Here is a 72089-nt window from a genome sequence, read left to right on the forward strand (position 1 = left end):
GCAGAATCTGCAGTGAATAAAAGAGGAAATAAGTTATTCAGCACTTCAGAAGAAACATCTTATGAACTAAGATAGCTAATTCAGGAAATGCAGTCAAAGAATCAACACATATTTAATGAGGAATCTCATTACTTCTCATTCTTATTGTCTGTGAAATCTTTCTACCTGACAATGAGATTCAGACCAAGAAAATGTGTGACAAGAATCTGTCATTATAAGTTGCAGTCCAGTATTCCTTTAATTCTTCTTTACCCTATTGAAAAGCCTATTGGATAACAGTGTGCTGTGCCAATCTGTGATAATATACCTCTGTACTGTAAGAGGCTGAAGTCTAGAGTCTTCAATAAACAAGGAGCTCACTCTCCATGTTCCAGCCCCTAGCTCTCACGCACAATTACCCAAACACAAGGTACAAAACATTATTATGTGCTCAGTGATAGTGTTGAGGGAGACTTTTGTCAGTTTGAGGATGGCTTCCCTGCAAACTTGTTTCAGTCATGAATGCACATAGGCGGGATAAAAGACTACCGGTCTGATATACCTTCCATTGTAAAAACATGCCCTGTCAGCTGCCTTGGGGAATTAATACATAGCTAAATCTAGGTACCCATTTAATCAATATGCCTTTCAGAACCTTGTATGTGTACTGTTAGTCTTATAATCATACCTTAAAAAACATGAAGCTTATTTCAGTTTAAAAAGTTACGTACATATAATTTTAAATGTTTTACATTGTGTCTACATTTAGCATAGAATATTTTCTCAAATAACTGTTGAATAAATACAATTAAGTCCTGAAGGCAACATGACTGAATGTCCTTTGAGGAAGGTTAAGCAGGAATAGATTTCTGTCCCGATATTATTTTAAGGCTTTCATCAATGATCTTAAATAAAATGTTCTAGAAAATATTTTTTAAGACGAAAAAGGTTATAGAACTGGTTACATTATAAAGTGTGCAGGTCATTGCTTCAGGAAGATTTGGATCACTTGGTAAGCTAGGACATGAGAAATACTAATTTCAGAACTACATAAAGTAAGCTATGCTTACAGAAAGACTATATTAGGCAAACTATACAAGGATGCAAAGACTCCAAAAGACTGAAGTGGATAGTCACCTGAGCAGAAGTTTTCAATGTCATAAATAAAATAGGTAATTAGTGGGAATGTGGAACAGAAGTAAAGGGTTGCCTGTTGCACACATCCAGTTATTACTATCCATAAATTGAAGAATCTTAAAACACTGAAGAGAGTTTAAAACAAATAATAAAGCCCCTAAATAATCATTCCAGTAGTTAAAAAAAAAATCATAGCATCTCAAAAAGAAAAGAACACCCCCCCCCCCCCCCCCTAAAACCACTATTATTTCTAATATAATTGAGGGAACTTGAAAGAGTGTTTTGATTGTACCTTTAAGTATTTGAATGGCTGCACTGACAGGAGAGGTATACTTGAAAAGGCTTTGTAGGGATTTTAATTCTAGCAAACAAGAAGGTTTTGTCAAGATTCCCTGGATAGTTAGCTGGATGTGTTGGTTTAAATTATTTATTGGCTTATACTTGTTCCAAAGAGTAATGGCAACCCTCTGAGGTCTTCTTCTGGAAGGTGGTGTTCTAACATTTGATTAATATTGTCATCTTTTTAAAGAGGGCTTTGAGAATAACTCTCCAAATGCTGATGCCCAAATCTGCTGCTGTTCATCCCATTTACACTACATTTTTCCTACCAATGTAGGAACTATTTTTTGCAGATGTGGGAAGGAAAAATGCAGCTAGAGTGAGGATCTTCCTTTTTTGATGATGACAGCCTGTTCGGAGAAAATAGTCACCCTGATATGATGCCCATAGTTCTATAGGTGGTACACAGCCTGTAAAAGCTTGCATTTCTGCAAGTTCCATCCCTGAAGAAGACAGCAGCTGCTATTTGGTAAGAAAACATAACAAAAACTTTTTTTTTTCTTTTCATTTGTAAGAAAAAGGATTCAGCAAGTTTTGAGGTCATGGAGGTCATGAAGAAACACCCAAATTTACTGTAAGCCTAACAAAATTGGACTGCATTAATATTATTTTAAAACATATTATAATTTAACTTTTTAAATAGAAAAAGTTGTTGATATTTGTGTTTAAACAATTCACTCTAGCTTTCAGGATATAAGTGTATCATTTAAAAATGTTTGGAATTGTTTTCACTATGCTATTTACTGAATTACTTCTTAAGCAAATGTTTGCATATGTAATTAGAAAACTCTATGCATGAACATGTGCAGCAATCATATTTGCAACATTTTACATTTATGCCATTAAAAATTACTTGCTTCAGACATTTACACTTATTGTTTGTTTGTTTGTTTTTTTTTTTTTTTTAAATGTTACTGGAAACACTTCAAATATATTGGAAATTTATGCTATCTCTATTAGTAGTTCATACGAATGTAATATGGTTGTCTTCTTTTTTCATTACGGTGCTTTTGTTTCATTTGACTTTAAAGTCAGGACAACTAAAAATGTCCAAAACTTTTATTTTTTAGCAGTTGTTAGTGGTGGTGCATTGTCTTGTTGTTTTTGGGTGGGAGGAGGATGAGGCGGGGAAGAGGAAGTATGAAGAAGAAATACTTAGTTGGTTTGTGTGACATATAATTCTGTTTGAAAAATTAGCCTAACCTGTATTATCCTATCTTGTGTTCGGAGACAATCAATGTTCCTCAAACATTTTAATTTCAACACATGCATGACTCTGGCTTCGTGTCATGACTAGCTATTATATTAATAGAGAAGCACATTGATATGTAATTAGACAACATCCATGAGTTCCTCACCTTATTCAAAAAATGTCTCTTATCTTCTAAAAGTCTTTATAATTCTTATGTGTTTCCTAATGAACTAATGCAATTTCGAAATGTATCAATTGAAGTGTAGGTGGAGGTTGGCATTAGTGTCAAGTAGGGCATTTTTGTGCTCCTTCAAGTTTGTGCATCTAAGGATCTGGAAGGTTGCTTTGATGAAGAAATGTTTTCTGTACTAATCCAAGACTCATTAAAAATGAAATGTGATTATTCTGCATGCTGAAGTGCTTTTTTGTTTCAGTGGCTGAAGTCCCTTTTTCTGTTAAACAGTCTCACATACCATACTTTCTGCTTGTACTTTGACCATCCAAATTTCAAATCCAGTTGCTAAAATTCACAAGTGATTCCAAATCGATTATAAATTTTAGCTCTCCTAATAAAAGACTTTTTAAATTTTATTATTAATGTCTCACTTACTGACTTAACTCTTTAGCATTTCTCTAGTGATAAAAATGGGGATCTAAAATGCTGCATTTTGATAACATGATCCTTTACCAAATACGGTTATAAACGAGAGCTAAAACAAAACAGCATTACTTAGGTGGTGACTCAATATGGGTGAAATGCTAAAGGAACAGAAGTTCAATGCCTCTTCACTTTGATAAGTGCTTTGATGAAAAGCTCAGAGAAAAAAGTATGTATTGGTGCTATTCAAAGCAAATGAATTGAACACAATGAAAAAGAAACTTTTCTTCCCAAGCAACAAAGGCTATCTGTGCATCTGCAGTTTGAGATTAAAGGTAGTACAAGGACAATAATTCTTTCACTGGTGGTGCTCTTTCCCCATTTTAGGTTGGCCCTGCAATGGTTCATTTATCAGGAATGTATTATGGTAGACAGCTTAAAAATATCCAAGTGATAGATACTCTTTTTCCTGTTGTGTTTAGAATAAATGGCTTACTGTAATAATACTGGAATTAGAGAAGAATTTGCTTTGAAACTTCTGGGAAAATGAACTTCATAAGCCCTTGAAACGTTTATCTACTTTGAATGTCTTTCTCTTTTCCTTTCCATTTTTTTTTTCTAATGTTTATTTTATTTCATTTTATTTATTTATTTATTTATTTATTTATTTATGTTTCATTTGTTTGTCTTTTTAAAAGACTAAGCAGTTTTCAAATATTACTGGCTGGATTTTTCCAAAGTTTGTGATAAAAGAGTGAAAAGTGTGCATTTTCTTCAGTGTTGGCTCATTTTCCAGACATCCAGGAGACTTCAGGTATCACATTTCTTCTCTTTTCTGGAATACTGAATCTATGGTTTTATTTACTAAACAAATTTATACAGACTCATGAATTATACACCCTCATCTGAATTCAAATGACTTGCGGTTAATTGTTAATTTCCTCCTGGAAAATGGAGGATAGGAGGTTCTGCTCAGAAAAATTAAGGCAGAAGATTTTATGTTTTCTTTGTAGAAATAATGTTTTGTTGTTGTTGTTGTTTTGCTTTTATTTTTATTTTTTTCCCCCATTATACTTCTCTAATCACACTGATTTTTTTTTCTTGCTGCAACAACAAACACAAGGTAAGGTCTTTATGCATCTCTGATTTTATTCATTAATCATTAATTTTGCATCTGTGAGTGAAAAATTAATATTTTCCTGTCCATTCCCAATAACTCACAGCACATCAGCAGTAAGATATGTTAAATGACATAGCTGCTGATGAAACCCGTGTGCTTCATTAGTATCTCCATAGTCATCCCCTACTAGTTAATTTCATTAAAGTAGCAGGTTTTGTAAATAGTGTCATATTATCATAACAATTACTTTTCAGTCACTAATAATACCCTAAATTTGTGGGCAAACAGAAGAATCACCATACTTTTTAAACAGTGTTCATGTAGCTATATTTGCAGAAAAACAGAAGTGTTGGCCATCTGTCTGCTCACAATGGAAAACTGGCAATAATATGTGCAGATGTGAGCCCCCACACTGACTTATTTCTTCATGGGTTTCTCAGTGTAAGTCAGTGTATGTAGGTTCCCTTTTTCTTATTTTGTAGACTTAAGGTCTCAGAGAAAAAGTTTTTGACAGGGTACAGTGCAACTCATAAAACTTACCAAAGTAAACTTAGAAACTGTGACGTTTCTCGTAGACGTTTTCACTACTAGCTTTAAACAAATTATTTAGGAGTTTACTTGGACATAATATCCCTCAGAAAAAAAAGACTGAATGACATGAGAATGGAAAAAAGCTTTTGAATCTGACCCAACAATTATATTTACATATCCTTAAAAAAGGAGAGCAGACTACTTTACTCCACAGAAAATTCTGTATCTGTTCCCAATAACTTTCAGGGGTGCCTTCTGTATAACTAACATTTATTTATTTATTTATTTATTTTTCCCCTAGTGGCATCACACATTACTTAATCTTTTTCTTTATTATTATTTTTTTTTTTTTTGTTATGGTCAGGGAATTATCACCCCCTTCCTCATCCACTGACACAGTGCTTCTGTCAAAATTAATCAAAATAGCTCCTCTGCTTTAGAACATCTGTGAACTCTGTCCATTGATTGATCTTGAAAAAGCCACAGAATTCTAGGTTTACCAGCCTAGGATTCAAGATCTAATTGTGTGGCTTTGAGGAGATAACAATACATCGCTAGTAATGATAGGTCAGAAGAGGTCCTGAGGATTATGATACCATAGTGAGCAGTTTTGACTAAAATTTCTCTTATCCTTCATTTGTTCACAGACAAGCATATCCAGAGATGAGAGAATATAAATTTGCATCAGTCATTCCAAGACCTCAAAGACCTGAAAAGGTATTCCTCTTTTTTTTTTTTTTTTTTCCTCCTACCAAATTCTTCCAGTTTGTTGCATCATGTCCCTTATGTTGTATTGTCTGAGTGATTCTTGAATCTTTTTATGGTTTGGAATTTAAAAAAAAAAAAAAAAGTGTTTTCATACTACTATATTGGTTGTAGGAACCTGTGCTATTCTTTAAAAGAAAAACGAGTAATTAGGGCTGAAGAGAAGGTACAAAGAGGACAGATACAAACAGTAAGCTACAAAGAAGGATATGAACATTTTTAGTACAACATTTTATACATTCTGACAAAAATTATTCTTCATGAATATATCCTACATTGCTAAAAACACATAGACAAATGTAAAAAGGATATCTCTACACATATTTGAGTTAAATACCTTTATTGTCTTATTAAATAATATCTTAGTTCTACCGTGGATTTTCTGGGACTGTTATAAATGTACCCAGGATATAAGCAAGCCTGCTTCTTGGAGACTATAACATCTTTTCAGATATATATATAGTTTTTCATTCTTTACTCGTGACATTTTAAAACTCTTTACATTCATTAGGATGCTGGACAAGAAATGGTGTTTTTAACATTTGGCATGCAATAGCTCCCAAAAGTCAGGGAAATAATATTAAGAATATGGAGAGAATTCCTAGCACTATTACTTTGAAATTAGAAGTAATCTGTATTTTCTCATCTGAATAGTGAATTAGAACTAATCTGAATTATTTATGATCCGAACACTGATACGTAAAGCCTTGTTAAACATGTTCTTTTCTGAATGATGGCATAGAGTAAAAAACGAGTGTCTCAGAGAATGAAACCAAGAGGTGTTTGGTTTTATTTATTTTATTTATTTATTTGGTTTTATTTATTTTTTAAATATATTTTTTAAGTGGAGCTTGAAACTAATCAATACAGTACATGGCTAGACAAACTTATTTTCTGAATACGTTCTCTATATTTTATTCTAGAAATGAACTGTGTATTTACTGAAGTTCACATGTTCTTTAAGTAAGTGAAAAATGGCTTATGTCCCAAAAAGTGACATGAGAACTGCAGAGAGAAAATAATGCTGAGGAGATACAATATACTACTTCTATACAGCATTAGAAATATTTCTCCTGTTACAGTACCACAGATAGATTCTTTATGCTCTTTTTAAAATGTAGCAGGACACCCTTTGTTATTTTAAATTTCTTAGGTAAATACCCCCCTACCCCCCCCCCCCCTTTTTTTTTTTTTTAGAAAAAGGTAAAAAAAAAAGAAGGTTGTTTTTTTCATAAAACATTTATCAATGGTGATTTAATCATCATTGACTCTATCTTCCTTTAGTAACGAATGGAAATTCTTGCTGTTATTATAACTGCACAGTTAAGATTGTATTCTGAAAACAATTCAGAATAAATATTACTACTACAATATGTATCCACACTTTCTGAGAACACTCATACTCTTCCCCCCTTCTAAACTATTACGTTTCTGCTGAATGCACTGCTAAACTGTACCAAGGAACAGCCATTTTCCTCACTCCACCTTTACCTGCCAAAGTTAGGATGAAGATAAAATTTGTATAATGCATTAGGGGAAAAAAAAAAAAAGAAAAAAAAAAAAAAAAAGACATGGGAACATCTTTTTCTCCAAAGTGTATAATAAAAGAGAGATGTGCTGACTGAAGTAAAGATCCGAATCTCTTTTGTTCTTCCATTCTGCAGTGAATTTCAAGTGCATTTGGGAGTCTTTTTCTTCCCTGGAAATGAGGTCCCAAGACTTCTAGAAAAGCCAGTCTGCTTGAAGTACAGTTTCTAATCCCAAAAGAAAATTCAAGTGAAAGGGTAGGTCAATGCAGAGCACTGCATGTAGCCATTGCACAGTGGAGTATACTTATCTGTAAAGACGATGAAAACTGTTGTTCCTATACTAAGTATTCCTAGCATCACATCAGCTTGTGGTGATTTTCTGAGTACTACAAAATGTTTCTTTTTCTGAAACTTTTCTGTCATACTTCTTCACACACTACAAATGCAAAGCTATAAAATTAAGATGCAGTTATTTGGAGCAGAAAGAAAAAAATGATTATTTTACGGCCATAATCATTGAGCAATTTATATTTTAAAAGGACAAAACCCCTGCATTAACATGCAGTGCTGGTGCACCATCCTACCAGAAGCCACAGAAATTTTAAAGATATTTTGACTATGTAAAAATTAACTCCTACAGAAATGTGCTAAACTTCATGGAAATGGGGCTGTTATTAATGATCTTTATATTTTTGTAGTACCACCATTATCAGAGTAGCTTTCATTACAGCATATGTCTTATATACTATATAACTAGCATAAAACGGAATGCTATTCATGAAAAAATAATGTTTGGGGGATTGTTTGCTACACTTCCAACGTTAATATTGTCTAAAACTCCTTTCAGCTCCTCTAATCAGTATCATCGAAGATTTTCCTTTGCCCTTGCTAATCAGGAAATAAGCTTCAAAACAAACAAACAAAACCACTCCACAGTTGTTTTTGTGTGTGTGTGTGTTTTAATTCAGTTAAGTAACTGAGGATTAAAATTCTAAGCAGAATTTTACTGACAGAAACAGGAAAACAAACAAACAAAAAAATAAATACCAGTTTTGTAACATCACTCCTAAAAATTAAAAAGTTTCGTTCTGATTTTCTGAAATAACTTTTTTTTTTTTTTTTTTTTTTTTCTTTCACAAGTTAGCTGAGAGCTTTATTCGCTCCACTTTCAATGAGACCTTTTTTTTATAGAGCCCAGCTGTTTCATCAGGCTTGACAGCTGCTTGTTGTATTGCTTTGCTGTTTGTTTGTTTTTGTGCAATGCTGTTTAAGGAAAGAGAAAATTTTATTAAATGATATGAGTGTTCCTGTGCTTTCAGTTACCTTTTTTTATTATTTTTTTCCCCAACAAAAACAGAGCCTTGAAAAATGACCATTGAATACATTCAGGAAACATTCAGGAGAAGGAAGACTGGAATAAATGACACTGAAATAATAGCATTTCATATAAAAAGCATTGTGTAACCCTCCACTTTTTCTTTTTATATGTTCATAACTACTTAAAATATGCTTGTAGAACATGTTAAGATTATTCAAGACTGGAAGAATGAGTACTGAAGAAGACCTGAAACGTGTAAAGAAACAGCCCTATGAATGATGACTACAGATGACTACTATAAAAGTTAAACTGTTCTTTTTTTTAATGTTTTGCAACTTTTTTTTTTTTTCTATGAAGGATCTATTTTACAAGAAAAAAAATACTCAAAATGTTGCTATTTAAATTGTGAAACAAATGTTAGCTTTAAGAAAGGCAAACGGTATTCTGTTGCTTTATTTACATCAAGAGTTTCTCTGGGCCAGGGCTAAACATAGTCTGAATTGCTAGCCATATATTTGCATAACTTAATAGCATTCATACTACTAAAAAGGAAACAAACAAACAAACAAAAACAACTATCAAAAGACTAAATCTTGGTATTGTATAACTCCAGAGTCTGAATCAATAAATAAAGGTCCAAGTATCACCTCTCAAAAAAAAAAAAAAAAAACAATAATAATAATAATTCCATTCAAGACACCAGAAGAAGGAAAAAAAAAAAGTGATATAAATTAATTAACATTTTCCTTTATTACTTATTATTAAGACAGCAGAATAAAGACACTTTGCAAGTGTGTTTGCAAAATACATTCCTTTCCATGTTGAAAAATGTATTTTATTACTTCAGTAGAGCTGCATGCAGAAGTAAATGTCAATGGAGGTTATGCAGGTTTCACATTTCATTCTTTCAAACTTTCAGGCTCAGCGCACCTTACTAAGTGAAACAAGAGTGCATGGAACTGTAGATATTGTTTCTAATATGCAGGACCTTAAAATTGCACCTTACAAAAGACCTTAAAATCTAGTATTTGGGATACATTTGCCTGAATACATTTTTTTTGCTCATTTAGTGTTAATTGTCTTAACACTGAAGAAACATTAAGAAATATTGGTAAAATACTCCAACAAGAAAAAGACAGACAAACAAACAAACAAAAAATTTTAATTTTGATCGTCTTGGCATTTGAACCTGAAACACGAAGTTTACATGATATCAAATCATTAATACTGCCATCATATAGAGTAATCGTAAAATACTTCAGTGAGGAAATATCAAAAAACTTTTAATTTTGATTGTCTTGGCATTTGAACCTGGATCACAAAGTTTATGCGATCTCAAATCATTAATACCGTCATCATATAGAGTAATAAAAAAATACAGCAAATCAGACTGAAGTTCAGTTAATCACTGTTCATGTTCATTGCCTTATGCAATGTTTAATTGAAATATTTTCCCCCTTCAGTAGAAAGAAAAAAATCATCTATATGTGTTGACTATCTGTATAGTCAACTTTGTTCTTACAACACAGATTCTGTCATAAAGAAAAGCCTTGCAGTCAAATAAGTATTAATGTTTTATTCCTAAACAGCAGCTTGTTAATTATCATTAAGCTCAAGCAACTTCTGTTTTTATTTCTTATTTTCTAAACAAACTTGAGTAGAAACACTGTTGGTTTAGCAACTTAAAAGCAGTATTAGTCCTGGGCTTGGGCTTGAAAATTCTAAAAGTAATACCAATATTCTGCTTTTAAAAACTAATTCATATAAAAATGAAAGACTTCCATTTATATTTGGTATAAGCCCTTTTCTGGAAAGACTAAACAAATAAAGTTCAGCATCCTTACTAACAGAAGAGAAAAAAAAATCGTTAACAGTTTTACAATGCAAGCGAAAAGCCATTTTGGTAATGAATTGATAATTCTTCAGCAATATTAATTTCAGTGGATGAAAAATGAGGGGATATTTTCCATTAGAAACCTAAAAGGAAAGCAGAAAAAATTACATCTGTAGAATAAATGATAATGAAATATCTTTGATTTCTGCCTGTGAAGAAAAATCCACCTTTTATTAGCACCACTTTTCTTCAATAAAAGTCCATACTTTTCTTACTCTTCCATGCCTAAATTATACAATGTGATATTTATTTATTTATTTAAAATAAAGTTTTTTGAGGATAAAATAAGAGTATTAAGAAAGAACGGGTAAACAGAACATTCCCTGATTTTGTATTTTCTTACATTGCCTTCAAGGTGTTCTGCAGTGTTCTAGTTCCCAGTATCTAATCTAGTATAATAGTCTAGTCTAAAACCATTAAACACAGTGTTATTATTATTTTTTCCCCTATGGTTTCAAAAACAAAGATATAATATTTGATAGTTCTGTTTCTATTTTGATTAGAGGGTGGAGAAAAGAAGGTAACCAAGTATGCATTTAAACAAATTGTTTCAATGAGATGTGAATGTTACCCAGGTTGAGAAGAGAGATCTGTAGCAGAAATATGTTGGAATAGAACCACTCTAGAGAAACATTCAACTTAAAATATAATATCTGCTGATGTTATCTCTTGCCATTGGAGTTGTTCAAATCTAATCAATTTGAGTATATTTATTTGTTACAAATATTTCCAGTATTCTAGAGACTAAAGAATGTGCTGTGAGACATTCTAATAAAAACGCATCTTTCTTTACATATTCATTTATAAGTTCCAGTAACATGCAACAGATGATAGAAAAAAAAAAAAATCATTTTTATAAAGTCAATAATAGTTATATTTTAAATTTATAATTTTAAAGTCTTTTATATGTCAACTGAATGTCTTAGTAGAAGCAGAAAAATAATTTATTTGACAGAAAAAAATGCTTTATAGTAGTACATATCTGTGAATTGTTACATGGGTAGCATCAATAAATTGGTAAATATATATACACCAGAATATATTAATTTATTTTTAATCATGAAAGATCTGCAATCCAATTGTTGTTTTGGCTTCATTTTTTTGTTGTTGTTTTGTTTTGTTTTTTTGTTTGTTTTGTTTTCCCGATAACATAATATTAACCTAGTAGCATGGAGAATAGCAGAAATAGGTATGAGGGTGGTGATGAACAGGTTGTCCAGAGAAGCTGTGAACTCCCTGGAAGTGTTCAAAGCCAGGCTGGATGGGGCTTTGAGCAACCTGGTCTAGCAGAGGCCTATGGCAGAAGGAGTGGAATTAGGTGATCTTTAATGTCCCTTCAAACCCAAGCAATTCTGTGATTCTATGGTAGAGAAATATCAGAAGACTAGAGCAGAATAGCTTTAAACTAAAAAGTGATAACTTTTCTGAGAAAATAACTCCAGCTGTGTGAGCTAAATGGTATTGACATGAGAATAAGAGCATAAAAATAGCAAAAGCTACTGTATTTCTTTGCAAATGAAAGAAATAAGTGAGGTGGTGGAGGGAGTTCATTTAGTTTCTTAGTATGCTTTTTATGAGATGAAATCAACAATACCCCTCATCAAGTTAGTATCCATTTCTCCACAGACCAATAGAAATTTTTTTGCCAACCACTGCCAGTGAGCTGATTACATCTCAAGAACTTCTACTTATGCTTATATCAAGAAGAAAAGAAAATGGGAAGAAAGCCATTTTGGAAGCATAAGAAGAATGAGAGTATTTTACTACGAGTATTTTACATAATTCCTGATTTCTTTCTGATGTGGTAATTTCCTGGAGCAAGATCAAAAAGGTCTGTCCATTTTAACATGATGCCCTCTATTAAAGATCTTGTTTTATCAAAACGCAATTTGCAGTGGAGCTGAAAGCAAAAGAAGAAATAGATTAAATGCTATGAAAGAAATTTTACTTGCTTTAAATAGAAACAGTGGCAATATAGAATTCTACTCATGATTGTTTTCCAATTTAGATCCATTAATAAAGTAGCAACTGATATCCTCCCCCCACAGGAAAAACAAACAAACAAACAAACAAACATACTGTAACAAGCAGAAATTATTTCATGAAATCTTTAACGTTCTATCTTTCCTGTTTATCAGAAAGATGTGGAAATTCTGTTTTTCACAGAATCACAGAATCACAGAATTTCTAGGTTGGAAGAGACCTCAAGATCATCGAGTCCAACCTCTGACCTAACGCTAACAGTCCCCACTAAACCATATCCCTACGCTCTACATCTAAACGCCTTTTAAAGTCTTCCAGGGATGGTGACTCTACCACTTCCCTGGGCAGCCTGTTCCAATGCCTCACAACCCTTTCGGTAAAGTTCTTCCTAATATCTAACCTAAAACTCCCCTGGTGCAACTTAAGCCCATTCCCCCTCATCCTGTCACCAGGCACGTGGGAGAACAAACCAACCCCCACCTCGCTACAGCCTCCTTTGAGGTACCTATAGAGAGCGATAAGGTCGCCCTTGAGCCTCCTCTTTTCCAGGCTTGTTCAGCCCAGCTCCCTCAGCCGCTCCTCATAGGACTTGTTCTCCAGGCCCCTCACCAGCTTCGTCGCCCTTCTCTGCACCCGCTCAAGCACTTCAATGTCCTTCTTGTAGCGAGGGGACCAAAACTGAACACAGTACTCGAGGTGCGGCCTCACCAGAGCTGAGTACAGGGGGACGATCACCTCCCTAGCCCTGCTGGTCACACTGTTTCTGATACAAGCCAGGATGCCGTTGGCCTTCTTGGCCACCTGAGCACACTGCTGGCTCATATTCAGCCGACTATCCACCATCACTCCCAGGTCCTTCTCTGCCTGGCAGCTCTCCAACCACTCATCTCCCAGCCTGTAGCTCTGCTTGGGGTTATTGCGCCCCAGGTGCAGGACCCGGCACTTGGCCTTGTTGAACTTCATGCAGTTGACCTCAGCCCATCGGTGCAGCCTATCCAGATCCTCCTGCAGAGCCTTCCTACCCTCGAGCAGATCAACACACGCGCATAGCTTGGTGTCATCTGCAAACTTACTGAGGGTCTTTCCTAACAGTAAGACAAGCTCTTCTGTTATTCATTGACTTTCCCTCTATTTGAGATGAGTTATTCATTATGCACTCATGAGATATGTAAATCAAAGTAAAATGGATGTCCAACTAAAGAGAATTCCACCTTGATTGTGCTCGTGTAGGAAAATAAAATTACCAGTCAAACTCACACCTGGTTTAGGATGGTCATAAAAATCATTCTGTTGCTGAATAACAGTTTTAGTTATTTTTACCATAGTAACAGATCTCTTCAGATACACATACTGCCTCAGAATTTTTATTACTTTTCAGAAGAGCCTCAGTCTGACCTCCCTTTGTGAGCAACTCTAAATATGAAAATGTTTTATACACACATAAATAGTGCACTATCACCTAAATTACAGCATAGTTAGTAATGGCTGTAGCTGTCTTCTGTGTAATATCTATACAGCTGGGGCAAAGAGTGGCTGGAGAGCAGCCCCGCATGAAGGGAGTTCTGGTCAACGGCACATTGAATATGAGCCAGCAGTGTGCCCTGTCAGCCAGGAGGGACAACCATATCCTGGGGTGCATTGGACATGTCACTGCTAGCCAGTCAAGCGAAGGGATTGTGCCTCTTTGCGCTGGTGCAGTTTCACCTTGAGCACTGTCTGCAGTTCTGGGCACCACAGTACAAAAAGGACATAAAACTGTTGGAGACTGTCCAAAGGAAAGGTACTAAGATGGTGAAGGGTCTGGAGGGGAAAATGTATGAGGAGCAGCTGAGGTCTCTGGGTTTGTTCAACCCAGAGCAGAGCAGGCTGAGGGGAGGTCTCATGGCAGTCTGCAGCTCCCTCACAAGGGGATTGGAGGAGCAGGTGCTGAGCTCTGCTCTCTGGGGACAATGACAGGACCCGAGGGAATGGCATGGAGCTGGGACAGGGGAGGGTCAGGCTGGGTGTTAGGGAAAGGTTCTGCACCCAGAGAGTGGTAGGGCACTGGGACAGGCTCCCCAGGGCAGTGGTCATAGTACTGAGCCTGCCAAGAAGAGTTTGGTCAACACTCTCAGACGTGGTTTTAAAGATGTGTGAAGCCAGAAATTGGATTCAATAATCCTTGTGGGTCCCTTCCAACTTGTGATATTCTATGGTTCTGTGATTTGGTAATCTCAGTTTACTATAGTTAAATTATATTTATGTTAAATTTATAATGTTGAAGTGGAACCTTAAAAATGTAAATTATGACATGAACATAAAGATGTTGGACAAAGGAAAATCAGAGTACCTGTTTATGTATTCATTTGGCAGCTGTTCTTTGAGTCCTGATATTCCTCAATGTTTGTGTCAGGTTTCTGTTAGTACAAAACACAGTATGGTAAATTTTAATGAATATCTTAGAAGTTAGGACAAGATTTCGAAAGAGCTCAAATTTAGTTTTCAAATTTGTTCTTCAAATTTGAGTCAGCTATTGTGTTCAGTGGGACAAGTGTAAATCCAATATTGACAGCGTTGGAAAACTTCTGCAGTAAACATTACAGGAGAAGTCTTATTAAGAAATAAGGTAAATTTGTATAGGGAAATATATAAGTATATAAGAATTGTATAGGCAAGGTTGTGTTTGTATATATGTACATATATATAAATACAAAAATAACTTCATAACATCAAAATTGAAGTGAATAAATATGTAGGGTTAATCACGTATTCAGGATTTTAATTCTATACTGACACAAAAATCTGGGAAACTCCGCAGCAACCATTCATTTCATTGTGGAGGCTAGGGGATTAATACTAAGGACAGTATTTATCAGTTTGCTTACAGAGAATTAGATACCTTGAGCACAGTTACCTTTATTCTTCAGTTAATCCACAGGCTTTATGTTCTTCTCAAGAATGTCCTGTACTTCAACTCTTGATAATTAAATTGTGTACACCCATTTGGAAGGTTTTCTAAAAATAGTTTTTCTAATACACTTTGACTTTCATTAAATAATTGTTTTTTATATATGGTAAATGACTTTCAATTGTAAAAGAAATATTCCAGAAATTAACAAATTAAAGCAACAACATCTTTGAACATTTAAAGATCCGATGTGAACTCTCTAAAGGCCTTTATGTTACAAGCGCTTCTAATGTATAAGAGAGAAAACTAAAGGTACAAATTCTAAATATATATTTCAGGTTTTTCATTACATTTTTGTTTTGCGTCATCCCTGTCTGCAATTATAAGCTAAAACTACACAGGTACCACTGTAAATTAATAATTAGCAGGATTTTTTCAATGAATTATATATATATTTATATTAATAAATACAAATACAGAATTATTGATAATATAATAAATAGCTAAATTTATTTATTTATTTTTTTAAAAAAGAGTATTGTTTTTAAATTTAATTAGATTTTTAGCAAGTGTAAATTCTTGCCTCTGTTAATGTTTTTTAACTTTCTATGATTGTATGATTTCAGAGAATGGTCAACCATGGAAACAAAGATTTATTAGAGACCTGTGTTCTCTGTTCTTAACTGAACTGCTATCTTAAAAATAATAATAACAATAAAAAAGTCCATATGAGTTGAGAGACAGAAAAATTTGGTAACAAGGCATACTGTTCCCATTTGACAGTTTTATCTCTGTATTCACTGTTGAACACTTTTTAGTCTGCTATACTGATAGAAGAAATTACATTCATAGATAAGATAAGACTGGTATTTTCTCACTGTAGTTAACTAATTGCATGGACCCTTCTGTGTCTTATTATTGTCCTTATTATATTGTCCTTAATGAGATCTTGAGGCAAAGGAAATGGTAAACAGCAAAGGATGTTGCTAGAAATCACCCAATAGCAAACTGTATATAAAGAGGTCATCGTTCATCAGGGATATGGAAGAACAATAAGTTTCATATCCTTTACAGTAGTCATATGATTTGTGAGTTCAATGTTGTTACTGTTCTCACTCTGGAGATAAACAAACAAACAAACAAACAAACAACAACAACAACAAGATAGCAATCAATTTTATAAAAAGCAAAAACAAATATCTGTATAGGTTCTTAAATGTGTCAATAACCAATTCACTGTACTATTGACACACGACCTGAAAACTGAACAGAATTTCATCATGTGCTTGATTCTTGTAGCTCACAGCTCTTCATAGCTTCCTCTCTGTTGATAAGTCTCTTCCAGCTGTATTTCATACTGGGTTTGCATGTTAGAAAATGTGTCTCAGTGTTCCTGAACGGGCAATACTGGAGTGAACATCACTGTCGTGTCACTATGTAAGTTAACCAACATGTCAGCTGGTTAACTGACATGAATATCCTAGTCTAATAGCACCATGAGTACTGTTTATCTATTGACTATGACTTGGACAGGTTAGGTCAAGAGCAACCTTCTGATCTTTGCAGAATAGCATAGTTAAATGAATTGTATGACATTGCAAATCTTAATATACAAATTGATCAGTTGTTATGTTAGTGGCATAGAAAAGTCAAATAGCATCTTTACTTGATGTTTCTCAGATCTTCAGCTTGGCCTCACTGGTACAGTGTTGATATTCAGTTACATGCTGACTGAAAGAGGATGGTCACATGGTGATGTCACTTTGATATTTGTTCTGTAAGAAGTTATACTTGGTCCTGATTTCTGGTCCGATCTTTGATTAATGAAGACTCATATGTCAATAACTGTCTAATGGTTTCAAAATTAGTTAAATCAAACTCCTAATAGGATTAAACACTGAAATATTTAAAACAGCTGATGTCTGACTTGATCTCTAGGCACAGCTATAATTCAGTGACTGAACAAAGCTGAAGGTAGTGAATTGGAATGAAAAGTCCTCATCAGAGGTTTCAGATGTAGTGCACATTATTTATTAACCTGTCAATCTGCTATAACTAGGAAAGCATTAAACTGAGTTCCACAGCAACCAGCTCAGGATTGGATCAGCTGGGAGTGCTGTATCAGTAAGTCTTGAAATCATTATCCAGATGCTTCAGGGTAAGGCAGTGGCTGCCAGTAAAGTCAGTGATAGTTCTTACTAAGTGTTCAAATACAGATTTATTTATATTTTCCCCACACCATAGCAACTGGCCATTACCATATGGCATAAAGAGACAATAGATTGGAAATTTAAAATGGAAATGTCATTTATCCTTTCAAGCATGATAGTGACAGTGAAAACTACTCTTATGTTGTTTCTCTCAGCTTCTGAAAGATGTCCTTGACAGAATAAGAGGCAGCAGAATATGTTTAGAAGAGTCCTTGCTAAAGGCAATGTGTCTGGTGAAGACCAAGTTGATGTGATTTTCTGATCAATGGAAAAATAAAAATAATAAAAAATAATAAATCTGATTTTCAAAATCAAGAAAAAATCAAAGACCAAAATCAGGTGTATGTATGCTCCTTGCCTCTAACAAAAGTCATTTTTACTAGCATCTATGAAAACATCTACAGAGGTTTCTGTCCAGACAAGTCCATAGTTACTCATTTTAAGACAGCAAGTTTCAGTAGCAAAGATGTCAGAAAAAAAATGTCAGTAGCAAAAATGTTGGAAACATTTGTTACCAAAAATGGCACCAGACAAAGCACTGTTCCTGCACTGGTTTTGTTTATCATTATGCAGGTTTATGCATGGGTCTCATGTATATATGTATGTAAAAATATGTTACTTATGACAAATTATTTCACTTGAAGTGTTTTTTTCAGAATGTTGATGGAAAACAAGTTAAACCAGTAGTACACATTGAAATTTGAGGACAAGTCTGATACTTCAGCATTGTGTGCTGAGGAAAACATGCCTCAAAATGAAGTCACCTGGGACAGTAAAAGCTGGTAGAGTAACTGTGAAAAGCAGCATATTTGGCAGAGAAAAAAATCTGGCTTCAGATAAAATTGGGTACTGTACAGTTCTTAACACTTCTTTGCATGTCTGTGTCTTTTTTTCAGAGCTGTCACGTCAAATGTTTTAGGAGTCACTCATCAGCTGTCTTCATGCTCTTAGTACAAAAAGGTTAAATGTCTTGAACACTGAGTCTTAGAGTATTGCCTATAGTTAGTATCAAAGCAATGCTCCTGTGAGCTGAGTTATACCAGACATCTGGTGCATATATCAGATAGCCAATCATCCGTAAGCATTTTGTACGGACAGTTTAAATAGAATGAATGGTTAAGACTGACCCATTAAACATTACTGAGACAATCTCAAGGTAAATCTTCAGTCATACAGCATCAGACTCCCAATATGAGATACAATTAAAGGTCATCTGCTATAACAGAGAACATAAACTGGTGTTATCACACATGGAGAGAAAAAGGCAAATTTCACCTAATAAAATGCAACAAAATAAAGTAAGGATAGTGTGTACATGAAGCTACATCTGTTGCATCCCCAGATATGTGTGTCCTGAAAAAAATGGACAGATTTCCCACCAGTAATACCGCTCATTTATTGAGTAGACAGGGAATTTTTTTTGACAGTGTGGAATATGCCATCCATATACATGCCTTAACAAAAAATTCAAAAATCCTAGTGTCATTATGAACTTTTCACACTACCAATACAAACAAACCAAAACAAACTAAAATGAAACAGTAATTAATTGCAAATAATATTTACTGGAATACAAGATTTCCTAACAAGGCTTTCAACAAATCTCAAACATTTTTGCATGTGAACTTTCTCTAGGGAAAATTGCCATTTAAGCATAGCTCAGCACTGAAATTAAGAGATTGCTTCTAATAGGCAGAAAGTAGATTGCTTGTGTATGTAACAGTTTTGTCATTACTTTCACAGATGTTTGCAACTGTTCGTTGTCATGTTTGTTTGACTCTATTCAAGTCTTCTAGGGTACAAAGGACTGAACTCCATTTTGCCTTTTCCTTCTATGTTGTATGGGTGTGATACTATGTCGTGCCAGGAAGCCATGAGGGCGGGCAACTCCATGAGGGATGCAATTCAGGAGTGCGGGTGACATCCTGGCAGGTAGAGCAAGGACCTCATTGAAAAAAAGGTGTAGTCTGGTCCTGTAGTGCTTCAACAAGGACAGCAGAGAAAGACCACTGACAGTAACCTGGGTCAGAAAAAGTGCCAGGGTGGTTGGGCACAGCCATGTGGACAGGGACAGAGACAGGTATTGCTGAGGTGAGAGGTCTGGGTGTAGTGGGTTTATGTGGCAAGGATTTAGTAGCAGGGGAGGTGGGGGGAGGAGGGAGTTGTATAGAGGAGGGAGTTGTATAGGGGTGGCTTCTGCAAGAAGAATTCAGGAGCTACCCCATTTTACATAAGGGCCCCACTGCCAGAATCAGGCCAATAAGTGATACGGTTTACACCTCTGTGAGAGCATATATAAGATAGGGAAAAAAAAAAAAAAAAAAAGAGTTTTTAAACTGCAGCAGGGAGAGAGAGAGGAGTGAGAAATAGCCTTGCAGGTGCCAAGGTCAGTGAAGAAGGAGGGGGAGAGGTGCTCCAGACACTGGAGCAGAAGTTCCCTGTGGCCTGTGCTAAGGATCATGGTGAAGCAGGCTGTCCCCCTGCAGCCCATGGGGTACCACAGTGGAGCAGGGTTTCATGCTGCAGCCTGTGGAGGGGCCCACGGTGGAGCAGGTGGACCTGCACTGATGGAGGCTGTGGCCTGTGGAGGACCCCAGCTGGAGCAGATTCTGGGCTGGAGCTGCAGCCCGTGGAGAGGAGCCCACGCAGGAGCAGGTTGTCTGGGGGTAGTTGCTGCCCGTGGTGGACCTGTGCTGGAGTAGTTTGCAGGATGGAACCCATGGTACGGAGATCTGTAGGAGCAGTTCTTGAAGCACTGTTGCCTGTGGGAAGCCCCTGCAGGATCTGTTTGGGAACAACGGCATCGCGTGGGAGGGACCCCACGTGGAGCAGGGGCAGAGAATGACCATGAAGAAGGGGCAGAAATGAAGTGTAAAAGACTGACCACAACCCCCATTCCCCCGTTCCCCTGCGCCACTCGGGGGGAGCAGGTGGAAGAAGGTGTATGGGGGAAAGGCAGTTTTGGTTTCTTTCCTTTGTTTTTCACTTCTCTAGCTTGTTAGTAATAGGCAATAAATCTTACCGTCTCCCTACTCTGAGTCTGTTTTGCCTGTCATGATAATTGTTGAGGATTCTCCCCATCTTTACCTCAACCCTTGAACGCTTTACACTTTATTTTTTCCCCCTTCTCCTTTGAGAAGGGGGAGTAAAGGAGCAGCTGTGGTGGAGCTTGGCTGCCCACTCGAGTAAAACCACCACACTGGCGCAGCAAGAAAACTGTGCACAGGCACTCCTTCACAGAAGAGGCACTCCTACCGGCAAGGGCCTGATGTCCTGTGCAGCCTTCATGGGAAGAGGAGAGGCCCCAGTAAGACTGCTCACAGACCTCATCACAGGTCATGTCCACCCCACAGCAGAGCTGTCCCTACCACTCCCACTCCAACCTCTGGAGGGTGGAAGAAGTTGCAAAGCCCATTGGTGCATGTGGGACCCTGACACATGGCTGCTTTTTTGATCTAGGTGGCACTCAAATCTTTCCTTCATTGTAATGCCAAATCAAACAATTTTCTTTTTAGGATGTTTACAGCAGTTGGGATGATATTCTATGTTATCGGAAGCAGAAAGTAGGAGGTGTGATTGTATGACTCTGTGGCTCCAGTGAGCGTGAATCAACTAGTCCTAAATACTAGTTCACATAAAAAACACCTCCCCCACCCCCCATATATTAAGCCTGTGGAGACTAAAATGCTGAGCCTACCTCCACTATAAATATTTTTTTATCTCTAAGGTCCATTAAAGGGAAAGCAATATGAAAAAATTAGATGCCTTGAATACTGACTTTTAAATATGAGATAACGACTAATCTGTTGTTTTTAATATAACAGATTATTTGCTCAGGTTCTTTTAATTTCATCCAGATATAGCTGAAGTGAGCTTTTGGGATATTAACTTGTGTGTGTGTGTAAACATGTTCAAGAGTGGAGAATGCAAAATCCCATTGAGGTAACAGTGACTTGGACCCATCACAATGGTCTTTTCAAGTGCCTACCACATCTTGTTAATGTCATGACTTGGTTTAGACATTTAGGACCAAACTCAGTCTCATGGACAATAAGTAGGTGTATTTCCACTGAATACACCTCAGCTGTTCCTAGCAAACGTGTAGACAACTAGTGACTCAGCCTCTGAGTTTTCAGTTCGGTTCTAATTTAGGGATATCAAAGGAAAAAAGGACACAGAAAAATGGAGCCAACATTAATTTTAAACTCCTTCTGTACATCTGAATTTGATTCCTCTTTGTTTAAAACCCATAAAATTATTATATGCTGAATACAGTGTTAAGCTAAAATCTTAGTGGAATGTCTTGATATGATTGATGACTCAGATGATAATGGATTTAAATGTTGATTGAAATCCAGTCAAAAATAATAAAAAACAAACAAATAAATAAATAAATAATCAGTAGACTTTAAAGAAGTCAATGTATATATATATGTTACTGTTTTACAGAAATCACATTATAAAATAAATAATTGTCTACAAAAACATTCTTTAGAAAAGGATAGTGGAATTACTAAATGTCTATAAAAACAAATCATCATTTCTTTTACATGAGATACCTAAAGGGTTTGGGGAGTTGGGAGTGGTTTTTGTTTGTTTGTTTGTTTGTTTGTTTCTCCTTCCCCCTTGATCATGTATTGTTTGGACAATTTCACAAAATTTTCAGCAAAGTTTAATGCATACAATTAGACTGTTGTTGATTAACTTAAAAATGATCATGAAAACATAGTTTATTTTCAAAAACGTGATTTACTTCACAGAGAGTAGGGAGGGGAACAAGCCTGATTTCTCATAATGAAGCACTGCTTCTTAGATATTCCAAGTGTAATTGAGAGATACCTGAAGAACAAAACTTCAAAACAAGATTCGATGTACAACACCCTTCATAAAATATCTTGTAGTGCAGTTCCACTGAGTGACAGGCTATTTATATTTAAGAGAATTGCATCATTTTCACTGTAGAGAAAGCAGTCATCAGTTGCTCTCCTTGTTGAAGCTCCATAGCTTAAGCACTGAATAATCAAACAGGCCATTAAAAGTGGTGTTTAATAATAATTATTTGAAAAGCTCATCTAAAAACAGATAGTGTTTCTGTGTGTCTGTCTGATTTGTGCATGACCTGGTATCAATATACTGTGAGAGCAGCATATGGCTTCTTTGATGGAAAGTAATGGAAAATGACAGACTGTTTAAAGATGTTGTGGTGCCAATTTCATGAATAATGCATTAGGGTAACAGGTATAATCAGTGTGTTTAATAGTCTGCAGCCTCCAGAGATACAACAGCAGCATACAGAAGAATAATTCTTGTACTAGGACCACCTGACACTTAACTTTTTACCTTGACTTTGTTTTACTGAGATTACACTAAAATAAAATTTTAAAAAGACAAAGAGTCAGAGCAAAAAATGTTATGTCTTGACTCTGAATGAAATTAGTCTATTTTTTTTTTTTTTGCATTTTGCATTTCCTTTTTTCTCTCTCTCTCTTTTTTTTTTTTTTTAACTTCAAATTTGATAGGAAAAACGATATTATGGTTGTCATTTATACATTGAAATGAATTCCCATTTTCTAGTCATGTCTATATGTCATTGCAAAAGATGAAGTATATATGATATTTTTTTTAAAAAATTGAATTATTTCCCTATATCAAAAGTAAGTATAAGGCTAAAAAAAAACAAACAAAAAACCTTGCAGAATGTTGGTAAAATATTTTGGATTAAGTATGTTTTGAATTGTATTGAACAATCTCACAAAAGAGATTTACAGGCACACATATTTACATATTTCTATTGGCACATGTTTCTATTGGCATTATGATGTCATGACTGCACATTAATGAATATTAGTTAGGGTCAGTGACTTGGGACACAGAGTTTCAGTCTTTGTCCTCATACTTTTATTCAAAGATGAATATGTTTCCAAGTTAAAATTTTAATTTCCCACCTAAGAAATGAGCTGGAATTATATATGTCCACGTTTCATCTTTATGAGTCTGTTCTGCTTGTGTGGTGGTTTTACTCATCTGGGCAGCTGAGCTCCACCACAACCACTCTCTCACTCCCGCTCTTCAAGAGGACAGGGGTAGAAATTACGATGAAAAGGGCTCAAGAGGGAGATCACTCAACAATTATAATCACAGGAAAAACAGACTCAGCACAGGGAGATGAATGTAATTTATTACCTATTACTAACAAGCTAGAGCAGTGAAAAACAAAAACAAATAAAAAAGAAAATTAAAAACACCTTCCACTCCATCTACTACATCCACATCCTCTTCTACCTTGCAACAGCACAGGGGAATGGGGAATGGGGGCTGAGGTCAGTCCCTAACACTTTGTCTCTGCTGCTTCTTCACAGTCACTCTTTGCCCCTGCTCCACGGGATTCTGTCCTTTCCAAACTGATCCTCTGTGGGCTTCCCACAGGCAGCAGCTCTTTAAGAACTGCTCCCACATGGCTCTGTACTACAGGGTCCATCTGTCTGGAGCAAACTGCTCCAGCATGGGTCTGTCCAGCATGCTGCCACGGGTGGCAGCATCCTCCAGAGGCCCTGCTCCTGTGTGGGCTCCTCTCCATTGGCTGCACCCTCCTCCAGGCCACATCCACCTGCTCTGCCGGTGACTCCTCCATGGGCTGCAGCATGGAGATCTGCTCCATGTGGGACCCATGGGCTGCAGGGGGACAGTCTGCTCCACCAGGGGCCCCTCCACAGGCTGCAGGGGAGCTGCTGCTGCATGACTAGAGCACCTCCTGCCCTCCTTCTGCACTGGCCTTGATGTCTTCATGGTGGGTTCTCTCACACTTCCTCACTCTCTTCCAGCTGCTGCTGCACAGCAGTTTCCTCCCTTTCCTCATTCTGCTCTCCCAGAGGCCCACCCATCATCACCGCTCACTGGCTCAGCTCTGGCCAGTGGTGGGTCCCTTTTGGAGCCAGCTGAAGTTGACTCTGATCAGATTTCCTTTTTTTTTTTTTTTTTTTTTTTTTTTTTTTTTTTTAAGTCACAATGACCTTTTTTTTTTTTCATGATAAATATTTCATGTAGTTTCATGTGTCTGTATATATATATTTCCATACACACACACACATACATTCACATATATATGCATATGTATTCACATATAAACGCATCTTGCAAATGAGAAGAAGAAACAGAAAAAGAATCTGTGTTGGATTAATGTAGGAAACAATCTGGAAAAGTAAAATAAGGTAGTCAAATGATTATAAAAGCAGTTGGCAGAGGTAAATTTCTATAAAACAGTATTACTCAGAAAATGTTAATTATACTAGAATAGCATGACTGTGATATGATATGATATGTTATGATAATTTGTTCTGGTCTTTCCACTCTTTCTTCATCCCAGTTATAATTGTAAGAATAATTACTGGTACATCTTGGTATTAAGCAACAGAAGTATATTGTGACAGTAATTTATAGCATGTTGGGAACAACATATTTTATTTTCATATTTTATGTTATAGGAACTTCAGAATAATCAGGGCTTTAAACTGTGAATACTTACCAATAAAATCCAGACAATCATTAGTAGAAGCATCATGATTCTTACGTTAGAAGTATTCTGTTATTCTTCTAACTAAGGGAAAATCTAGTCTTGTAAAGAGGAATATGTTAAGCTCTACATTCTGTTTTCTAAACTGGTCCTGGGAAATAGATATTATACTTTCCACAACCCATGAAATTTAGCATAAAAGAAAGATGAATTGTACAACTACCTGTCTTTCCTTGCAGCTTTTTTCCTTACAGTCTGTTTGAACACATTAGGAGTTTTCAGCTACTGAGATGACCTGAGCCAATCTTTTTACTAAAACAATCCTTGTCAGTCTCATCCAATACTTAAGCCCTATCTATCATTTGTAGATCAGTCATTTCTGGCAGAGTTGTAGTAGATTTTCATTGTCATTGCTTTCTTTCTTGCCCTTAGAGATTTTATAATGCTAGAAAGTTCTGCTTGTGTGGCAACCAGAATTAAAATCCTAGTAGACATAGGGGTGATTGTAGAACTAGGGGAGTGGGTTTTGTGATGAGATCTCCTCATCATTTAGTAGATTTATAATAAGCCCAGTGTTCTTTATAAACTACTCTTTGCTGAGTAAAGAAAATAAAACAAGTGACAGATTTAATCATTTCCCCATCTATTTTGTTTTTTCAACATCCCCACTTATATACTTTGACACTGTATCATTTGCCTGAACTTCTTCATATTTAACAAAATAAATGTCCAGCCTACAAAGCTTCAATTGTCAATTCCAGTGGCGTCATAGTGGCATAACACTGGTGCAATGAAAAGCTATCATACAAATAGTTGATAAAAGATTAATTATGATCATCCATTTGGTATTTATACTTATTTAGCACCTATTCTCCATACGCTGTGCACGAACACCAAGGGGAAAAATATATATATAAAGAGCTTTCGTGGGAGAACAGAGTTAAACACATGAAATTCTGCTAGGCCAGATTTAACCATGAGACTGAACTGCACCAGTTTACATGTGCAATGGATCAAAAGCTAAAACAGCCACTACAGCCATTCTGGAGTCTGGTGATATAAGAGAAAATGTGTTTTGTCTAGGACAACCTTAAATCAGTTTATAAGACCTTTTGAAAATTGTGTGCTGGGCAGAATTGACTGCTGAAACTGTATTGTCTTGTCAGCCTAAAAAGACCAGTAGTAAGAGCAAAATTTTCATGCAGATATGACCATATTTGAAATCCTCTTCAAAAAGATGGATAGTCACCTATAACACTGTTACATAAAGTTCCAGACATAACTAACAGTGAAAAAATAAAGTAGGTGTTTTCTGGTTGCTTTATGTGCTCCCTATCCATCATGGTAGACTTGCCTCCCAGCTGGGGGTTATTGGGGTATCTAATACGATCATAGAGACCATTTGTTTTTATGGCATAAACATTGCTGACTCATACTTTCCAGCTTGGGCCTACCTCAAATATTGCCATTCTACAGTTGTGGAGTCATAAATGGCCAAAGGAGATTCTTCAGCTATACCTCTGTGTTTGGAAACATACCTCCATAAGCAGAGACCAGAAAACAGTACATGAAAACATACCTACCAGCACTGATACAACTGACACAGGGCTAAGTACTCCTTTCACAACAAACATACCTTTTGAAAATGCAGTGCAAACATTAACAAATCATAGCCAACTGAATTGTGGTCAGAAAAACTTCAGGGATAGAAGTAATCTCAGGTATCTTCTACCACATATGCCATACTTCTGTGGGAGGGCTAAGACAACTTTTTGAAAATCTCTTGGCACTTCTGAAGACAAAGGTAGCAGGAATGAGTAGAAATACATCAAGACTTGATGTAAATCAGAGAATCTGCTCAGGAATAACACACAGTCTGAAATATTTCTGACCATTTTCTATCTGGAAAGCTTAATGGTTCTGTAGAAACTGGAAACATTGCTATCTGCTCTGCTCAGTTGTTGCTTTAGCTGTAAAGTATTTTTTTTTTTTTTTTTTGCATTGCCTTCTCACTTCTGTGTTCCAGGGTAGACACAGTACAGATGGCCTGACTATCTTCTCTTTCCAATTTCTCCTACACTGGGGAGGAGATTGGATAGGAAGAACATTTCAGCAGATCCTTAATCACCAGAAAAATATGTGGAGAGATTAAAAGTCTTAAAGAACTGTGAAGACACAATGAATTGCTCTGTTAATTGTGTGACAGCCTCTTCATAGGCCCCTAACTCTCAAGGGCAAAGATTTCTTTAAGGAGTACAGACATAGACTTACTCCTTTGTTAACCATCTCCAGGGATGACTGTTTGAATAAGAACTGTGAATAGGATGATTCATTAGCTGATGAATATCCCTTATGCTCTCCTTCTTACCATGTCATACAGACCACAGCTGCAGGGTCTGTATAAGGATTTAGTGACACTGGGTTAAGTAATGAGGAGAATGTTGCCTAAGTAAGATAGCTGAAATGGAAATGGAAATGGCCCTGTGGAAATGTCAATGCTTCACTAGCCTTCCCTGATTGAAGAGGGAGTTGAGAATTACCCCCAGAGTAATAGAAAAAGCCTTTGAGTACTGTAGTCTGTCTTGTAGGAAGGGAGGAACTGAATATATTAGACGTATGAAACATACATTAGTACAAGCGCCCTTAGCAACTTCAATTCCCCCCACATGCTCAGCATATTGAGACACTGAGGTTGAGCGTCTAACTAGCTGAGACCCACAAACTGAGTTTTTGGCACAATTTGAGCCATGTTACAGCAATATCCTCCCAAACCACCAAAGACTACGTACAAAGTATAAGAAAGCAGAACACTCAGCAGGATGTGCCCTTTGTACCAGAGCAGAAGATGTAATTGGTAGGACTCAGAATATTGGTTTGGCTAAGAGAAAGCTGATCTTGTCTTGCACTATTTACCTCCTCACCCAGCTACAAATGTCCTGGATGATTATTATGATCTACATGATTTATTTTTTCCATGGATGGCCTCAGTTATACACTAGTATCCAGGAACTGGTTCTTAGTTCAATGTCTGGTGGAACAGTGGTTCAGTGTAGTTTTTCTTCACCATTGGGAATGCCTTCCTTTCCTTACACTTTACATAGTTTTAATCTGCTTTTCTCTCACACCTGGCAGCAGACTGTTACAAAACCCAGATGTCCAAAAGTTTATCAGACCTTGTACGTCATAGCATGACAAAAATGACGCTTTCCTTGAGGCTCCACGTACTGCTATGTACCACTTCAAGTTTTCACTTTTCACTTCTGATGACATTAAGACTGAGGTATTTCTTCCTTCCTTCCTTCCTTCCTTCCTTCCTTCCTTCCTTGTTTGTTTGTTTTAGGGGAGGTAGGGCACGGAGAGAAAGCAAGGTGGGAACAAAGGAGGAACAAATGAAAACAGAAAACAGAATGCAAGATGGACTACCTGTACCTATCTAAATTTATGGGGTGGAAGCATGTCATGTTAACATTTTTGTTTCATGAAAGAATCATTTATTATAAACTTCTTTTTCTACAGACAGATATAGATACTGGTAAACTAGAGCAAGCATTTTTAAGTCCAAATTTTGATTATATATATATATATATATACGTATATATGTATATACGTATATATATATATATATATAAATAACTTTTATGACCCAAACCTCCTTTCTTTTCCTGAGATATCAAAATTTAGTCTCACTAAAGCATCTGTTGACTTTTAATCATACATCGTCTTTTTACTGAGCTCATTAATAAATGAGTATGTGGCTAAGTTAGAAATTTTGACCTGTGAATTCCACTGAATTACTAGGCTTTGTAATATACAGATTGTCATAAATAGGGAAAAGTACCTAAACTTGCTACAGAGAATGATCATTTAATTGCAGTTTATTTCAGGGTTATGTGGATAGCAACAAAAGTAGCATAGCAGATAGTAGACAGGACAAAATAAAACACAAAAGTCAGAGTAGAAGGACAATATGAAAAAGCAATTTACTTTTCAACTTATGAACGGTGAAGAAGGAAGATAAGAACAGAGCAGAGACTGCTGAAACAGAATGAAGAGCTGTGTAGATTGCAATTAGGGGATAGTAGTTAAGGTGGTGAAAGAGGTGCTGTATGTACTTAAGTACACACAATATGGTAAATACTTTACCTCACAAAGGTAAATACACATTCAAATTTTGCAAGGGTGGAAGCATAGCTAAGGGTAACTGAAAAGGTGTACAATAATTTTTGAAACAATGACAGAGAGGGAAGGATACAAAATGTTAAGAACCCCTTGGTACAAAAGAGTTAACTAATATCTTTGTTGGTATAATTGCAGATTGCTCCAGGAAAAGGCTGGCACAATCTGACCACTATTTGCAAGGAAAGCCTGAAGTCTTACTTCTGCCAGACCTATGCATTAATCATTATAAATAGGTTCCTGTAAATAATATCATTGTTCCCATTTTTTGCAAAGCTCAGAGTATAAAACTGCAATATGACATACTTTGCAAATAAAGATTTTGCATCAAAGTCTGCAAAATTAACACACACACACACACACACAAAACAGAAGATAGTGCTTTTTTTTTTGTTTTTTCTTTTGTCTCAGGAGTTTTGGTTGCAATCTTCTACTGGATTACATGAAAAAAGCACTAGTTGGAAATATTTTCACTTCATAAAGGTTCCAATTTTTAACATTGTTAATTTAGAGTATAAACAGGAAAATGATGAAGTCTAAACTTTTGAATGTGTCACTTGTTGGGGAAATAGAGAGAGAGAAGTATGTTATGTATATATGTATATTATGTATATATATGTGTGTATATGTATATGTATATAATTATGTATGTGTATGTAATTATAAAAAAAAAAAAAGTAAAAAATACTTTACAAAATAAAGTGAAACATTTTAAGTCAGTTTAGTTCAAAATCACCAGCTGTGTCACTTTTTTTTACTTTTTTTTTTTTGTAAACTGCAATTATAAATTCTCCCCACGCTACATGTTTTGTATTGTGTTACAAAGAACACTTGCAAGAAAAACACTAATACTAGAGTAAGAATGTTCAAGAAATATTGAAAGGGATGTCTTCTCATCTTTTGTTTCTTGTTCCTTGATAGAGTTCCTTGATAGAGTGAAACTCTATCATACTTGAGTTCAATACCTGCTGAGTTGCAATTCTGGAGCCATTGGCTTTATACTGTGTTCTATGAAATTTATTGTCCTGGTTTCAGTTAGAACAGAGTTAATTTTCTTCCTAGTAGCTGGTGGAATGCTGTGTTTTGGCTTAGGATGAGAAGAGTGCTGATAACACTCCGATGTTTTAATTGTTGCAGAGCAGTTCTTATACCAAGCCAAGGACATCTCAGCCTTTCGCTCTGTCCTGCCAACAGGCAGGCTGGGGGTGCAGTAAGAGCTGGGAGGGGACAGACCCAGGACAGGTGACCCAAACTAGCCAAAGGGGTATTCCATACCATCTGACGTCATGCTAAACAATATATAGGGGTGGCTAGCCGGGGGAAAGGGGCCGGACTGCTCGGGGTTAGGCTGGGCATCGGTCAGCGGGTGGTGAGCAATTACATTGTGCATCACTTGTTTGTACATATTATTATTATTTTCCTATTATCACCATTGTATTATTATTATTATTATTGTTATTATTATTTTGTTATTATTTTACTGTCTTATTAAACTGTCTTTATCTCAACTCACGGGCTTTACTTTCCATTTCTCTCCCCCGTCCCAGAGAGGGAGGGGGGAGGGTGAGCGAACGGCTGCGTGGTATTTAGCTGCCAGCCGGGTTAAACCACGACATTTATTTTGGCTAAAAATGTAGAGGCTCTCATATGCAGAGAGCCTCTGCATAAGAGTTCCTCCCCTCCCCTTCCCATTCTCATCCTGTGTCTGAGGTAGAAGACAAAACCTTTCTTTTGACATTGTACACTCAGGACTCTCATTTCCATCTGGTTGTAACTCACATCATTTGTTATCAGTTTTGTGTACCAGCATCCACTCCTTGTGTATCCCACATGCAATACAGCTATCCATGGATCTCAGATTCTTTGTGAATATTCTATATTTTCAGAATTTTATTTATTTTATTTAGTTTTGATGAAAAATGAATAGCTCATTCCCTCGTCCAATAGCGAGGATACATTGACACATCCATGCTAGCTCTGCCTCCTTTAGTAAAGTCAACTAGTTCATATATAACTGTATATATATTATAACAGATGTAAACTATATATGACTATATGTACTATATAACTATAATGTAACATCTAAACCAAGCTCATTTAACATAATGAATTATACAATGTAGATTATGATTGCATTATGATTTAAAGGGGGAAGGAATTATCACGTCACATGATACGTACCCTTAGGTAATCAGGACATATATATATGTAAATGAGTAACTGAAATATTTAGCAACACATAGATATCTTAATGCACATCTTTCTGAATGAAAACAAGAGAAAATTCGACTTATGAGCCTGACATAGAGAATTACTTGTTTAAACATTCCCAGTGTACCATGATCAGTCCCTGCATTCTGAAATTAAGAAAGAACATTCCAAAAATATTTCAACAAGATAACTTTGTCAGCTTGGTTTGGGATTTTTAATAGTTCTTTATAACATGGAGTATACTGTGGATATAAAATAGTAAATAAATAATATAAAAATAAAAATAAATAATTTTAATCAAATAATGCTTAATTTTGTATTTATATCAATAAACAGTATTATTACTGCTCCGTTTTTGTTGGCTCAGTAAAAACAGCCAATACTTACATCATTATGTCTAATGGATTTATATTGACAATTCAGTTTGCAATAGAAGAGTCACAATTTATGTATTCAAGCACTTAAATCCATGGGCAGCACTGTCTGTAAATATGAGCAATTAAGCTGCAATGTTATTCTCCAGACTTTTTTTTAATATTATTTATTTTATTCCAATCCTAATACCAACAAATAAGTACGGAGAAAATCTATGCTATTTGTCTAAACTGTAAGTAGACATATTTTGATTGCCATGCATAATAAAAATAATAAAAACTGACAACAAATATGGTATGATTTATATGTAAACTACAGAGTGACTACTTGTATTTAAGCAGTCTTACATACATGGAGTAAATCTAATAGATGTATAGTCACTCTATTAAAACAATACTGTTTGTGTAGGTAACAACTCTGAAATCAAGATAAGTAGAATGGATTATTTTTTTTTTTTTTCTGAATTATCTATTTTTTATTCTTGATCTTAGCAGTCTATACACATTGTTATAATATTAAAATATTTGTCTGGGAGTACCTACAAATTACTATGCACAATCATGAATACAAGTGTTCAATCAAAAATATGCCAAGTCAATTTCATTACAAATGTATATAGCCTATAATACATTCAGAATTAACATAAAATTGCATAAAGTGATAGATATTTGACTCCACAGAGTTCCTGCTGCTGTCATTTCAACACTGCTTTGTAACTCTTTTTAACATTATCAGTGTTCATTACAGATTTGGTATGTAAATATGTAGATTAAATGAGGACGAGGTCATGACTCAAGCTTTCTATGAATATGAAAATGCTAAGCTTTATATAGTATGTTGAATACTCTGAAGTACATTCATCACAGCTGCAATTATTTAATCATTTTTTCTTTGTTTAATACCAAAATATATTTACCATAAATTCAATAACTTATGTGTGCCTACAAAGTACAGTGTATATATATATGTATATGTCTGTGTATTAGAAGTATATATATAATGTTTTCATTTAAATAATGAAGTTGAGTCACTGTCTTTAAAGGTATTGCATCCAATATTTACTCCAATCTACCATTTGTACTTCTTTCTAACGAAAAATGCCATTCTTGCAGGACAATGTGTAATTATGCTAATGATAGAATGTAAAATACAGTTGATATTTTTAGTTTAAAAATGCAACTAGATTTAAATTGTTGTTTCATGGTATGCTGATGCACACAGGAAAACAAAACAATTCTCAGTATAAGTCCTGAAAAAGAATGAGTACTGTCACAGCTGGGATTAAATCAGAAAACTATTTAATAAAACATCAGCAATATTGTTACAGCTGTCCCAAAATATCCTCAACCAGTGAAGCTCATTTCCCAAAATAATTTACTTACTGCTTTTTTACTGCAGTATTGTTCTTCTCAGCTTTCTACCTCCTACAAATGCAACACATAAAAGACCAAAGAATCAGATTTAAGGACTGTCATAAACAACATCATCTTTCTGCTTAATTGTAGTTCCACATCCTCTAATATATCAGTGTGTTTGTTTGTTCATGCAATAGAAAATCTCCAAAAGCTTCTCTCACTCTCTCCTTTATCCAGAATAGAAGAAAAGAAGCTACAAGCAATGCTGAACTTCAAGTGTGCTATCAGAAAGCTTTCTTATCATCTACTTAGAAAAAGTCTGAGGAGCTGTCGTGGTTCCGCTCGAGTGGGCAGCCGAGCTCTACCACAGCCGCTCTCTCACTCCCCCTCCCTCCTCAAAGAGGAATGGGGAGAAAATATGTGAAAAGGGCTCAAGGGTTGAGATAAGGACGAGAAAATCACGCAATAATTATTGTAACAGGCAAAACAGACTCGGCATAAGGAGATAGTAAGATTTATTGCCTATTACTAACAAGCGAGAGAAGTGAGAAAACAAAGGGGAAAAAAAAGGCAAACCAAAAGCACCTTCCCCCCCATCCACCCTCTTCCACCTCCTCCCCCCGAGCGGTGCAGGGGAACGGGGGAATGGGGGTTATGGTCAGTCTACAGCACTTCTTCTCTGCCGCTCCTTCTCGGTCACTCTTGTCCCCTGTGCTGTGGGGTCCCACCCACGGGATGCAGTCCTTGATGAACTGATCTGGCGTGGGCTTCCCACAGGCAGCAGCTCTTTCAGAACTGCTCCAGATATGGGTCCGTACCACGGGGTCCATCCCTCAGGAGAAAACTGCTCCAACCTGGCTCCCCTACGGGCAGCAGCTCCTGCCGGGTCACCTGCTCCTGTGTGGGCTCCTCTCCACGGGCTACAGGTCCGGCCCGGAATCTGCTCCGGCAGGGGTCTTCCACAGGCGGCAGCCTCCGTTGGTGCAGGGCCACCTGCTCCACCGTGGTCTCTTCCACGGGCTGCAGCGTGGAACCCTGCTCCACCGTGGTACTCCATGGGCTGCAGGGGGACATCCTGCTTCACCATGGTCCTCACCACAGGCTGCAGGGGACTTCTGCTCCGGCGGCTGGAGCACCTCTCCCCCTCCTTCTACACTGACCTTGGTGCAAGGCTGTTCTCTCACTCCTTTGACTCTCCCGGCTGCTGTGTGGCGCAGCGTTTTTTCCCTGTCTTAAATATGCTCTCACAGAGGCGCAAAACAACATCGCTTATTGGCTCGGATCTGGAAAACAATGGGGCCCTTCCCAAACATGGGGCAGCTTCTAGATCTATCTCACAGAAACCACCCCTATGGCTCCCTGCTACCAAAACCTTGCCACGTAAACCCACTACAGGAGCACAGAGTGGGTGGGAAGTATCAATCTTCTTTTCCCATAGCCAAAGATTGATGAATGTTCAGAAACTATTGAATACTGTGAGGTTCATAATTTATGTTGTTATTTTCTGCAAGATGAGGACAAGGTTCACTGATATATTTTCTTTTATTTTATATTTTTTTAACCGTGTAGTTCATTTGTAACCCTCTTGTGAACCTATCCAAAAGGTAAATTTCAATTCTCACTCATTACCAGCTAGATATGCCATATTACATTAGCATCTTTTGATTGCCAGAAATATAGAAATTATATCCTGCATAGAAACTACACAAATCTACTTGAAAATCTTAAGATCTTTGTCAACATAAAACACGTGGTTTTTTTGACCTGGGAAGTAATACTCTCCCTAAATGCAAGGATAATTTTGTAACTTAAAACAAACAAACAAACAAACAAACAAACAAATCCATTAAATGTAACAATCTTAAATTCAATACTTTATAAGGACCACCTGATATATCATGTCTTCAAACTACTTTCAGAAATAGACATCTATATTATGAGAGACATGTTTGAAGAAAGGGTTATGAAAGCTCTGAAAGTAACTACAGGAGACTGAATCAAAATATTTCCAATTTACAGGATGTCAGGGCAACTTCACATTGCTGTTGGAACTTCTGCCTTGTTTCTCATTGATATACCTCTTGTTCTTCAAGCAGTGTATCTTTTGTGTTCAGTTTTTAAATGTTTGAAAATCAAAAAATGAATGCAGAATCCCTTTGTCATTTCTTGAAAATTTGTAAGAATTGTATCTTTTTAAAAATAGAAAATACAGCAAACCTCTTACAGATCACAGTTAGATTAGAAGACAATTACCCAAATGTACAAGTAAATGTCAATTATGAACATGTATGTAACCTGATTTTTCAATATGTCTATGCTACACTGCAGGAGCTGTCTCCTGATTGCTTTTGGGTCATATTAATAAAAATGCATTAACTTAATAGAATTTAAGCATCCACTGAAATGCAGACTAAACTGTATTAAATGCAGGCTAAATTATATTATTCTAATCTTAACAAGTAGTACATTTTAAAGTGCAACAGCCTGCACTGAACATTTACTGAGCTACTACTGGTGCAAATTTCACCCTTTTTGCAAGTAAAGTCCTTGATTTAGCAGCAGGAAATCTTGAAGATTTGCAAGTGGCAGGTAGATTTGAATGAAGTTTACTATAGATTTATACGCTTCCTGTACCAACAATTAAGTGTCACTTATCAACTTAGTTTAGCTCCATCTAAGAAAGATTGCAGGAAGAAAAGACTCTAATAAACATTACTTTTGCTGTCACCTGGAGACATCCTTGTATTAAATAGCAGAACCAACTAGCAAGTGGGTGTACATATGCCTAAAATGAGAATATGTAAAGAGTAGTAGTCTTCAGAAAAACTGTAAATAACTAATTTTTGTAAACCAGTCCATTAAAGCTATGTGCCATTTTTTCCTCTTCTGTCATGTATCCTCTGCCCCCAAATACTAGGTTACACTTCAATGAGATCATACTAAAAGAACACTCATATGCAACATATTATGTGTGTATGCATGCATGCATGTGTGTGTGTGTACAATACACACATATATACTAAGCTCCAAATCTGCCTATAAAAGGAGAACATTAACTTTAGTAATATTAATTTACATTTTAGGCATAACATTATGTGCATATGTGTCTTATACTTCACACTGTGCCATCAAGCTAAATATCAGCTTCTGTTAACACATTAGGATAGAATGTGACTGACAGAGATTTTAAACAGTAACTTCAGTTTCATTGCTTCTACACTCTGAAGTGTTTCATTTGTAGCCTCAAAACTACTCATTTAGCACATTCATTGAGAAACTCCATTAGAGTAGTTTTGAATCCTTTCATTTCAGCCCATTCCTTCCCAATTGCTCGTTTTGCTTTTCCAAAGGCTATGTCTCTTTCTGGTAAAAAGAAAAAAAATAAATAAATAAAATATCCCCTTTCTGAAAAAAATAGATTTTTTTTTTTTTAAATAGATTTTTTTATTACTGATATTCCTGACAAAACTAGTCACGGAGTAGGGAAATTGAACCATTTCAATGAATTTCCAAGAGTCTAATAATTTATTGGAAACATAAAAAATGTTACTGCTAATGAAGCTTCACAGAAAAGGTGAACTGAAGTTGCAAAAAGAGAAGAGAGTTGCAAATTACTGAATCCATCACCACAAAAGCTGGCTTTACTCTGAAAGCATCAGGCAGAGGCAGTTCAAACTGGAGTAAGAAAATTAAGATGTCTAAATATGAAAGACTGGTTAACAGCCGACTAAACATGAGGAAAGAAAAGAACCCTTTAACGTGAGAAAAACGTTTCTACTGAGACAGAGAATGACCTGATTTAGACAGAACCATCTGATGCTTCTTTAATTTTTTCTCTTTGTTTCCACATATCGTTTGCTTGGTTTGATCACAACAGAAGCAACAAGAAGAAAATGTGTCCTATCCACCAGATAAATCACATTTTCTCAGTCCCTGATAGATTCATGTGGCACACAATACAGAGAATTAAAGTCAGGAGCCCTTTAGAAATTTAATGAAACAATGGAAACATATTTTTCTTTGTAACAAGGAAGGCATTGCACTGAATAAACAATAAAATCAATTATATTAAGGCAATACAAACACACTAATTAGCTAAGATTATTATATTTTGTTTAATTTGACCTTCAAAAATTACCATACTCAGCTAAATATCAGAAAAAAATAATTTAAACCATTAAAAACAATTAGTAAAATCATCTACTTGTCTTCTATCAATTATCTTATGATATATGAACGATAATTCAGGCAGAGGGAGAAACAGAAATATACAACTCATCAATGAAGACAGTAAATCCCACAGTACTTGAGATGTGGCATCAACAGAGCAGAGTACAGGGGGACGATCACCTCCCTGGTCCTGCTGGCTACACTATCCCTGATACAAGACAGGATGCCGTTGGCCTTCTTGACCATCTGGGCACACAGCTGGCTCATGTTCAGGCAAGAATTCCCTCCAGATCCTTTTCCTCTGCACAGTTTTCTAGTCACTCTGTTCCAAGCCTGTAGCATTTTATGGGGCTGTTGTGATCAAAGTGAGGAACCCAGAACTTTGTAAAGACTGAAGCCATGTTGAACTTCATCCAGTTGTTCTCTGTCCATTGACCCATCCTGTCCAGGTCCTTCTGCAAGGTCTTCCTATCCTGCAACAGATCAACACTTCCCCCCAACTTGGTGTTGTCTGCAAACTTAATGAGGGTGCACTCAACTCCCTCCTCCTAATAAAGGTATTAAAGAGTATGGGTCCCAACACCAACCCTTGGGGAACACCACTGATTACTGGTCACCAGCTGGATTTCACTCCATTCACTACCACTCTTTGGGCCCAGCCATCCAACCAGTTTTTAACCAAGCAGAGAGTATACCTGTCCAAGCCATGGGCTGCCAGCTTCTCCAGGAGAATACTGTGGGAGAACATGTCAAAGGCCTTGCTGAAGCCTAGGTAGACTACATCAACAGCCTTTCCCTCATTCACCAGGCGAGTTACCTGGTCATAGAAGGAGATGAGGTTGGTCAGGCAGGATTTGCCTTTCATGAACCCATGCTGACTGGGCCTCATCCCCTGGATGTCCCACACATGTCGTGTGATTGCATTCAAGATGTCCTGTTCCATCACCTTTCCTGGAACCGAGGCCAGGCTGACAGGTCTGTAGTTCCCTGGGTCCTCCTTGTGACCGTTCTTATATATAGGCATCACATTAGCAAGTCTCCAGTCATCTGAGATCTCTTCAGATGCCCATGACCACTGATAGATGATGGAAAGTGGCCCAGTAATCACATCCACTGACTCCCTCAGCAAGCACCCTTGGGTGCATCCCATCAGGTCCCATAGATTTGTGGGTGTCTAGCTTGCTTAAATAATCTCTAACAAAATCCTCTTCAACCAGAAGAAAGTCATCCTCTTTCCAGGTTTTCTCTCTTGTTTCTGGGCTTGGTAGTGCATAGGGTCTAGTCTTAGCAGTGAAGACTGAAGAAAAGAAGGGATTCGGTAACTCCACCTTGTCTGTATCTGCCATCTCCAAGGCACCCGCCCGTTTGGCAGCTCACCTACATTTTACTTAGTCTTTCTTTTGCTGCTGATATATTTGAAAAATCCCTTCTTGCTATCCTTGATGTCTTTTTCTAAATTTAATTTTAACCAGGCCTTGTCCTTCCCCATTGCATCCCTGCATTCTCTGACAATGTTCCCATATTACACTCAAGTGGTGTGTCCCTTCTTATACATCATGTACACGTCATCTACCTGAACTTGTGGAAAGCATTTGACATTGTCCTCCATGGTATCCTAGTCTCTAAACTGGAGAGTCATGGATTTGACGGATTGATGCACCGCTTGATGGGTAAGGAATTAGCTGGATGGTTACACTCAAAGAGTTGCAGTCAATAGCTCTGTGTCCAGGAGGAGAACAGTAACAAATGGTGTTCCTCAGGGGTCAGTATGGGAACCAGCAGTATTTAACATCTTTGTTGGTGACATGGGCAGTGGGATCGAGTGCATCCTCAGCAAGTTTTCCTATGACACCAAGCTGTGTGGTGCGGTAGACATGCTGGAGGGAAGAGAGGGATGCCACCCAGAGGTACCTGGACACGCTTGAGAGATGGGCCTGTGAGAACCCCATGAAGTTCAACAAGGCTAAGTGCCTGGGCTAAGTGCCTGCACCTGGGCTGGGACAACCCCAAGCACAAATACAGGCTGGGTGGAGAACACATTGAGAGCAGCTCTGAGGAGAAGGAGTGTTGTCTGACAAGAAGCTCAACATGAGCTGGCAGTGTGCTCTTGCAACCCAGAAAGCCAATGGTATCCTGGGCTGCATCAAAAGTAGTGTGGCCAGCTGGTCAAAGGAGGTGATTTTCCCCTTCTGCTCTACTCTTTTGAGACCCCACCTGGAGCTCTGTGTTCAGCTCTGAGGCCCCCAGCCAAGAAGGACACAGAAGTATTAGAACAAGTCCAGAGGAGAGTCACATAAACAGTCAAGGGGATGGAACAACTCTCCTTTGAATACAGGTTGAGAGAGCTGGGGTTCTTCAGCCTGGAGAAGAGAAGGCTTTGGGGATACCTAATATCAGCTTTCCAGTACCTAGAGTGGGCCATCAGTCCCACTGGGGAAAGCTGGGGAGGGACTCTTTGTCAGGGAGTGTGGTGATAGGACAAGGAGTAATAGCTTTAAATTAAAAAATGGTAGACTTAGATTAGACATGAGGGTGGTGAGGCACTGGAACAGGTTTCCCAGAGAAGTTGTGGGTTCCCTATCCCTGGAAGTGTTCAAGGTCAGGTTGGATGGTGCTTTGAGCAACCTAGTCTAGTGGAAGGTGTCCCTGCTCACAGCAGAGAAGTTGGAATTAGATGGTTTTTAAGGTCCCTTCCAACCCAATCCATTCTGTGATTCTATGATTCTATTTTTCTATGATTCTTTCTCTAAATTATAGTAATGCATCTTTTTGTGAAATAAGCATAACATACTCATCAGCAATGAAACAAAATGGTAAAATATGGCAAAAAAATATGATTAGGTAAAATATGACAGTTTTAAGTTAAAAAAAAATGCTTTTATATTTTTTAAAAATGTGTCATGAATTTTAGGAAATATTTTGCTAAGTTTCATACAATTTCTACATCTTGGAGAAGACAGAAGTACACAAATTTCAGAATAGTCTTTTTAATCATTCAGATACTCAGTGGGCTGAGTGGGAAATTAAAGACAGAAATATTTCCCATCTACATTGTTTTCATTCAATCTTTGAGTTTTAGCTTAAAAAATAATCTTCTTGGATTCATATTTAGTATGAGACATACACTTGGTTGGGATGCCTGCATGACATCATCTCAGAGACGTTTCTGCCTTTTCTTTCTCCCACGCTGTCTCTCCTTTTCATTTTGTTTAGGCTATTTAAACACTTTTTTTCAATTACCAGTATTTTAATTTGTATCAATTTATTAGAGGCTTACGTTTCAGCTTGAAAAAAACAAACAAACAAAAAAAAATGTGGAAAGCATGTAAAAGCTTTGATCTTTGTTCATTCCATTTTAAGACTACATTACTTTTTGTCTTCAAACTTTAAAAATAACTATAACATTTACAATATAAAAGAAAGATATATGGGAGTGGAATTGATCAAAAATGTCTCTAGTTTTGTGAAGGTGACATTTTCCACCTCTGGGGGATTCACAGGAAATCAATGGAGGGCCCCTCTGGAGGTTTTTTGAATGCTAATTTTTCCAGGACTTGCACAGCGCATGCAAACACTGCTTCTAGAAGAGTACTTTTATCTCTAGAAGAGTACATTTATCTCATTTTACTAATTTGTAATGGAGTGCCTGACTCCCCTTTATAAGAAATAAATATTTTCTATAAAATCGTTACTGAATTACAGTTTTTTGTTTGATTGTTTTTTTTTTTTTTATTATTATTATTATTTTTTCCACTTGTCTAATTAAACCCTGGATAAATGTTTCCTGTGAGTAAGTCACTGTTCATCAACAGGAAACTGGATCATGATAAGGGTTTTGTGGAAGAAACACAGAGTTGGGAAGAATGGTTTACATTATAGATCTGTTGTGTTTAAGTCTACCCACTGAGTTCACTGTATATCATTAAGGCTGTAGTTTTCAAAAGCTGATACTTTCCACCTATGTGATGTACCCAGATTGGTCATGGACACCACAAAGATGGAGGTAGGGGAAAAGTTAATTTATACTTAAGCGAAATTCTAATGTGCATTGTCAGATTGGCAACGGCCTTGGATGCTGTGCTTTTTGGACATGGAAAGATTGATGTAACAGTTTCAGTCTAGAAGGGGAAAAGAAAAAATTTGTTCCATGCTCCTTTGTATTACAAGCTCCGGAATGCTCTCAGTCTCTAACATATTAATATAAAACTCCCAAACCTTCAAAATTATGATTTGTGACAAAACAAGACCAGCAGACATTAAAATTCTTACCAGTGTCCTTGGTGCCTGTAACAGCAGGGTTTGTGATAGACGACGATGTTATGAAGAGTTATTTAGTACTTTTTCTTCCACAGTTATAAGCTTCCAGGTGAAGCCATTTGGTATTAAGTAGCCACATTTCATAAACTGCAAAGCTTTCTTTCATGGAAGCAAAGAGTGTCATGGACATACTTTGCATGTTAAACAGGGAGGCCCTCCACAGTTTGGCTAAGAAAACCATTTCTGCCCAGCTCAAACCCCTTATCAGTTCTGAGAAAACAGAGTAATTTAAGTGCTTTCTGTTCTTAGCATGCATAGAGAAATTGTTAATTGGACTCATTACAAAATTGCAGTTCCCCCACATTTAAAACATACCTCATATAGTAATCTTATCCAACTGACACTTAAAAATATATTGCGTGCTTTTTTTTTTTTTTTCTTTCCCCCTGAAATTCAGAACAGATTAAAGCAGTGGAGTTTTATAGCTTTTCTTCCTTTCACTATTTCAATCCATTATCTCCATAGAGCTTCTTAATGTGAACACCTAAGTTTTACTGTGAGCTCTTCAGTGATTAAAGTATGATTTTCAATGAGGCACAGGCTATTTTTCTCATGCTTTCCAAGATGAAGGGAAAGTTTTATACAAAATAGAAAACTACCTGTCAGAAACAGTAGAATGCACCTAAACAAAACCTCCTAAACTGTCATTAAAGTTTGTTTGTTTTCTTCTCCTCCCCACCCCCCCTTGGAAACTAATTTAAATGATCACATTGAATTAAAATGAATACTTTGTAACATAAGCCCATGCTATGAAAATGTGCCTCAGGCTCATTCCTGAATACATTTGAGAATATATTTTTTCCTTAGTCATATTCATTTGACTTTTACACTATATTTGTAAGCATATAACTTAAAATCAAATTCTGTCACTCTTGCTTATAAGGTTAGTAATTAAGATTACTAAACTAATATGAAGTAATTTCATATTCTTCACCAAAAGCAGTTCTTACTATTGAAACTAATAGTGGCAGAATATAGCTATCATTTTACTACATATGGTAAATATAAAAATAAATTTATCCGTTGGTTAAAACATTATTTTCATATACATTATACTAAAATATCTTTTTTTTTTTTTTTTCCTATACAAAGCAAGAAATGCAGTAAGGGGCTTGTAATTTTGAAAAAGGGAATAAGAAATTATATCTTATGTTTCCATACAGGTAGATATCTAGAAATGAGTGGGTCATATTATAAAATATGTATTTTATCTGCTTGTTTAGAAACATGTTTTCCTGTTTATGTGTTTCTGGTGTCTGAAATATAATTTAAACTCTTCTCTTTTGAATATAATTCTACAATTTCTTGTCAGTATTTTTTTTAGAAGTATAAGAGCTTTAGGGTTTATCACATAAATATACTGTGTTTATATCAATATCAAATTAACACAAATTGTTAGTATCATCAAATGAAGTGCAGAGGCATTAATTGATAGAAATAACTGTTCTAGATTGTAGTGACTTGGATAAACAGAGCATAATTATTCTGAGAATTGATTCTGTTTTGCTTTATGTGTAATAAAACTAATCAACGGTTAATTTAATTATTTTTTATTTCTGTGTAGAATATTTTTCAAAAAGACCCATGGCAGTTTCTGCATATTTAAAAGTGTCTATGTATCATTGTATAGCTAGACATTACACAAGGTAGAGAGATTTCAGATGGAATCAACATATACCCATGTTTCATAAATTACTAGAAAATTATACAGAAGTTCTGTAATAGATATAAAAAATACTTATCTTTCTGAGAAGTGATGTCTTGAACTTGCAGTGATTGTGATGCTGCATGTTGATTGAACTGCTTATACATTTTCATTGTTACATTTCATCTTTCTCCTAGGTGGTAATAGAAATTTTTATTTATTTTTTTTTTCTTCTCAGTTGTGAATGAAGATGAAAGTTGTGTGCCTGCTAAGGAAATTATTTTTTGAAAGTCTGTGCAGTCTGGTTCAGCTCACACATTTCAAACTTAGTTCCTTTTCCCTTCCCTGATCAAGACAGAATCATAATTGCAGGCACACAGTAAGGTACTTATGAGGAATAACATTGGCTATGAAAAAGCTCTCTAAAGCTTTTCTCCTATGCATTGCTAAGCCTATCATGTATATATTCAGTCCCCTAGAGTTATATCTGTGCCATAATAATTGTGAGTTATGTAGCTCTTAAGAAAATTCAGGAAGATTAATGGAGCTCTCTCACTGTGGAAGAATGCTCACACAAAGGGCTCTTTTAGTAGCATAGTAGTAGTGTAGTCTTTATGCTTCATGTTTGAAGTATGATTTTGAATTTTGTTGTCAGGTTTGCTACTAGACAGTCTGAGGTTTTAAAAGGCCTAGTTAGCTGGAATGACTTGCCTTCACATATATGCTATCAATTGTGAACTGCATTGCAACTATTTTTGCATTGCTCTGTTTACTCTAGGATGTATTAGTGATTAATCTATCTACCTTAATCACCCCTAAAAGAATAATAATTCATTTTCTCTCTTGCAAATGTTTCAGATGGTTTCAGACTATTTCAGATGGTTTTCCATCTCAGTTCCTTTTACACAGATACCTGTTATGAGTCAATGGCCACTGAGTAATGGGTACTCTTTCTATCTATGAAAACAGATGGAATGAGAGATTGCATTTACATACTTATTTCATATTGTAATGTTGTCAATAAGTGTTTAAAATAATTCAATTTGCTTAGCTTCAAATTTCTTTCTTTATTTTTTTTTGTGTGTATTAGTTTCATCATGAGTAATAAGTGTTCTTCACCTGGAAATACTGTATGAATCATTTTTTTTTTAATTATTATTTGATGCTTCCACAGGATATGGTATATGAAAGTATATTGAAAGATTTATTTTTCTTTATATATATATTTAATATCTGTTTTGGAGTGATTTCACTTGTCCACAACCAACTGATGATTGGGCTGAAAGATCAGACAAGAATCTGATGGTTTATTATTTGAAACCAATTTTTACTCTTTTTGTAAAAGCTTGTTCCTATGACAAAAGGCTGTGCTGAGAGAACACAGATATTGTATCAAGAATAGCTGCTGTAGTAGTTATTTTTGGTATAGTAGTTGCGCTATCTCTGTTACCTATCACTTCACTTCCAATAGGCTGAATGTGTACATAGCTGAGTCTTTAAAATCATACCTGTCCATTAAAAATGAGTCCTTCAGTACTGTACTATCTTCTCTGCAGAAACATCTAGATACATGTTTTGACAGTATAAGTAGCTAAAACAATAAATAATATTTTACCTTTAGTGTATTTAAAATTTGTGTGTGTGTATATATATTAATGTTCTACTATTTTATTGATTCTTTTCATTTAAAAAAGGCATCTTTGCAATTATGTGAAATATAGATTTTGTGCAGATATATGCAATGTTACTTTGAAATATTTTGAAATATTGCAGTATTTAACTCAAATAATTAGCTATAAGAATTCCATGGATGTAGATTTTATGTTAATCTTGGATATCAGTGACACGGTCTTATAAGGAAGTTTGATGCTTTCTCTCACCATTATACCTATGACAGTCATTAGCTTATAGTGTTTGCATCTGTTTATTACTGATGTGTTTCAAATTTTTTTTTTTTCTTTTTTTCCTAATATGTAACCCAAATTGCTAATGTTATCATCCGTGTTTAATTTCAGCACTTTTTAGCCTTGTTAGACTTCATGACTTAGAGTCATTCTTCCATATGAACATAATAATAGTAGTATCCCACATAACTGTTTTTTGCTGCTTGATGTAATTACAGTTCAAATTCTAAAAGGTAACACCAGCTAGAACAACATTAAGGACCTTTTTAGACATTTTATTGTAACCATGGTGGTGTTTCATGGACAAGCAGAGACTTGGCAAGTTTGATTTAAAAAATAGCTATGAACTCAACCACTGATATGTATGTTAGCAAAATGGTAGGTAATTACCATTTTGAATCTTTCAGTTCTATAGCCAAATAGCGTGAAAGATTAGTTTTTTTGGTTTTTTTGTTTGTTTTCCCTTGCTTTGTTGCCATTAAAATGTTAGGAAATGGGTCATACTGTTTGTAACATAACTCCGTTATAGCTAGTTATAGGGAATGCCATTACCACAAGTGATCTGTGATTACTGTTAGATGTACAGAATCATACTAAAGAATTCATGCATAAAATGATATCATTCAAATGCTGTGTCATTTTATGACATTGCAGTTAGTAATTTTTAATTTAATCTCTACTGAGAATGCTTTAATTTCATAGGAGACTGGATTGTGATTATTTTGTGTATATATGTATACTTTATTTTTTTGAGTAGCAACTTTATATCCATAGGAAAATCATATAAAACAAACAAGGTGCTAAAAAGCCCTCAGGAAGAAAGATGAAAACAACTCTACTACCATCTAAGTGCATTCAAAATTTAGAATAGATGTCCCATCTCTTTGGTGAGTACCAAAATCACTGGAATATTAGGTTTGCTGATACTGTGCTCCTTTATTTCTTCCTCCTAGAGCTTCCCTACTTAGCAAGAGAATTTAGTCAGTGGTCATAGAGAAAGATGGTCTCATTTGAGGTACTTGGAGTTTAATCAATTTAAATACACAAAAGACAGCACGCTCATGACAGAATACCTTATAGCCAATTGTCTGACATGCATTAACAATGTTATGGACTGAAATTGCCTCAAACAGAGGGGAGAATTAAATTCCTGTATCTCATTTAGTTGTTCTAATCACTGAGTTATCAGCAAGTAAGGAACAGGTTTTTTTTTTTTTTTTCCCAGCCTAGTTGGAGCTTTACCTCTGAGTTGCTACTAGATAGCCTATAATATATATATATATATGTATATATATATATATATTTGTATTGCCTGATTGCCTGCACTGTACATACTGCTCCTTCACAGTTCTCCATTCCCTAACAACACCCTCATAATTCAGGCAAAAGGTGCAGGTATCCCAGTGTGTGATTCCAGAAATGCCCAGGGCATGCATTGTAATGATGTCTTTCTAGAACAACCTTCCAGTTTCCAGTGATCTATGACCTGTGACATTTCTGAGTCAAAAAAAGGTATTTTCTGCCTTTAATCATTTTTCTTTAGTTCAATTTAACACAGTCCCAACACTGGAAGTCATAGCAATTGGTCATTTTCTATTCTTTCATGTTTCTGTCTCAATTTTCCTGTTTACCTGTCTTCACAGGGCAGTTTAGGTGAGGTCTAAATTTAATCTAAATTTATTTATTAAGCAGGTTGTATGTGGGAGGCATTTTCTGTTCTAGGATTCCTCTTCTGTGACACACAGACACTACACAGTGACACCAATGAAGGCTCCAGACCTTCTGGTCCAATTCATATTCACATTATAGACTGTGGGAATAGTACATAGGGAATAGTACACAGTCCAAATGGTAGACATGACAAAGTCCTAGCTGTTGGATGGGCCCATACATGAAATGGTTCCCTCTCAGTCTCAGTTTATATTCCTTTCATCTATTTTTAGCTAATTATAGTTTTATAAATTAGATCAATGGAAGATAACAGCCTTGTTAATCATGTTTTCTTGGGCCAAAGTATTCCTAGATTTTCTCCATATCTAAAGCCAACTTAGTGGTTGATTTTTGATCAAGATTTTTTTCATCCTTTGGTCTCCCATCCCAAAAGTGCTATAAAATCTGCTAGCAACAGTCACATAACAAAGTTTGACTACTGATTATTTGTTTTCCAGCTCATAACAGATTAAACCAGTCAACAAGAGGAGATAGACAGATGTAGTCAAGGATAAGGGAGCAGTCTATTTTCAAGCTAGAGAGCTTAGTCTCATGCAGAGACTCTTCGACACCTCCAGTACTCTTTGGTCTTCACCATACATCTCATGATAGAGAAATTTCCTTAATGTCCTCTTTTCCTCATTAAAAATCTTACTCTGAAGCTATTTGCACAGGAACAGTTCCGTAGCTATGATTTTGCTCTTTTTTGTTGTTGTTGTTTCTGGGACATACCACAGCAGATGTCCAACTTCACATAAAATAGATTATTTCAACACTTTATTCAGGGAACTAACACCTGTCATCTAGTGACAGGTCACTGTCTGAGAAGCTGTCTCCAGCAGGGAAGGTTGGATTAGGGAGGCTTTCCACTCTGTCTCTTGCCAGTTTTCATTGCAAATCCATGGTTGCAGTAAATGAGTGAGAAAACATCTACTACATTTACCTATTAGATGCATTTTGAGGTAAAGAGGTAACAGTTTTTCAACTGGGTCCTGAATTTCTCAAGGAATATGTCTGTATGCATTACTAAACCTTGCTGCACCTTTTACAAACTGCAAATTCAATGATGATCTATCTCAGGGTCAATAACTTTATGGTCAGTTCTGCTGTTCTTATGATCACCATGAAATTTTCTTTAAAACCAACATCACATTTCTCATCTGTCTTTCCACAGTTACCCAGAAATATTGGGCAAGCCACCATTAGAAGTTCAGCTATTTTGCTGCCATCTTCTCCTAGAACTCTTTGGTGAAAAATGTCATGGCAATTGAGTCACAGAGGCAATTTGCTGTGGGTGGGCATATTCAGTGGAGCAGGAGATAGCAGGATAGAGGGGATGGTCCTGAGCCAGCACAGCCCCAAGGGAGTGCAGAGGGTGCCAGGGGCCAGGGGCCAGAAGCTTGTGCAAGATAGGCTGATGTTTTGTGAGTGGGGCCATCAGTAATGGCAGCCACCCCCTGCTCCTCCATAGGCAGCCCCTAGGAAGCACAAGTGACCAGAAGTGCAGTGAACAGAGCTAGCAAAAAGGACATAGTACATGAGCCAGAGCATGACATGGCAGCTCACCCAGGAGGGCTGCTCCATTGGCCAAGCAGGAGGCACCAGGTATGCCAAGTACTCCTTAACACTGCACCTGGATCTGCACAAACCAAGGGCAAGAACCCTACCTGATCCTCAAGGCAGAATGGTGGAAATGTGTCTCAGGGCAAAGGCTGAGGCTCTGGTTGCATGGTAACTACCCCAGTGGTGGCTGATGCCTCCACCCAGACAGAGCTTCTGAGGGGTGAGGCTGCAGCGCAGACTTCTGACCAATGAAAGTGCCTATGTCTTTAAAAGGGCATCACCCTCCATGTCAATGAACATTTGTAGTGCATGGAGCTCTGCTTGGGGATGGATGAGGAGCTGACAGAGAGCTTATGGGTCAGGATTACAAGAAGGGCAGGGACAGGGGACATTATAGCGGGAGTGTGCTACAGGCCACCTGATCAAGAAGACCAAGCAGATGAGGCCCTCTGTAGACAGATAGAAGCAGCCTCACATTTGTAAGCCCTGGTTCTCACAGGGGACTTCAACCACCCTGTTATTTGTGGAGAGACAACACAGCAGGGTGTAGGCAATCCAGGAGGTTCCTGGAATGCATTGATGACAACTTCCTTCTCCAAGTGATAGAGGAGCCAACAAGGAGAGGTGCTATGCTGGATCTCATTCTTACCAACAAGGATGGGATGTTGGGGAATGGAAAACTCAAGGGCAGGCTTGGTTAAAGTGATGAAATGGTGCAGTTTATGGTCCAGGGGGCAGTGAGGAAGGAGCACAGCAGGCTCGCTACCCTGTACTTTGGAAGAACAGATTTTTCCCTCTTCAGGGACCTTCTTGGTAGAGTACGATGGGATAAAGTCCTGGGGGAAGAGGAGCAATGCATCCCAAGAAAGCGGAAGTTGGGCAAAAACTCCAGGAGGCCTACATGGATGAACAAAGAACTCCTGACCAAAGTCAAAGAGAAAAAGGAGGCCTACAGAGTGTGAAAGCAAGGACAGATAACATGGGAGGGATATAGAGTCATTTTCCTAACAGCCAGAGATCAGGTTAGGAAAGTCAAAGCCTTTTTAGAATTAATTTTGACCAGAGAAATCAAGGACAATAAGAAAGGCTTCTATAGGTACATCACTGATAAAAGGAAGACTAGGAAAATTGTGGGCCCTCTCCAGAAGGAGATGGGATACCTGGTCACCCTGAGATATGGAGAAGGCTGAGGTACTTAATGACTATTTTGCCTTGGTCTTCACCAACAAGAGCTCCAGCCACATGGCCCAGGTGCCAGCAGGCAAAGACAGGGACTCAAAGAATGATGAACCACCCACTGTGGGATAAGATCATGTTTGAGACAATCTAAAGGTGCACAAGTCCAGGGGACCTGATGAGATACATCCACAGGTCCTGACAGAACTGGCAGATATATCTGCTAAGCCACCATCCATCATATTTGAAAAGTTGTGTCAGCCCGGTGAAGTTCCCACTGACTTGAAGAGGGGAAATATCACCCTCATTTTTAAAAAGGGAAAAAAGGAAGACCCAGAGAACTACAGGCCAATTAGTCTTCCCTCTGTGCCTGGTAAGATCATGGAGGAGATTCTCCTGGAAACTATGCCAAGGCACATCGAAAATAAGAAGGTGATAAGTGACAGCCACCAGAGCTTCGCTAAGCATATAACATGCCTAACAAATCTGTTGTCTTTCTATAATAGAGTTAGAACACTGGTGGATAGGGGATGTCATCTACCTGAACTTGTGGAAAGCATTTGACTTTGTCCTCCATGGTATCCTAGTCTCTAAACTGGAGAGTCATGGATTTGACGGATTGATGCACCGCTTGATGGGTAAGGAATTAGCTGGATGGTTACACTCAAAGAGTTGCAGTCAATAGCTCTGTGTCCAGGAGGAGAACAGTAACAAATGGTGTTCCTCAGGGGTCAGTATGGGAACCAGCAGTATTTAACATCTTTGTTGGTGACATGGGCAGTGGGATCGAGTGCATCCTCAGCAAGTTTTCCTATGACACCAAGCTGTGTGGTGCGGTAGACATGCTGGAGGGAAGAGAGGGATGCCACCCAGAGGTACCTGGACACGCTTGAGAGATGGGCCTGTGAGAACCCCATGAAGTTCAACAAGGCTAAGTGCCTGGGCTAAGTGCCTGCACCTGGGCTGGGACAACCCCAAGCACAAATACAGGCTGGGTGGAGAACACATTGAGAGCAGCTCTGAGGAGAAGGAGTGTTGTCTGACAAGAAGCTCAACATGAGCTGGCAGTGTGCTCTTGCAACCCAGAAAGCCAATGGTATCCTGGGCTGCATCAAAAGTAGTGTGGCCAGCTGGTCAAAGGAGGTGATTTTCCCCTTCTGCTCTACTCTTTTGAGACCCCACTTGGAGCTCTGAGGCCCCCAGCGCAAGAAGGACACAGAAGTATTAGAACAAGTCCAGAGGAGAGTCACATAAACAGTCAAGGGGATGGAACAACTCTCCTGGCAAAAGCAGGTGAGATAGTTACATTTTTTCAGCCTCTAGAAGAGAAGGCTCTGGAGAGACCTTATAGTGTCCTTCCAGTACCTACAGTGGGCCTACAGAAAAGCTGGGGAGGGACTCTTTGTCAGGGAGTGTGGTGATAGGATAAGGAGTAATGGCTTTAGATTCTAATAGGGTAGATTTAGATTAGATATTTGGAAGAAATTCTTTACTCCAATAAGGAGTAAAAGGGGAGGGTGGTATGAATGAGGGTGGTGAGACACTGAAATATGTTACCCAGAGAAGTTGTGTATGCTCCCTCCTTGCAAGTATTTAAGGCCAGTTTGGATGGGTCTTTGAGCAACCTGGTCTAGTGGGAGGTGTAGGGGGTTGGAATTAGATCATAGAATCATTAAGATTGGAAAAGACCTTCAAGATCATCTAGTCCAACCATCACCCTACTGCCAATATCACCCACTGAACCATGTCCCTAAGCATCGGGACCAGCCTTTCCTTACCATGCCCAAAGAGATGGTGACTCTACTACCCTGGGCAAACAGTTCTAATGCCTGACTACTCTTTCTGAGAAGAAATGTCTCCTAATTTTCAACCTAAACCTCCCCTGGTGCAACTTGAGCCCATTCCCTCTGGTCCTGTCACTAGTTATCTGTGAGAAGATGCTAACCCCCATCTCACAACACCTTCCTTTCGGGTAGTTGTAGAGAGCAATAAGGTCTCCCCTGAGCCTCCTCTTCTCCAGACTAAACAACACCAGTGCCCTCAGCCGCTTCTCTTAGGATTTGTGTTCCAGGCCCCTCACCAGCTTTGTATCCCTTCTCTGGACATTCTCCAGATGTCCTTCTTGTAGTGAGGGGTCCAAGGCTGAACACAGTACTCGAGGTGCGGTCTCTCACCAGAGCAGAATACAAGAGAACGATTGCCTCCCTGGCCCTGCTGGCTGCACTATTCCTGATGCAAGCTAGGATGCTGTTGGCCTTCTTGACCACCTGGGCACGCTGCTGGCTCTTGTTCAGCTGAGCATCAATCAGCATCTCCAGATCCTTTTCCTCTGCTTTCTAGCCACTCTCCCCCAAGTCTGTAGTGCTGCATGAGGTTGTTGTGGCCAAAGTGCAGTACCGTGCACTTAGCCATGTTGACCTTCATCCTGTTGGCCCATTAGCCCATTGACCCATCCTGTCCAGGTCCCTCTGAAGGCCTTCCTACCCTCCAGCAGATCAACATTTCCCCCCATCTTGGTATCATCTGCAAGCCTACTCAGGGTGCACTCAATTCCCTCATCCAAATCATTAGTAAAAATATTAAAGAGGATGAGCCCCAACATTGACCTCTGGGGGACACCACTGGTGACTAGTCACCAGCTGGATTTCACTCCATTATGTGGTGCTGGCTGTCCAGCCAGTTTTTAACCCAGCAAAGAGTGTACCTCTCCAAGTCATGGGCTGCCAGTTAGATGCTCCCTTCCACCCCAAACCATTCTATCATTATATGATTCTATGAGTTTTTTGCTGTATAGTTTTGTAAATCTTCCTACCAAGCATTCAACTTATAAACAGACCTGAGGCACTGTTTGTAAAGGGTCAAGATTCATACCTTCTTCAATTTCTTCAACAGTAAGTATGGATGCAATATATTCATTTAGTTTTTCTTCTGTGACCTTACATTCTCATGAAAACTTTTTTTTTTTTTTTTTAAATAAACATCTGAGCAGGTTTTCTGCCTCTGATGCCTTTGGGAAATAATTTATTAAAGGCTTTTATGCCTTTTGTAAGTTGTCCTCCAACTCTTATTTTGGTTTGCTTTTTATATTTAACCTGCTTGAGTTTGTTGCTCATTTTCTTCATTTTTACAGAATTTCACTTTTTTTTTTTTTTTTTTTTCAAATGATATCTTCTTGAATTAAGTATTTTCTATGACTCTGCAATTTAACCAGGAGAACTTTCTTTCACATTTTTTGAAGTCCCTAGGGTATTATTATGTAGTTCACCACTCTGAAATTATGCGTACAATCTTGGATTTCTTGGCTTTTGTTGCTTCTACAAGGACATTCAATGCAAGTACATTATAATTTCTGTTCTAGAGGAGCTTGTCAACAGCAACATTTTAACTAGTTGCTGACTGTCTTCAAGACTGAGTTAAAAGTTTGTATGTCTTCTAGCTAGCTACTTCATGAAGTAGCTGCTTTTCCCTCAGTTTTTATTTGGAATTATCTAGGTACACAATAAAGGTTTTTTTCCAGGAAAAAATATAATAAAAATAATAAAAAAATCATAATGAATATAAAAGGATTTCATGGGAAAAAAAATAAAAAAGTTAATTTTCATTGATTCCAAATTAATGAAAATAAATAATACTGTGTAAACTGCTATGTTGGATTCAACTTATTCATTAAATACAACTCATTTAAAGTTCCTCCTGAATGTAATGATAGACCTGATGAATGCAGCATTTGAAAATGCTCCTGTCAAAAGCCTACAGATATAAAAATTGTAAAGAATACAAAATTATTTTTTACCTATGTATAGTTTTAAACCACCACACAATAGGTTAAAGTCCAAACAGTGTCTTTCTTCTAACTCAGACAGCCTTAATAAGGATAGAGATATGTGATTTCAGCAACCAACCTGCGGGTGCCTCTGGGAGAGCCTTTGGAAGACAGGGGTAGGAACACTGCAGCAGCTGTAAGACTGCTGGTAAGAAAAATAAATAAATAAATAAAAGGCGTGAGAAACAGCTCTTCAGACAGTAAGGTCAGACCGAGAGGAGGTTTTCCAGATACCCCTGCAGCTCATGGACAAGACCATGGAGAAGGCCATGATGATGATGGTTACCATAGTGGAACAGGCTGTCCCTCATGGAGGTCCAAGTCAGAGTAGATCTATACTGTGGCCTCAGGAGGTCCCCACACTGGAGCAGGAGGATGTGCCCTGAAGGAATCATCAGCCTGTGGTGAGACTGTGAAGGAGCAGACTCCAGGCAAGAACTGCAGCCTGTGGGAGCTCACTCCTGAGCAGGTGGTCTGGCAGGAGTTGCAGCCCATGGGAAACCCACTCTGGAAAGACTGTTCTGGAAAGACTGTACCCCATGGTAGGGATCCATGCTGGAACAGTTCTGGAAAGACTGCATCCTGTGGGAGGGAAATGTTATGGATTTGACCTTGTGGTCCATTCCTTGTTCCCCTGCACTGCTTGAGGGCTGGGAGTAGAGTAGCAAGCAGAGGAGTTGGGAATGAAGGAGTGAAAATGAATGTGGAAATAGGGGGTTGGGGAATGTGATTTTACTTTTGTCTTTGTTTCTTATCCTACATTGTTTTTAGTTGACAATAGGTTAAATTAACATTCCCCATGTTGAATCTGTTTTTCTCATGATGGTAATTGGTAAGTAATCTCCCTGTCTTTATCTTGACCCATGACCGTTTCCATATTGTTTTTCTCCATCTGTCCTGTTGAAGGGGGGAAATAAAATAGCTGGGTGGAGGTCTGTCAGCCAACGAATGTCAAGCCCACCACAAAGAGAAAAAATTAATGGTGTAATTTATAATCTGAGAATGAGTTTTAAATTAGGTATCAGGTAAACCTGATTATGCATGTGTCTATTAAAAATGTTCACATAGCATCTAAGCAACACAAATATTCTTGTTTTTCATAGGAAAGTTATTTCAACTTGAAGATATTTAAACTAGCTCTTTATGAGCATCAGCATATAAAATTACACTACTGGCCGTGAAGTACAGGTTATAATTGTAGATTTACTGTCCTTAACACATTTTCATCTTTAAGTGCATCATATCTAAGTACATCACAGACTCAAAGGGTTATGGAGTTACATCAGGCTGGTGGCCAGTCACTAGTGCTGACTAGACTGTACTTTCCAATCCAGTCAAGCATCACTACTCAGGATGTGGAATCCTTTCTACAATGTTTCCATGTGGACTGCAAACTCAGTGTGAAGTGTACGTGGAATATAACCAAATGTATGTATAACCAAAAGTGGAGATAGTAACTTAGGGGTCTGCATTTCTATTTTGCTATCTCAAAAGAGATAGGAAAAAAAAAATGTATAGAAAAAAATCAATTGAGAATTGAGGGGAACAACATTCAATGATTTATCCTCACAAGAATCAAAAGCGTCGGTAATCATTAATCAATCTGGGGAAAAACAGAAGTTCCATGGACTCCATTAATTAACTCCATACTATCAACAAGCTGTTAAGAAGCTAAGTGAATAACTTTTAATTGTTTTATTGGCGTTATATAAATAAATAAAGTGTTGCTCAACCCCTTTTTTTTTCTTTTTTTTTAAGAAATGCAATACTACAATCACTTTCAGTACTGTATAATTAATTAAAAATAATAAACCAACAACTTTATTTTTTTCAATTTAAATTGTACCATCTCTTTTATGGCTGATTTCAAATACACTGTCAAGAATTCTCATTTAACAACAACAAAAAAAAGTCTATGCTTTTGTTTCTGCAAAACCGTAATTCCTGCATGATGGTATTTACACAAATGAGGTATGCTACTCATATGCTATGCTCCTGTTACAAGTTAGAGATGTCTGAATTCATATATTAGAAAGATTTTTAGGATTCTTTCATTGCACACAGGCTTAAAAATGAAACCATGAGGTTTATGCTGAATATGCTACTCACAATAATAATGAATTACTTGCTGATTAATGGGTTGAGTTATTGTTCCTCCACAGTGTCCCTAAAATTGTGTTCAAATCAAGGCACAAGAAAATTATCCCATTTCTGTAACAAAACATACTGTGTTTTAATAAATAAGGGAACATTTATTCTTAAACTATCCACTGAATAAACAATATAATACAGGTCAAAATAGCAGTCAGAAAATAAGTCCACTTATCAATTGTCAAGAGGGTGATATTCCAGAATAAAGGTTTCTATAAACCTTTTAACTTTTAACACCATTACCTATACTTTTTCTCCGTATCTATATATGCATATATATATATATATCACTTAATGCACAAAGTGAAAATTTCACTGCATGTTTGTGAGCTGTGCTTTTGTCTTATTCATTTCAGAAAGTTCAACCCTGCTCTGAAGACAGAGTTAATTATTTCATTATATTATTTTTTTATTTTATTTTTATTTATGTCGTGTTCACTGTCTATGTTATGTTTTTGCCTATGAACTAATCAGAAGATATCCTCAAAGACCTTCATCAGACACCGTAACTATTTCACAAAGGGAGAGCTGATGCACAGAATAATGCCAAAGTATCTGCATTTTTTCTTTGTTAATTTCTTGATTTTCATAACTTGCTTCTGTTGACCATATTTCTTACTAATTGTAATCACACAGTTTTCCAGAGGTTACAAAAACAAACAAACAAACAAAACAGTCAACCAAAAAAACAAACAACAAAGAAAAACAGCAATTGGCTTAGGCTGGATTTCTGAATTCTCAAGTTTCTTACAATAGTTTCTTCTTTTGTTCTTGGGGATACCCAAGAAAATCTGTGTGCCAAGAAAATAATAAACATTCAACTGGCTTAATTTTTAAATATTTTTGAATATTTTGCTTAATAGCACAGTATTGCAATGAATAAATAAATAAATAAAAAGTTTTCTTTATATTTTTTCAAATTCATTATATTTTTATTTTTATTTTTGTCAAAGATTAGAAACATCCTAAAACCACATTCCCTTGTATCACTTAACCTGGCTTAATTTCTAGGAAATGTCCGTTCTAGACATTGAGCACAAATGGGAGAATGAGGAACAAATAGATAGTTAAACATAAGAGTCAGCTAATTACTCTTGCATGAACAATATTGGTTCTGTTATTTTGAAGTACTTAACTTTTTAACGTTAGCAGTGTTCTATTAACATACTTGCTATGATATATCTAAACAGAATACTCCTAAGATATTATACACATATACAGATACATACAGATACATACACATACACGTATGCATGAATATATACATGCAAATATAAAACCACTTCTAGAGCCTTGCCTTGCTTGTAACTTTGCCTCATCATGTCAATGCTTTACTATATTGTACTATATTGTATATATTGCATTACTATAATTTCACAAAATGTAGTTTATACCTCTAAAATATAAGAGAGAATTTAGTTTAAATGTGAAGGGAGAAAATATCATTGAATTTGGGATTGTCAAAAATAGGATAAAGTAAAGCACAATATTGTCTCAGTTGAAAACTGATCTTCTAAATGTTATTAGATGTAGTATGAAAGATGTTATTTTTGTCCTCATACTGTTATATCAGAACAGAATTGTGCTAATATCTTGATTAGTTGATTTATTTTATTTATTTATTTTACAGAAGCAAGACAGTCTTCATAACGTATTACATCTGTTCATCTCAGAATAAAAGAACATATTAATTCCCTTCATGAGAGAAACTGAGAAAAACAAAATCTGTCATTAGAAGTGCAAGAAGCTGGTTATCTGCTATTACAGTAACATCTATCTAAATTATGTAATTCTCAGAATTGCTGAGAATCTACTCAGCTGTACACAACTGAGAATTCTTACTCTGCTGGGAGAATAGGCAGGCATGCTTAGTATCTCTGAAAAGAAGGTCATTTAAAATTGATCTGGATGTATTATAATATTGTTTAGTAGAAGAACTCTCTAAAGTGAATGCTACAATAAAAAACTTTTTTGAAAAAAAAAGGTTTTTTTGGGGGGGTGAAGGAAAACATTTGACATCTGGGACTGAGGTTTAGAAAAATGTTGAAAATTGACTAAATTGAAAGGATGCAATTTTATTCATGGTCTCTGTTCTTTGTGTAACTATGTTGGCTTTATTCATTCATATAAGCATACTTACAAAAATGTATTTTGTAACAACAGGCATATCCCATGTTAAGTGTTTTACATTATAGCATAGCACAACATGGAGACACGTAAGGCCAGATAAATCCAGATAGATACCATTTAAAAATAAAAAATCATGCTCTTTAGTTATAAGAGAAATGTTATATTAATATCAATATAATACTGTATTCATATAATTATTTATAAATTTAATATGTTTTATATATTGATATTATATTTTAATATTGTATATTAATATAATAAATTATATGATTTAGTTGTACAGAAAATGTTTGTTGTTTTTTTTTTTCTTTGCAACAACTGAGATTTGTATTATTGCAAATTTTAGCCTCTTGAATAACACCAAGCTCAGATTCCATGCCATTTCTAGCAAATAAAATCAGTATTTCCAGGTCAAATTTGTTGAACAGAAAACTCACAGGAACTCTCATAGATGAGAACTACTTCAATACTCAAAAGTATAAAAATGGTGGATTTGACTGTCTTTTAGAACATCTGGTTCTGGTCTGAAGGCTGAACTGCTAGTAGCCGTATCTTAATCATAGTTCTGTGATCTGAGATTATTTTATATATATATTTATTATTAACATTTTTTTCTGGAAGGTGTTATGTTTTAAACATGAAATGAACTGCTTGTTTACTCGCTAAGTTTGGCCATGGCACATTCTTCATAATTATATCTTTTTGAGTTTGTGATTGGGTAAAGATAAGATTCCTGATAGGTTTAAATGCTGAAGTCCACTACAATGCACTTCACTAAACGATGCCTTGTTTAATCATTTTTATTATATAGGACTTACAGTGATTTAACTGCTCTTGCTTCTGTCTTTTTTTCTGGTGTTTTGTGATCTTTTATGTGATCCTTCTTATCCACTTATATCAGATGATTACACATTTTTCAGCCTTGTTATATGCAAGCTGAAATTGGCCTTAATCGATTCATGTTAACATTCACTTCTCTTTGAGGCAGTGCTTCTAAAATGCTCATCCAATACTTTTGTTTTTGTTGCTGTTGTTTATTTATTTATTATTTAAAACAAAGTTTATTGATGTGTACACTGTAACTGGAAAACAGGTATCCTAATGACTTCAGAATGATGAAGCTTGTATCTGGTCAGCTTGTCAAGTGGCAAATGACAAATGGCTTTGCTTTTCAAGTCTTCTTTTTCCTGTCTTTTTGAGTCTTCTTTCCCACACTTGCCTTTGTATGGCATTCCTTGGCTCCAGCTAACCCTGAAATGCATTATTGTTTTGCTTTTTAACGTGTAAGAAAATAAGAGTTTTGCTAACAGTAAATTGCTGTTTATTGTTTCTTTCTGACCATGTTTGTCAGTAACATCAATGAGTGTGAAATAGTCATGTTTAGTAGATTTGTGGACTGAAAATACACAATGCTTTGATCCATTCTCTGTTACATCAGGGTATGCACACTTATTTTGTTTTAACAGTCATACTCTTTTCTTAGCTCAATAACCTTTCCTTTCCTTTAAGGAAAACATTATCTATGTTTAAACTGAGACATCTTGTGTAACTTTCTAAATAAGATTAAGGTCAATATCAAATTAATAGCATTCTGTCCTAGTGTCTTGTGTTCCTTACAAGAAGAAATATTGAGAAGAGAACAAATAGAAACCATCTGTCAAAACAGTTCTTTTTTTTTTTTTTTTTTTCTTGACCTTTGTGTATTTACGCTACCTGTAGAGAGAGTAGTTCATCTCTTACACTTATTCTCCTTTTGTACATATTAATGTAGATACTACTTAGAACTTTTAATTTATTTTAATATAGCAATTGTCTGTAAAGAAAAGGACAAAATTCATGTTATGTGGGTTGCATACTAATCTTCAAGCCCTATTTCTTGGAAGGAGTGTGATGATATTCCAGTGCCCTTTTGCTGAGACATCCAGCATTTCTTCTGAAAGTCAGATAGTTCAGCTCCCCGATCAATTGTGCAGATACAATTTCAAAGTCAGATCCAACTTCAAAGATAGATCTTGTTTCTCAGGCTTATACCCAGTCAAGTTTTGAGCATGTCCACGGCTGGAGCTTCCAAAATGTCTCTGTTTGAGTGGTTGATCACTCCTGTAATGATTCTTTTCCTCCCCTAATATCTAGTTGGAACTTCTTTTATTAAAACTTGTGCCCATCACCTCATATTGTCCATATCCTCATTGTGTACCTCTGTGAGAAGTCTGACTCCAGCTTCTTTATGACCTTCCCTTAGTATTTGAAGACCATGCTAAGAGACCTAAAACTAACTAAAGAAATAAATGCTAGTTTTGCATGTCCAGGCTGACACTGTTTAAAGGGAACTCATTTTCTATTGACATGATTAACTTTAAACAAAACAAAACAATAAAATCCAATAATTTGTTAAATAGCAGTTTGAATCTCAGGGAAAAGTGGTTTAAATAAGGAAAAGGTCAAAATTCTACAAAATTCATAAATATCTGTAAGAAGTTTATGTACTTCTAATACAAAAATTAAGTATCAAAACTGAAGAAGAAAAGATTAAATGTTTTTGTATTAAGACTATAATGTTTTTGACTTCAGTTCTCACACAGACAAATAACTTCACATCCACCTCTGAAGAAATATTTTACATAACTAAATCTCAGAGAATAGCCTGTGAGCCAAAATGTCCTATCTAGTCAAAGTCTGATAATTGATTGTTCTGCAATATTTCACAAGTGTGATTTAGGATTTAAAGGTAGTTGTGTATCATCCTTGTCATATTTGCAGACAAAATTTGTTGACATTTACCCCATCTAAGAAACAACCATGATTCAAAATTTCATCATATTAAAAAAAAAATAATTATATTATCTTATAGGAGTAATAAGGTATGTATTTGATGTATATGGTGTTGTAAGTTATAATACTTAGTAAGCTTCTGTCATATTGAAATACATCCTTGCATTGGTGAGTTATGCATCTCGCTGTTGAGTAAAACGTAAAGGTCATTAAATTAAGGAAAACGAAATCAAAGAATAAACAAGACACTTCATAAAATGTAGTATTTAATAAGAGTTTTTTTGTACTTCCTAGTCAACTATAGTATGATATCTTTTAATTATCACATTGACTTGTCCATAAATATGTTTGCTGCAATGCACTAGTAAAGAAATTCTGACAGCTGAAACTCACATCAGTTCATTAACACATTCCTCCTGGACCTTTGACCTTGCTCTCCTGCTATTATAAAACCTAAAGGTCTGCAGGGTATTTTTAGAAAGACTTCAGGTTATACATTTTACAGAGTTTTTGTTTGTTTGTTTGTTTACTTCCTGCAGTTAAACAGTTCAGAGAGAGGCACAAATTCAAAATGGAAGCCGAATCACTATTTCTAGGCGGAGCAGCGATCCGAATCTCAGGCAATATAGATTTCTCAAATCAGTCTCCATTTCCTCACCAGACTGATCCTTCATTACCATTATTTTTCTGCACTAAGGCCTGGATCTCAGATTTCCCAGCAAAGATTCAAAGATAAACTGGTCTTTTATTCTGAAATTAGATACCAAACTGTCCCCAAGTTTTGAGACTAAACGAAATACATGAAAATGGCGATGTTATTCAAGGTAAGAAGGAAAGTATCCCCTAAAATCTTTTTTTTTTTTTTTTTTTTTTTTCTGTCTCCTTAGATAGTGCTTAGAGTGCGCTGCTCTGCAGATCTGAAAATCTGATAAACTTCAAAGAATGACTGCCAAAATAATAGAGACAAATGAAAACAGAGACCAAATCACTTTCCCTTTTACAAAATAAAGTGCACACATCTTATTTGCAGACAAACTCTGTAGTGTTATCTTTTATTTGATGGGCAGTATCTTGGCTAAAAATCTATGCCTTATCTTATGCATGGCCTGCCATGGATGAGCATTGACCTTAGATATATCTCAAAAGATAAATGATCATTTCCCTAGTGAAGGTTTCCAAGGAGCAAGCATTATCAATTTTAAAGTAGTTGTACAAGTACAAAGCACTTCTGGAAGAGCAAGATCCTGCCAGCTTATCTATATTTTCTGACACCTCTTCCCTTAAGAAAACCTATGACCATGAGATTCTTCATGGGGAACTGATAAATGAATAAATACATAAATGAATAAGGTTTGATAGCCCCTCTCTCTCTCTCTCTCTCTTTCTCTCTCTTAAACCTACAGCATTCTTAGGCACTTTTTAGTGACCATCAAGTTTAAAATACTCAAAACTTATAAATATTATCGAGTAAGTGAAGTGAATTTGCTGATATTTTCTTTTTGTGTGTTATGGAAATAAGAAGTAAGTGGTTCTATTTCTTCTTCTTGCTATTCTAGAAAAGGAGAACAAAGGAATTTTTAGATACCACAGAATACTACTCCAATGGTATGATGCCTATCAAGCACACCTTCACTGGACCTTAAATACCTCTAGTATTTCCCTCATTCACAAGTCAGTGTACAAGCTTAGTGGTATTTATCTAGAGAGTCGGAGATGTTTTTGTCACACTATAGCTTATCTGCAGTTCCACACATCCATTCTTGTCCTCCGTCTGTTTACCTCTAGTGTAGAAGTCATATGACAAGTGGGTAACTACATTCAGACATTTCCAATTTGAAATGAAAAATATCTATTTTATATGCAACTTCCATATCTCAATGCAATCACTGCTCCTAAATGTCCCATTCTTAGATGCCTGCATTTATATAGTTTGTGTATATAGTTTGTATATATAATTAGTTTTGTTTTGTCCTGTCATGTATACAATAAGTATGCAAGGGCTTAAGAACATCTGAGAGAGTGAGTAAAGGTTATTCTAAATGGAATCAGAAACTCAATTTACATTTCCTTTCAAAAAATACTTCTTAATATGCAATAAACTATTAAGCATATTATTGGATCAGGTATCAGGAAAAAATGCCAGTCTTTTAATGCAATTTCTTGACTTGCCATATAGATCATCTTGCCTATTACCAGGATAAATAAATAAATAAATGCTTCACTTGCTTTTCTGATGTTGTCTTATTTTCAATACTTATTAAATATTTTCCCGCTTTTGAAAATGTATCTTTTTATCCAGTTTTAATATAGTATGTAATCACAAATGAAATATAGTTGATAAACAAATTTAAGAGCCTGATTTGATGATTTTTTATTTTTTTTAAAATCAATTAGGAGCAAAATGTGAATCAATTAACCTTTAATCTATCTAAAGGAAAATTGAGAAGTATGAAAATCATCTAGCTGCTGTTCACATATCCCAACATACCATAAGATTGTGAAACATTATCATAATTTTATTATAACCCCATTAAAATATTTAGATAACTATTATTTTCATGACACAGATCTTCATAAATTCTTAAAAGTTACATGTGATCCAATTTTGTTACCATTGATGCTAGGCATAAGTAAAATACAATAACCTTGACTCTATTTACTAGCTACCATGTTCCATGATTAAAGTTAAATGGTGTTGCAACTGAATGGGAATGCTTCTCACCTGTAATAACACTGCCTCTAGTTGCATATTCTTTAACTGGAGTAAATGAAACACAGACATGTTTTGGAATTTTTGCCATCTGAAACTGATAGAATAGAGAGAGAAAAAGCTTTGCCTACATTTTAGATAGAAGAGGATATGGTTGTAAGATCAGGGTTTCCTTTAGAATCCTATTAGTGTTAGTTACCTGTCTTCCAAACCAGCTTACATTTGCATCCTTGCAAAGCAGAGCATTACTGGAGAATCTGAGGACTGAAGTTAAGTGGAACAGTCTAAGATAACATGCAAAAAGCTGTGGCAAGACCAGAAATAACTGTAGACTTTTGAGCCTTCTACCATATCTATTTGAAATAAGGCATCTATGCTGCCTAAGGCATCTTCCTACCTTTCATGCTAATAACAATTGTGGCACTACATCATCAACAAACTGAACTAGGTTAATTAAAAAACAACAACAAAAAGGCATAAAAAAAAATGAAACTTTCAACTCCTTTTCCCAGCCCCCTCCATACAGATCACTTCCCATGTAGTGTTGGAAACAAATGGTCAGAAATTATTATTCAACTCTGAAAGACTAAATGCATAAGAAGACCTGACCAACAGACCTCTGTACTATGAAATTATTGCCTCATGGCTTTTAAAAAAGCATGCTTGAGAAAGCACATCCACATTTCCCTTGTGAATGGCTACTATCACATTTAATCTCCAATGACACTTTCTTAAGAACTGTGGGAATTAATTCTAGTTAGCAATTTTATACTGCATTTAATTGCTCACCTCTGATATTATCATTACTAAAGCTGTGTTGGACAAACAATAATGCAATGCCAGACAGACTTAAACTCATTTCTGACTCCATTAAAAGATTTCCAATAAAATAGAGGGAGAAGACAGGGAAATCTGAATTCAAGAAGCTTCTTACAGAATAGCGATAAAAAAAAAATATTTTTTTAATGACACTACTCTTTCAGGTCATAGAAATGCACATTAAAAAATAGTTCTAACACCTTCTTACCTAAACTCATAGAATCTTATTTTGAATCTAGGAAAGAAATTAGCAGAAAATGCAGAGACAGTCAAAGGACTTCATCTGAACTGAAGATCAAAGGTTGTCCAGCTGCAATCAGAGTCCATAGCAGACAACCCAAGAAAGTACTAAAGGAGACAAAATGATTGGCAGACAGATCAGTCCACCCAAAACAGCTGTACATAGGAAGTTGCCTACATGGGAAGCCATGGCAGTGAGTTGGAGTGAGCATCTCCTTACAAGAAGCCAGAACTCAGTAGCCTGTGTGAACAGGTTGAACAGTAATTTGCTAAGACAAGCAACAAGAAAGATACCTAAACTGTAATCTAGATGCAGTATTAATGGAACACATTATTATTATTATTATTATTATTATTATTATTATCATTATCATTATCATTATCATTATCATTATCATTATCATTATCATTATCATTACTGAAGAGGACTAATGGACTAAAGGAGAGGAACTTTTGACCACTAGAATGATGAGATGTGTAACAACTGGTTGATGTTTTTCCAGTTATATTGTGTAGGGAGATGATATCAATGTTACATATGCATTTATAATATAATAAGGGCTAGACAAAAACCAGCCTTCCTGTCTGAATTAAATAATCCATCTTTCTTTCCATCTTTTCTTTTCTTTTCTTTTCTTTTCTTTTCTTTTCTTTTCTTTTCTTTTCTCTTCTTTTCTTTTCTTTTCTTTTCTTTTCTTTTTTCTTTTCTTTTCTTTTCTTTTCTTTTCTTTTCTTTTCTTTTCTTTTCTTTTCTTTTCTTTTCTTTTCTTTTCTTTTCTTTTCTTCTCTTTTCTTCTCTTTTCTTCTCTTCTCTTTTCTTCTCTTTTCTTTTCTTCTCTTTTCTCTTTTCTTCTCTTTTCTTTTTTTCTCTTTTCTTTTTTCTTTTCTTTTCTTTTCTTTTCTTTTCTTTTCTTTTCTTTTCTTTTCTTTTCTTTTCTTTTCTTTTCTTTTCTTTTCTTTTCTTTTCTTTTCTTTTCTTTTCTTTTCTTTTCTTTTCTTTTCTTTTCTTTTCTTTTCTTTTCCTGCCTGTCAAGTGCTGACATCATCAACAACTTTTTCTTAACTTTAAAAATAAGTAAAAATGAACTGAGCTTCCCATAACTTCTTCTGCCTTTTCTACAGGAAAGCAATTTTATTAGTCACGTGCTATTAGTAAGTGAAAACACGAACAAACAAAAAATAATCAACAACAACAAAAAAAAATCTGGCATGCCTTTGTTCATTTATGTCAGTGTTAAAGTGCTACCACAGTCTGTTTTAAGGAATAAACTTTGCTTCTGTAAGTATCCTCTTTTATACCATGAACAAAGATTTTCTTTAGCAACAATCATATCAGAAACACCTGCAGCTTTGATAAAAATATATAAACCTTTCGTATGGAGAAAAGTAAGACTTTTTTTTTTTAATGTGGTTCATTTCGACCTCCCCCTCCTTTTCTCCCCCTCCCCTTTTTATTTTTAATGGTACATTTGCTGTGCATTGATGAAATTGCTGACTTGAGTGATAACAGCCTGAACAATGATTGCTGTCAAAGAAAGTACACCTTTTATCTCCAAACTTTTTAAATATTAAAGCAGAGAGAGTCTATATATATATATATATAAGTGGCCTTCCAATTACCTTTCCTTTTAGTTCTATTTTCTTTGCAGAAAATAAACCAAAATGTGTCTTTTTTTTTTTTTCTTTTTTCTTTTTTAATTTTTTGACAATATGCTCCGAGGTCTTTTGCATAATGGGCACCCAAAGCTTTACTGAAAATCTGGTTGAAAAAGAGGATGAAAAGAAGTTCGTCTTTGATATAAAGTTACTGTATTCTTGTATAGTATGTCAGATAAAACAAATGAGAAGCTTTAGGACTTACAGAGGTAAACAAAAAATATATCTATACAAATACATACAGACATAAACATATGTATGCAGATTCTTTTTTTTTTTTTTAATTTTTTTGAAAGGCTACAAGCAGACAAATTTCAACACAGTTAACAGTCACATAAAGATACAAAAAAGCAATATATAAGATTATTTGAGCAGTTTTACATAAAAAATGATAATGATTTGTGTATTTTTTCATTCTTGATATTTAATTTCTATAAATTATTAAAGTTTCAAGGTTTTGATCTTGAGACAAACTTAATTATACCATGTGTATTCTAGTCTATCATTGACTAATATAAACATCTAGCCAATTGCTTTGAAATCAGTTTCAGTATAATTTTGCTTCATTTCCATGTTAAATGATATTTAATGTGACAGATAACTTCTGTGGTTTTTTTACTTAAGCAAACTAGATATTTGTGTTGTTATGTTATTAGAAATTTGTTAGATATTTCAAAACACCTTGATATTTGTGAGAAAAAGAATTATAGTCTTATGTAATGTGAATAATTTTTCCTTCTAAAATGTATATATTTAAAAAAAAAAAGTAATCTAAATTTCGTTAAAAAAATCAATTTACGAAACTACTGAAAGATTTATGCAAAGACCTCTAAGATCTCCTGTTTTTCTGTAGAAAATTGTGTAATTTACAAACATCTTGAATTTATTTTTGCCTATCTTACTTGCGTTAACTCAGAAATATTTTTTGCCATTGGCTTCAGAGGGATAGCTGGTACAAACAAGAAAGAACTATTAGGTCATTATATTTTTAAATGTATGTTATAATTAATAAATTTAGTTATGTAGTTTTTTGCCTGTTGCCAGATCTAATCTATAATTTATTCATACCTTCTAATTTTGTCAGCTTTATTTTTTTAAATTATTATTACTATTACTAGGTGAAGTGATATGAAGAGTTATGGAGCTCTCTGATAAACCCATGTTGCATTCTTGAGGACTTACCAATATTTTTAAAGATGTCTTACTCCTTGCCCATATATTTTGATAAGTAATACAAAGGATTTCTGCAAAACATGAAGAAGATTTATTATGGGAAACATAACATTATTATGCAATTTATGGCTCATCCTATTTTCATTACTAGCTTAGAAAGGGATAGATTTTTTTTTGTAAATTTGCTTAGCCAAGTCTGTGTTTTTTTCTTTATTTTGTTAGTGAGAATAAATACACAGAAAAAATATATATATTGCCTTTCACTAAAATTCTTGTCCATTAAGCAAAGAAGAACAAGATATCACATAGTTACTTCTGAACTTATTTTTCCTGTATTTTGATTTTATTATGAATTCTATCTAATATTTATTTAAGGTCCACAATACATCTGTTTCTACATGATATGTGACTGATGTGTACATTTTGGATTAGTTATTCATTTGCCTACATCATCTCAAATCATCTGGAAAGTAGTTGAAAGTTTGTTCAGCCTAGTCCATGGTGGCAGTGATATCACCATTGAAGTCATTTGTTCTAATCTGATATATCTCCTGAGATTTAATTAAATTTTTAAATATGTATAAAGTTTGGAATGATAAAAAATGGCATTGGGAATAACCATTTGTGAGCTACACTGAAATTAGAAGAAAAAAATAAATAGTGTGTGCAAGGAGTCATTTTAGTTTAAATATAAAAGTTACAATAAAGCAGTCATGGTGACTACTTTATTCATAGTCATGATTGTATAGTATATTCATTGAATGACATTGAATTATGATTTCTAGTAGAGTCCCCAATTTGTTTTCAGTACTTCTCTACCACCACTTATCATTATGGTTTCTTTTTAAGATTCTATGAATTTAGTATTCTCTGCCCTAAGAATACAGAGGGAATGATTTAGAGTGATTTAAATTTGAACTTGTAAGAAATTGTAAGGTCAGGTGTTTGTAAGGTGTGTTTGTTTACAGAAATGTGATTCTGTGCTGAACCCACTATTACTAGTCTAAGCTACTTTCTTTCATTTTGACCCAATTAATACCCATGGGTCTAATCTGCAACAGATGTTGCAAAGAAAACATGCTGATATCTGTTTAATTTAATAGATTTGGATCATATGTCATGATTTAACAAGACAGTAAATAACAATAAATTCAGATTTTATATGTTATGAATATCAAAGGGTTAATGGAAACACTTTAGTCACTTTATACTAATAGTACAAAACCTACTAATATTATACACACAGAGAAACAGTGGATTTGCACATTTATTTCTTTGTTTCCAAAATCTACTCTCTCTTGTGAGGCTATGAAACTCTGAATACATACAGCTTTTTCTGAAATGAAATTTTTGGAACTTTTTGTGTAATATATAAAATTTCCGGGTCCTGCACCTGGGGCGCAATAACCCCAAGCAGAGCTACAGGCTGGGAGAGGAATGGTTGGAGAGCTGCCAGGCAGAGAAGGACCTGGGAGTGATGGTGGATAGTCGGCTGAATATGAGCCAGCAGTGTGCTCAGGCGGCCAAGAAGGCCAACGGCATCCTGGCTTGTATCAGAAACAGTGTGACCAGCAGGGCTAGGGAGGTGATTGTCCCCCTGTACTCAGCTCTGGTGAGGCCGCACCTCGAGTACTGTGTTCAGTTTTGGGCCCCTCGCTACAAGAAGGACATGGAGATGCTTGAGCGGGTGCAGAGAAGGGCGACGAAGCTGGTGAGGGGCCTGGAGAACAAGTCCTACGAGGAGCGGCTGAGGGAGCTGGGCTTGTTCAGCCTGGAGAAGAGGAGGCTCAGGGGCGACCTTATCGCTCTCTATAGGCACCTCAAGGGAGGCTGTAGCGAGGTGGGGGTTGGTTTGTTCTCCCACGTGCCTGGTGACAGGACGAGGGGGAATGGGCTTAAGTTGAGCCAGGGGAGTTTTAGGTTAGATGTTAGGAAGAACTTCTTTACTGAAAGGGTTGTGAGGCATTGGAACAGGCTGCCCAGGGAAGTGGTGGAGTCACCATCCCTGGAAGTCTTCAAAAGATGTTTAGATGTAGAGCTTAGGGATATGGTTTAGTGGGGACTGTTAGCGTTAGGTCAGAGGTTGGACTCGATGATCTTGAGGTCTCTTCCAACCTAGAAATTCTGTGATTCTGTGATATATATATATATATGTATATATATATATACACCATATATATATATATGTATATATATATATATACACCATATATGTATATATGTATATATATATGCACCATATATGTATATATACCATATATATATCATTGCTTTAATCAAATTTATGCATCTTTTCTGTTCAATCTGAAATATTGTATAGTATTGAGACTATTTATTAGATTCATATGTAAGATCCAAAGGTTTACTTTGTTTTAAATAAAAACGTACAGATTTTTACCAGAAGAAGATGCATCAAAGATTTATTTATTTATTTACTTTATGGTACACAGGGACACAGCTAACATCTGATTATCTTTTAAAGATCTCCATACAGTTTTTGCACAACAGAAATGTAAAAATATTTTTATATACCTTTTCCTGCTACTAATTTTTGTCTGTGGTCGCTTGACCACAGCACTCATTTTTGATTCTACAGTATCATATGGGAAGAGAAGTATAGGAAGAGAACATTCATAAATCAGGTATGTTGATAGTGCCAAGTTCTTGATCAGGCTTTCACATGTTGCAGCAGTCAATTATATAAATGTAAGACTTAAGGAGGGCTTGAAAATATCATCCAAAACCACCACTGAGGGAAAGGTAAAACCCGAAATTTCTTTCTTTATTTATTATCATTCCTTTATACAGTTAATGCAACAAAGTAAAATAGGGGTTCTGATATGTTGTTCTTCAAAAAGTCCTTTTAGTTCATCAGAAACCTTCCATAACACTGTTGTGATCTGAGTGTAACAGTGGAACATAAATTAGTCATGTTTCCTTAGATAGCCATCTACTGCAAATGCATGCAGATACTGACAATGAATGATACAGATTAACTATTTGTGGATGGAATATGCTCAGCAGGCAATCAAACAGTGCCAACTGACCATAAGCAATCAATAGCTTCCAATGTCTGCTAGACTGCTAATAAGGAAAAACGTATTATTTCTATACACTGTCATATTTCTATACACTGTCAAGGTGATACAGAGGGCTAACAGAGCCCCAGAGTATAAGATACACACAAGAGACAATATTGAAACATACATGTATATACATGTAACTATACAAATATACCTTGAATATATTTGCCTTCAAAAAACAAACAAAACAAATTAGCAGTTTTTAAAATTATTTTTTAGTGACAGCTTTTAATAGAGGATTCAAGCTGAATAATTCAGGATATCAAATAATCAAGGACTGCATTTGATTTTATGAAACAGTTTGAGCTCTAACTTTAGGCAGCACTTTCCCATAAATCAGGCAATTTAGCCTGTGACCCATTTTGCAAAACCAATATTCACAGTTAACTTTTTTTTCTGAGATTTTTTTTATTTCTTTCTTTTATTTTTTTTTTCCAGATACACATAATTAGCTCTAACTTAGAAATGTTCTATGACTTACAGAAAGCTATGATTTATCATGCTGTTACCTTAAGTTTCTGATAAAGTTTAGTTTAATTTCTTGCCTCGCAAAGGTAAATCTTCATTCATCGTTCATGGCACATGACTCAGTCTTCGTCCTCAAGCAGATGTAAGCATGTGGAGGAAAAGAAAGTGATCTGAAACAGTCAACATGGATTCATTAAGGGGAAGTCGTGTTTAATCAACCTGATAGCCTTCTACGATGAGATGGCTGGCTGGCTAGATGAGGGGAGAGCAGTGGATATTGTCTACCTTGACTTCAACAAGGCTTTTGACACAGTCTCCCATAACATCCTCCTGGGCAAGCTCCAGAAGTGTGGGATCCACGAGTGGACAGTGGGGTGGATTGAGAAGTGGCTGGGTGGCAGAGCTTAGAGGGTTGTGCTCAACAGTGCCAAGTCTAGCTGGAGGCCTGTAGATAGTGGTATCCCCCAGGGGTCAATACTGTGTCCAGTGCTATTCAATTTATGCATCAATGACCTAGATGAACCACACCCTCATCAAGTTTGCAGATGATACAAAGCTTGGCGGAGTGGATAACACATCAGAGGCCTGTACAGCCATTCAGAGGGACCTCGACAGGCTAGAGAGTAGGACGGAGAGGAACCTTTTGGGGTTAAACAAGGGCAAGTGTAGGCTCCTGCACCTGGGGAGGAATAAACCCAGGCACCAGTACAGATTGCAGGCTGACCTGCTGGAGAACAACTCTGAGGAGAGGGACCTGACAACAAGTTGACCATGAGCTAGCAGTGTGCCCTTGTGGCCAAGAAGGCTAATGGGATCCTAGCCAGCATCAGGAGGAGTGTGGACAGCAGGTCAAGAGAGGTGATCCTGTCCCTCTACTGAGCTCTGGTGAGGACACACCTGGAAAATTGTATGCATTTCTGGACGCCTCAGTACAAGACATAGAACTTCTAGAGAGGGTTCAGTGTAGAGCCACAAAGTTGATTAAGGGATTGGAACATCTGTCTTATGAGAAAAGACTAAGCAAGCTGGGCCTGTTTAGCCCAGAGACGAGAAGATTGAGAGGGGATCTTAACCTCCATAAATACCTGAGGGGACAATGTAAAGTGGATGGGGCTAAGCTCTTCTCAGTGGTGGCCAGTGGTAGGACAAGGGATAATGGGTATAAATTGAACCACAGGTTTCATTGCCTATGAGAAATAACTTCTTTACAGTTTGGGTGACAGAGGGATGGAACAGGCTACCCAGGGATGTTGTAGAGTCTCCTTCTTCAGAGATATTCAAAACCTGCCTGGATGCAATCCTGTGTACCATGCTGTAGGTGACCTTGCTTGAGCAGGGGGTGTTGAGCTACATGATCTCTGGAGGTCCCTTCCAACCTCAATCATTCTGTGATTCTGTGATTCTGTGATCTGTTATGTTTTAAGTAGAGTTTAACAGTCTTAAAATACAATGGTACCTATTCATGGACGC

This window comes from Aythya marila, assembly GCF_965140915.1.
Source record: "Aythya marila genome assembly, chromosome: 2".
NCBI classification, from domain to species: Eukaryota; Metazoa; Chordata; class Aves; order Anseriformes; family Anatidae; genus Aythya; species Aythya marila.